Source organism: Zingiber officinale, chromosome 10A (assembly GCF_018446385.1).
Source record: "Zingiber officinale cultivar Zhangliang chromosome 10A, Zo_v1.1, whole genome shotgun sequence".
Classification (NCBI taxonomy): Eukaryota; Viridiplantae; Streptophyta; class Magnoliopsida; order Zingiberales; family Zingiberaceae; genus Zingiber; species Zingiber officinale.
In genome coordinates this window covers 35,994,715-36,066,476 of record NC_056004.1, presented here as the reverse complement: position 1 = coordinate 36,066,476, position 71,762 = coordinate 35,994,715, and the positions used below count along the sequence as shown (strand labels likewise).

Genomic DNA, 71,762 nt, shown 5'->3' with positions numbered 1-71,762 from the left:
ACGAGGTCGAAGTCATATCTTCCTAGACATCCATAGACTAAGCTTCCCTAACATATTATCATCCAAAATTTCACCAATATCATAGGTCAAGTTAAACTTGGTCCCTTTCTAACTAATCCTAATTACCTTGCAGGGTAGGTTATTTTTGAAGGTGTCAGCTATTCTGGAGTCTCCCCCTGAATTATTGGCCTTTATTTTTTATTTTTAGTTCTTGGTTTATGTCTGTTCTTTTTATAGTTATAATTGACTTGATGATATTCTAAGTCTTGGTTTGGTGGAGTTTAAAATATTTAGATTTTGAATTTGTTGGTCTAGGTTTGTATTTTGGTTTTTGATTTTATTTATTTGATTTTACATAATATATTTTTCCTTTGGGTATGTAGTATTGGTTAAGTCCTACTTGCTTGGTTAAGCACGCTTTCGGAACCCAAGCTTTACTTGATTGTTTGTGTTGGGTTATTAATGATTTAAATATTTTATTTGAACTTGACTTGCAGTCAAGTCTGATTTTGTTGTAAGTTACTTTTTGGTTATTTAAAATTAGATCTAAATTCTTAGATCTTGTTGTAAATTTTTCTAAGAGATCTTTTAATTTATTAATTTCTACTTTTAGTAATAAATTTTCCTCCTCAAGTGTTAGGTCTTGAGTTGGATTTGTGATTTGTTCCTTGAGGTTTTGATTTTCCTCAAGGAGCTATTTATTTTCTTTTTCTAATGTAATTAATTTACTATTTAAACATGCAATAATTTTAAAAAACTTTCTATTCAAATTAAAGTTTATCTCTTCGGGACCTTCGGAAACGAGTACGGACTCGTGGCTTGATTCGGGTTCGGACCTGTCTTCCGATTCGTCCTCCGACTCTGCTTCGAGAGCCATCAATGCGATGTGACTCTAGTGCTTCTGGTCTTCGACCTCCAATTCGTCTGAGGAAGAGTCGTCCCAAGTCGCTTTGAGAGCCTTCTTCTTGGAGGTCTTTGTCTTGTCGCTCTTCAGTTTCGAGCACTCGTTCTTGTAGTGGCCCTTCTTCTTACATCCAAAGCAGGTCATATTCCTCGGTTCGGTTGGGGGGTTGATCTTTTGCAGGTCCTTCTTGCTAAAGCTCTTCTTCCTCCTGGTGAACATTTTCCTTACCAGGTTCATCAGGTGTTCTTCATCTTAAGAGTCCTAGTCAAACTCATCCTCAACCCCAGGCTTATTTTTCGTCCTTTCCTTGGATGAACCTGCAAACAAGGCTATACCTTTCTCAGTCCCAGTGTTAGTTTGCTCATGTAATTCTAATTCACAAAATAGTTCGTCTAATTTTAATTTAGATAAATTTTTTGAAATCTTGTAGGCATCCACAATGGATGCCCACAAGGTGTTACGTGGAAAGGCATTTAACGCATACCTTATTAGATTGTGGTTCTCCATTTGATGGCTTATTGCGTGGAGTCCGTTGAGGATGTCCTTGATCCTCACGTGAAGCTGACTTGTCATTTCTCCTTCCTGCATTTTAATATCAAATAACTTATTTAAGAGGAGGTCGTGTTTTGTTACCTTAGCGTTGCTAGTTCCTTCGTATAGCTCGATCAATTTGTTCCATAGCTCTTTCGCATTTTGATGTGGTTCTACCCGGTTTAACTCTTCCTTTGTTAGTCCGCATTGTAGGGTGTTGAGGGCTTTGAAATCCGTTGACGACTTTTTCTTCATGTCCGGAGTTCACTATTCCGAGTCCAGTGGAATTCCAGAGTTGTCGATCGACACCTTGTAGCCTCTGGTGACGCTGAACCATTGGTCGAAGTCTGTCTTCAGGTAGACTTTCATCCACTTCTTCCAGTACGAAAAATCATCCTCATTGAATAGGGGAGGGCGTACTATGCTGAAACATTCAATTTGAGACATTTTTTTAACCTGCACACGAGTAAAGAAATAAACAAGGAAAATCCCAAGACTTGGTCTTGGATTAGTAGTGCGGGAAGAAATAAAAATAATATAAGAGCTGAATTGGTGTTGCACTACCAGTTTGGAATATAACGAAAAAATTGAAAATCGAAAAAAAAATTGAAAAAGGTTCCCCCCCCCCTTGTCTGATTGGTGGTTGCACCAAATCAGAGTGGTACCTGCTCTGATATCATTTGTTGGATCGATGAGTTTCGCTAAAGGAGGGTGAATAGCAATTAAAATTTTAACAAAAGTACGCAGTGGAAAAATCGAAAGCAGAAAGAATGACACAAGTAATTTTTACTTGGTTCGGAGCCTGTGTCAACTCCTACTTCAAGGCCCGCACTCGTCGAGTGCTTTTGTTGGGCAATCACTAATAATTCGAATAATTGTTACAAAAAGAAGTACAGGAATTAATTAGTAAAAGAAAACCCAACAATAAAAAATAAGACAGAAGATGAACTTGTCGGAGAGCCTTCGCAGCGTTGCAGGAGCACAAAAGAGCATATCGTGAGTTGTTCTTTAGCTCCAGCCTTTACCCTCCTTATATAGGAGGTTCGGGGCACCTGGATCCTTTCGGACACCCTGAATATGACGTAGCCGAGCCAACCAGGGCGCTCCACATGGCGAAGTGACGTTGTGGATAAAACTTGCATTCCGGGCGCCTAGATCCCTTCCGAGCGTCCGGACTCTATTTTCCAACAACTTCATTTCCCTGCAAGAAAATGTTAGTCCGAAGCATAAATGCAAAATATCCTGCAAAACAAAGTGTTAGCACAGTTTATGATAAAAGAGAGATAGTAATTAGATTCCGTCTCCTCGAGACCGGAATCTAGTCACAATCTTGACTTAGATATCCGAAATGGATCTAAGTCCGATCGACGCCTAATGTTCCCTTCCCAGGAACGCGTCCTCACGGTCACTCCCCTCCAGTAACTTACCTCCACTTACCTGCCAAACGTCCGGTAAGCCCTTCGACCCGTTTGGGCTTCGTGCCAGCTATCCGGTCAGCCCATCGACCTAGCTGGACTTCATGCCAAACGTCCAGTCAGCCCATCGACCCATTTGGACTTCGTGCCAACTATCCGATCGGCCCGTCGACCTAGCTGGGCTTCGTGCCAGACATCAGGTCAGCCCGTCGACCTGTCTGGACTTCTCCTGCACACTCGGTCAGAGTGTTAGATAACAATGAAACTAACTTAACCTATTTTGTCATTCATCAAAACTTGAGTTAGACTGTTAGTGCTAACCGCACCAACAGAAGGCACTTTCAAAGGGGTCCAAGGTACCTTCCATCAGATAAACTTTATCCCCCTAAGGATAAAACATTATCATTAGGTAACTGCTAGGGAAGGCACCTTTTATGGCTGGAAGATGCCTTCACATTATTCATCGAAGGCGCCTTCCAAGTCATGGAAGGCACCTTCCATAAGGCATATCAGCTCCCATAAGCTGATCTCTTTGCATGGGTGATGCTCCAGCTAACCGGAGTTGAACCCACCTGAACCCAACTCCAACCTTCTCCTCGAGTAGCCTTCCTACCCGGCTTCTTGTCCATTGGACCATCGCGCGCGTCCATCTCGTTTGCCGGTGTACTCTTCCGTAGCACCTCATCCTTCAGATGTGCCAAGCTCGTCGGCTCATTTCCCATGTCATCCTTCTCACTAGCTACGTATTCTGCTCGACTTCTTGTGTTCCTAAGCTCCTGCACACTTAGACACAAGGATCAAATACAACATGACCTAACTTAACTTGGTTGACCACATCAAAACTACCACAGGGTACTTACATAAACTTTATTCAAATCAAAAATAAAATCAATACCAACCACCATTATTTTTATAAGAGATCTAACCCTTATTTAAATAACCTAAAAAATAAGAAAAAGTCACAATAGAAAAAGAAAAAGTAAAAAGAACTAATCTTACAAAAAAAAATAAAGTCTAAACTAAGTTAAAAAAAAAAAAAAAATTAATCCTAAAAAAGAAAGAGATAAAATCTATATTAATTTTTAAAAAATAAAACTAATTTTAAAAATTTGAAACAAATAAAGAAAAAGTCAAAAAACCAAATCTAGAGTTTTGATCATGACCTAGTTAGCTGATTCCATCTCGTTCAGACTTCGAATAGAGTGCAACCATGTTAGGAGGCCACAAACTCATCATCTTCCTTGTAAGTAGTCTCGTTCGTCCTTTTTCTAGATCCAAAAGGGAGGTTGGTAGCCTCATTTTCTTCTAGTAACAGTTCGAAGGGGAACATAGCCGTGTTAGATGATATGAGATGATTGTATCCTTAGATGCTCCTGCATTAGATGCTCAAGTTGAAAATAACTCATCCTTGAGTTCAAAATAACATCTTAAATATCCATAGTCTCCCTTTTCTTTGCATTGTCTTCCAATACAACATGAACTGCATCTTCAAATAAGATCAAAATCTCACAATCATCACCATAAAGTACCTCGTCAACTTCATCATCAAATACCGATTCACCAAGTGCCTCAATCTTGTATTCGTCATAGATTGGATCATCGATTATTTCAATCTTGTTGTCCATATCTTTCTCAACAAAATTTTTATCCAAATTAGAACAAAAGAACTTGCAACCTTTAAGATTTTGAACACTATGATCACATTGTGAGACTTCCTCAATCGAAACCTATCTATCACAACCTCGACCATGCACCTCACTATCTTCAAGATCTTGCGCCACTAACTAGACGCTGGAATAACTCCGTGACTTGTCTCTGTAGATCTTCAATTAGCTCATAGGATATGATTCGATCCTGGTGTAAGACTTCCTCAGTCAGAACCTATCTTTCATGACCACAACCTTGAATACAATGATCATCCATGGATCTAAGGCTCTGATACCAACTGACACAAGGAAGAAACTCCATATGAAAATTTGGAATCACAAGTTTGCAGAGCAAGACATAGAAAGATAATTTGTAGAAAAAGAGAAGTTGCCTTTAGGTTTAAACAAAAATAAACTTTATTCAAATCAAAATCAAAATCAATCACCATTATTTTTACAAGAGTCCTATCCCTTGTTTAAATAACCTAAAAAATAAGAAAAAGTCTCAACAAAAACTTTGCAATAGAAAAAGAAAAAGTAAAAAAGAACCAATCTTAAGAAAATATAAACTAACTTTAAAAAGGAAAATTAATCTTAAAAAAGAAAGAGATAAAATCTATATTAATTTTTAGAAAATAAAACTAATTCTAAAAATTTGAAATAAATAAAGGAAAAATCAAAAGACCAAATCTAGAGTTTTGACAAGCTAGTTAGCTAATTCCATCTCATCCGAACTCCGAATAGAGTGCAACCTGTAGGATTTTTATGCACGTGAGAGGGGGAGTGAATCATGTAGCTTTAAAAATCTATCTTTTTCAGTTTTAAAAATGAGTACACAGTGGAAAAACTAAGTAAAATAGAAATAAAAAAAGCACAATACGCGAGGAGTTACTTGGTTCGGAGCTTTCGGCGACTCCTACTCCAAGACCCAGGTCCTGCGGGCCTATTGATGGATAATCCACTAATGACCTCTTCTAGAATTGCCAGAAAAACAGATCGAGTATAATAAAAAGGATAGGATAAGTGTAACAAGCTACATTTTCCTTTATGTAGTAATTAAGTACATAGAAAAACTTCGTTACCCAACACTTGTAGATTTAAAGCATTGAGCTCAGTGTTGGACGGCTCCTCAGCAATAGTCGAACGCAGCAGAGTCATAGCAAAGCAGTAGCACAAAGTCAGAATAGTCAAAACGTCGCCCAATTACATAGAAGCTCGTAGAAGAAGTGTGTTTGAATCTTTGGTCGAGTAGCCCTGTCAGGGGGATGGAAGGCACCTTCAACACCACTAAAGGTGCATTCAACACCAATTTTTATCCCCCCAAAATCGACTCTTATCATCAATGAAGCCTTTTGCCTTATCCGATCGAAGGCGCCTTCAAGCCTCTCCAAGGCACCTTCTATTACCTAACTCAAGGCGCCTTCCTTCATATAGAAGGCACCTCAGGTACTGTTCACCCGAGATATTATGTGCTCCTTTCACCCTATAAAATGTATTAGTCCAATAAAATAAAGTGTACCCTGTAAGCTGAAGTTAGGACAATAAAAATAAGCAGTATTAATTAGATCTTATCTATCTGAGATCATAATCTAGTCAAGATCTCAATTTAGGTTTTCAAAATGGACCTAAATTAAACATGCACCTAAAGTCCTCAAATAGGACTCATCCTCACTGAAACACTCTTTTCCATTAACTTACCTTACTTACCAAGTAGAATCGTTTGGCTCCTTCATGGTCCACCAGGTCTTCCCGCTAGTTGTTACCGTGAGTTGTTAGGTCCGTAAACCTAACTGGACTTCAGCTAGCTATCAGGTCTCGGGGACATAGTCATATTTTCAGCCAGATATCATATCACTTCTTAACCTATCTGGACTTCTACACCAGCTATCAGGTCCTCCAGACCTAGCTAGATTTTAGCCTGGTGTTAGACTAGTCAAATCTTGTACATTTGGTAGAAAAGGTTAGATCAAAACACATCTAACTTTAATTCACTTGTCATTCATCAAAACTTAAGTTTAATCATTAGTGTCAAATGCACCAATAATCTCTCCCTTTTTTATATAATGACAACCTAGGTTAAAGTTAGAAAAAAATATGCAAAAATATATAGCAATAAAAATGATGTAAAAAATTCTAAATGGTTTTCATTTTTTGTCTTGATCATTTTAGGGTTAAGTCTTTCATATTTTCTTAGAAATCTCTCCCTTTGGCATTCATCAAAAATTATGCATATAGGTAAGTGTAAGCAAATAAAAGGGAGAATGTAGGTAAAACAAGCAAGTAGGCAAATCAAGTAACAAATTTTTCAGAGATAAAGTTTTTTTTTTTATAAAAACTTGCAAGTGTATTTCTAGGAGGAGTTAAAAAAAAATTAAAGTATTTAAGAAAATTTTAAATGGAAAAAACAATTTTCAAACTTAAGGTTTTCAAAATTTTGAAAATTAAAATTTTCAAAAATAAAACATTTTACAAAGATAAACTTTATAAGAATTTTGCAAATCTTTTTCAAGACAATTCCAAAACACTTTTCAAAAGTAATTTTTAAAGTTTAATTTTCAGGACAACTTTTGAAAATTAATTCTTAAAGTAATTTTTTAAAACACTTTTCAAAAGTAATTTTTAAAGTTTTAATTTTCAAAGTAACTTTTGAAAAAAGGTTTTCAAATTATTTTTCAAAATATTTTCAAAGCAATTTGCTAAGGAAACATTGTAAAAATGTATTTTTCAAGGGTTTTTCAACGCAAATTTAAAGCAAGTTTTTGAAGAAGCTCTACAATTATTTTTCAAGTATAAAGTAATTTTCAAAACATGTTTCAAAAAATTTTCAAAGAAATTATATTCATAATTTTGGAAATATTTGCAAAATACGTTTTAATAAAGTTTCGAACAAATTTATAAATCAACAGTTTGAAACAACTTGAAAAAAAATCCGTTGAAAACAATTTTCAAATATCCTCCCCCTTAACTTGATATTACTTTAAAAATAATATTCATCTACAAATTATTCTTAAATATCTAACCTTTAATTACTAATTAACTACCAGAAGATAAAGATAGCAGCGTTCACTTGATTAGTTAAGTTAAATAATAATGTCGAATTAGAAATTTGTTGAAAAAGGACTACTTAACTTGATCACTATATTTTTATATTTTTTGCCCAGACTTATGTTGATGCACTGATATAAGCATCTAAAGTCTAGTCAAGAGACATACGCATCTCACGTCATTCTAAGTTTTTGAATACACAATCAAGGTAGACATAGTGTGTTTGTAAAATTCTCATTACCTAGATCTATAGGATCATGCTTTCTAGGGGTTTATCCTAGACTAAGGCTAAAATAAATTTTGAAATACTAGAAAAATTGGAGTTTGAGAAAGTTGAATTTTTCCTAAAATTTGAAAGTTGTTTAAGGAGAAACACTTCCTACTCTTAATTAAATTTTCAAAAAGAAATTTACTAGATTATCCAAAATAGTCAATAATAACTAAATAGATAGATCAAGTCAAGCAAACAAACAATATATACAAGTACACTGAATAAAATCATATCTAGTCATCATCCTTAGGTGGAGGTAGGGGTTGATCATTTACTCAAAACGCTTGAAGTATAACCTGTATCTATAGGTCTAGCTGCCTAAATCTAGCTATCATCTCCCCTCGAAGAGAGGTGATTCCCTTTGAGACTGACTATTAGATTTGTGTGAAAGACTCCTCAAGTCTAACAAGGTGATCCTCTATGACAAGTGAGGTCTAGGGCTGGGTCAAGGTCGGAAGAGGTGTAAAGAGCTCATCAATCGTAAATGCTGGCATCTCCTCTCCCATGGTTGCAACTGCCTCGTCGACCTCGGCCAGAATGATTGGTGGGATATCCTCCTCGGCCTCGTCTGGAACGGCTGGCTGAGGACCCACTATCCAAGCTAGTCCTCCCTGAGTGGTAATTTCTATATGCACTAATACAAGCTGACGTTGACCAATCTCATCATATGCGCTAAGGGAAGTAAGTGTATCCTAGGTCATATCTACCCCTATGTTCAAAAATATGAAAGTCAGAATGTGATAGTAGAGCATATGAACCTATATTCGAATGCATTGAAGGTGCCTTCACTAGGTTTGGTGGGAGTTTTGCAGCCCTTTAGTGGGACGCCTCCTATTCTATCGGAGGTGCCTTCGATACTAGGTTTTTTTTAATTGGATTTAAGGTGTTAATTTTTAAATTTTAAATTCAATTTTAGGTTAAGTTTAAATTTTAGTTTGATTTTAATTTTAAATTAAGTTTAAGTTTAAAATTTTAATTTGATTTAAGTTTAAATTTTAATTTGATTTAATTTTAATTTTTAAGTTAAGTTTTAATTTTAATTTTAAGTTTAAGTTTTAATTTAAGTTAAGTTTTAAGTTTTAATTTCAGTTTCAGTTTTAAGTTTTAATTTAAGTTAAGTTTAAAGTTTTAATTTAAGTTTCAGTTTTAAGTTTTAAATTAAGTTTAAGTTTTAATTTAAGTTAAGTTTTAAGTTTTAATTTAAGTTTAAGTTTTAAGTTTTAATTTAAGTTTAAGTTTTAATTTAAGTTAAGTTCATTTTAATTTTAATTTTAATTTAATTTAATTTAATTTTTATTTAATTTTAATTTAATTTTAATTTTAATTAAATTTAATTTTAATTTTAATTTATTTTAATTGAATTTAATTTTTTTAAAATTTATTTTAATTTATTTTAATTTTAATTTAATTGTTAAGTTTTAGGTTTAATTTTAAATTTTATTGATCTAATCATCTCATTCAGTCTATGTTTTCAGACAAATGTATCTTATTATTTTATGGGATGAGTTAAATAAGATTTTTAGGGATTAGTTTAACTTGGGTTAGATTCAAGTTTAGCTTTGGGTTAATCAAGTAAGCATTTTTTTTTAATAAATTTCTAGGTTGTGGTGAGTCACACGAACATCATTAGAGTAACCACGTGCTTTGAGATTATTTTAAATAGTCCTGCCCAAAGAACTTAGTATAAAACTTTAGTCCAACCAGTTTAGATTGGTAAAGAGTAGCTTCAGTTAGTTTTATTAAGCTATATACAACAGGTCGAATACATATAATTCTTCCTAAACATGCATAGAAAGAGCTTCCCTAACCTTCTATCATCTCAAACTTCTCTACTATTGTTTGTCAAGTTAAATTAGTCCCTAATTTAACTAGTTCTAATTACTCATCCAGGCAAACTATTATTTTGGAGGTGTCAACTTATTTGGTGTCTCCCCCTGAATTATTTGTAGGATTGGAAAGAATGTTAGAGGAGGGGTGAATAGCGATCATCGAAAAATTTGAATTAAAACTAAGTTACGCAGTAGAAAATAGAAGAAACAGACAACGCTAACACAAGTTGATTTCACTTGGTTCAAACCCTTCAACGACTTCTACTCCAAGGCTCACACTCGTCGAGTGCTTTCGTTGGATAATCCACTAATAGTTCATAAAAATGTGTTACAAGATAAGTATAAGAACTAAAAACACAAGGTTACCGACAACAAGGAAAATATGAAAATCTGAGTCGCCGGTTGTTGGAGGAGCTTCACAGCATCGCAGGAGTTTTTTCGGAGCACCGAGCAAGAAGAAAACTTGTCACAATTGTTGTTCTGAAGCTACAGGTCGAAGGGCTTTAAATAGGTCCATTTCGGGGCCTGGAACCCCTTCGGGCGCCTAGACCATGTGGCTTAGTCAATCAACACGCTCCACGTCAAATTATGGATGATTTTTAGGGTCCAAGCGCCTAGACAGAGTCCAAGCGCTCAAATCGCTTGGATGCCTATGGCCCGCCTGAGCTAGCCTGATCTGGGCGCCCGGATCCCTTCTGAGCGCCCGAAGTCCTTTTCTTCAACAACCTTCTCCTTGCAAGAAAAGGTTAGTCTAGGCAATCAAAGGTTATATCTACCCTGTAAAACAGAGTTAGCACAACATAGAAGATAGGATAGTAATTAGATCTTATCTCCTCGAGACCAGGATCTAGTCAAGATCTCAACTTAAGCTTTCCTAATGCACCTAAGTTGGATCGACGCCTACAGTTCTCTTAACGGGGAATGCTTCCTCACTGGATCTCTCCTCCAGTTTCTTACCTTCACTTACCAATTGCAATTACTTGACTTGCCTCTAACCCACCAGGTCTTTCTACCAGTTATCAGGTCTGCTAATCTAACTAGACTTCGACCGGTTGTTAGGTCCTTTGGGTCCAACCAAACTTCTCACCAGATATCAGGCCCCACGGACCTATCTGGACTTTCCACCAGCTATTAGGCCCTCAGATCTAGTTAGATTTCAGCCTGGTGTAAGGTCCCTCAAACCAGTCAACTCCTACACACTTGGTAGACTAATTAGACAAATAACACATCTAACTTTAACCTATTTATCATACATCAAAACTAGATTATTAGTGTAACCTACACCAACAATCTCCTTTTTGATATAATGACAACCCGATTTAAAGTTAGAAAAAAATACAATAAAGCAATAAAGCATAAAATGTTTAAAGTAAGTAGATTTTTCTAACCTAACCCACTATCCTCCCCCTTTGGCATAAAATGTCACATGTCTCCTTGAGTGCATTTTTCTTTCTGGTTGGTTTGGGTTTGTCATCTTTCATCTTTGGATACTCGTTCTTGTAGTGTCCTTTATTGTTGCACCCCTAGCATGCGATATTTGCCTTCGAGTCACTTGACTTGATTACCTTTTGTAGGTCCTTCTTCGAGAAATTGTTCTTTCTTCATGTGAACATTTTTTTGACCATGTTCACGAGTTGTTCTTCTTCATCTTCTAAGTCAAATTTAGATTCTAGCTCTGGTTTGTGCTTGTGTTTAGCTTCTTTTGAGGGACCTGTAAAAAGAGCAATACCTTTCTTGACCTGCTTTGAGTTAGTCTATTCATGGAGTTTAAGTTTACAAAAAACTCATCTTGTTTTAATTTAGACAAATTTCTCAAAATTTTCTAGGTATCCACATGGATGCCCATAGTGCATTTCGAGGAAATACGTTTAGTGCGTACCTTATAAGATCACGGTTCTCCATTTGGTGGTCGATTGTGTAAAGTCCATTGAGGATGTCATTTATCCTCGCATGTAGTTGACTTGCAGATTTTCCTTCCTACATTTTGATGTTAAATAGTTTATTTAAAAATAGATCCTTTTTGTTATCTTTGCATTGTTGGTTCCCTCGTGCAGTTCTATGAGTTTGTCTCATAGCTCCTTCACATTTTCATGTGGGCCGACGCGGTTCAATTCTTCCTTCATTAGCCCCCATTGGATCATGTTGAGAGCTTTGAAGTCGATCTGAGCCTTCTTCTTCATTTTTGAATTCTAATTTTCTTGGTCCATTGGAATTCCGGCGTTGTCAACGGGCGCCTTGTATCATTTGGTGACGCTGAACCATTGGTCGAAGTTGGTCTTCAAATATACCTCCATCTGTTTCTTCCAATATGGAAAGTTATCACCATTAAATAGGAGAGGATGTACGGTGGAATATCCCTCATTTTGGGCCATGAACCTTGCACACAAAAGAGGAAAAGGCAAAAAAAAATCCCAACACTAGGTCTTGGATTAGTAATGTGGGAGAAGAAGAAAAAAATATTAAGACTCGATTGGTGTTGCACCAATTTAGAGTCATTTGCAATGAAAAAAATATCCAAAAAGGTAATTGTACCAGTCTAGACTATACTAAAAAAGCTCAAAATTTGAAAGAGAGAAAAAAAATCACTCCCTTGCCTGATTAGTGGTTGCACCAATTCAGAGTGGTACCTACTCTTATACCACTTGTAGGATCAGAAAGAACGCTAGAGGGGGGTGACTAGTGACCGTCAAAAAATTTGAATTAAAACTAATTTACATAGCGAAAAATGGAAGAAACAAACAACGCTAACACAAGTTGGTTTTACTTGGTTCGGATCCTTCAACGACTCCTACTCCAAGGCCCGCACTCGTCGAGTGCTGTCGTTGGGCAATCCACTAATAGTTCACAAAAATATGTTACAAGAAAAGTACAAGAACTAAAAAACAAGGTTACTGACAACAAGGAAAATATGAAAATCTGAGTCGTCGGTTGTCGGAGAAGCTTCACAATGTCGCAAGAGCTTTTTCGGAGCACCCAGTAAGAAGAAAACTTGTCACAATTATTGTTCTCAAGATCTAGGTTGAAGGCCTTTAAATAAGTCCATTTGAGGCTCCTAGAATGCCTCCAGGCACTTGGACCATATGGCTCGGTCAATCAACGCGCTCCACGTCAGCTTGTGGATGATTTTTCGAGTCTGAACGCCTGAACTGAGTCTGGACGCTCGGATCGCTTGGGCGCCTATGGCTTGCCTGGGCCAGCCTACTCTGGGCACCTAGAGTCCTTTTTTTCAACAACCTTCTCCCTGTAAGAAAAGGTTAGTCCGGACAATCAAAGGTTATATCTACCCTACAAAATAGAGTTAGCACAACATAGCAGATAGGGTAGTAATTAGATCCTGTCTCCTCGAAACCAGGATCTAGTCAAGATCTCAACTTAGGCTTCCCAGATAGACCTAAGTTCAATCGACGCCTATAGTTCCCTCAACGGGGAACGCGTCATCACTGGATCTCTCCTCTAGTTACTTATCTTCACTAACCAACTACAATTACTTGACTTGCCTCTAACCCACCAGGTCTTTCTGCCAGTTGTCAAGTCCACCGACCCAATTAGATTTCGGTCGATTGTCAAGTCTCGAGGACCCAACTAGACTTCCCTCCAGATATCAGGCCTCGTGGATCTATCTGGACTTCCCACCAGCTATCAGGCTTGCAAACTTAGTTAGATTTCAGCCTGGTGTAAGGTCTCTTAGACCAGCCATCTCCTGCACACTTGGTAGAGTAGTTAAACAAATAACACATCTAACTTTAACCTATTTGTTATACATCAAAATCAGATTATTAGTGTAACTTGCACCAACATTATTGAACTCATGTTTATTTTAAGTTTTTGGTTTATGTCGATTTGTTTTATAGTTATAATAAACTTGATTATAATTTGAGTTTAACTTGGATTTATAGTTATTTGATTTAAATTTAGGTTTTTGATTGGAATTTGATTTATTTGATTTAGTTTTACATTTTAGGTTTAGATCTGAATTAGTAGTTTTGACTTTTATTTTCATGTTTGAATTTGAATTACTTGGTTTATTTTGATTTGGTGTTATGTAGTGGATTTTATTTTTAGGTATATAATATTGATTGAGTCCTATTTTCTTGTTTAGACAAGCTTTGGAACCCAAGGTTTTATTTGTTTCTTAATTTGGATTACTAGTGATATGAATGTTTTATTTGTCGAGCTGGACTTATATCCGAGTCTGGATTTGTTGTACACAGCTTGTTGTGATCCAAATATCATATCTAGGTACTTGGATCTTGTTGTGAATTTTTCTAAGTTATCTCAATTCAACAACTTTACTTTTTAATTTGGAATTTTCCTCTTTAAGTTTTGCAACTTGAGTTGGATTTTCAAATTAAACTGGTTCAGTTGTTGAGTTTGATTTTAGTTGTTCTTTTAGATTTTGATTTTCATTAAGGAGTTGATTAATTTGAGTTTCTAATACTGATTTTATTAATTTTCTATTCATGCATGCTATAGTTTTAAAGAAGGCAATAGACAAGTTAGAATTTACCTCGTTGGGACCTTCAAAAATGAGTATAGACTCGTGGCTTGAATCGTATTTAGACTCGTCATCTTGATTCACCTCGCTTTTTGATTCTGGTATGGAAGTCATCAGTGCGGGGTAGTTGTGTTGCTTTGGTTCTTCAGCATTTGATTCTTCTGAAGACGACTCGTCCCAAGTAGCTTTGAGTGTCTTCATTCTTCTGGTTGTATTAGGTTTGTCCTCCTTCATTTTTTGACACTCATTTTTATAGTGTCCTTTCTTATTACACCTGTAGCATGTGACATTGACCTTGTTATTGTTGGAGGTAGACTTTATCTTTTGCAGATCCTTCTTGGAGAAATCATTCTTTTTCCTAGTGAATATTTTTCTTACCAAGTTTACTAGGAGTTCTTCAGTCTCTGATTCTGAGTCAGATCTAGCTTCTGGTTTAGGTTTTGTTTTAGACTTGGATTCTTTGGATGAACCTGCAAGAAGAGTGATTCTTTTCTTGACCGATTTGGAGTTAGTTTGCTCGTGTAGTTCTAATTCGTAAAATAACTCGTCTAATTTTTACTTTGAGAGGCTCCTAGAAATTTTATAAGAATCCACAATAGATGCCCATAACGTATTCTGAGGAAATGAGTTTAGGGTGTACCTGATGACGTCTCAATTTTCCATCTATTGGTCGATCGTGTAGAATCCGTTGAGGATGTCCTTGATCCTCGCATGTAGTTGGTTAGTCATTTCTCTTTTCTGCATTTTGATATTAAATAACTTATTTAACAAAAGATTATGTTTTGTTACCTTGGCATTAGTCGTTCCTTTGTGTAACTTGATGAGTTTGTCCTACAGTTTTTTTGCATTCTTGTGTGGGCTGACATGGTTCAGTTCTTCTTTCATGAGTCTGTACTAAAGTGTGTTTATGACTTTGAACTCAATTTGCGCCTTCTTCTTCATCTCTGGGTTCCACTTCTCGAGTCGAGAGGCGCTTTTGTAGCTTCATCCATTGGCACCTTGTATCCTCGTCGAATCAAAAGCCACTAGTCGATGTCGGTCTTGAGGTACACTTCCATTCGCTTCTTCCAATATGAGAAGTAATGTTCGTTGAAGAACGAGGGACGAACGATACTATATCCTTCGCTTTGGGCCATGTGATAACTGAGAGAAAAACCTAAACAAATACCAAGATTTGGTCTTGGTGTAAGTAGTGTGGGAGAAGAAAGAACAATAATAAAAAAAACTCGAGGAAATTAAGGAGAAAGAAGAACAAGAAAATAAACTCTCTGCTTGATTAGTGGTTGCACTAATTCAAAGCTAACAGGGCTCTGATACTATTTGTAGGATCGTTATGCACGTGAGAGAGGGTGAACCACCTAGTTTTAAAAATTTATCTTTTTCGATATTAAAAATGACTACGCAATAGAAAAACTAAGTAAAACAGAATTGAAAAGCACAATACGAGAGGAGTTACTTGGTTCTGAGCCTTCGACGACTCCTACTCCAAGACCCAAGTCCCGCGGACCTATCGATAGGTAATCCACTAATGACCTCTTTCGGAACTGCTAAAAGAAGGGATCGAGTACAATAAAAATGATAGGATAAGTGTAACAAGCTACACTTTCCTTTTGTAGTAATTAAGTACACAGAAAAATTTTGTTATCCAACACTTGTATATTTAACAGATCGAGCTTGGTGTTGGATGACTCCTCAGCAATAGTCGAACATAGAAGAGTCGTAGTAGAGCAGCATCACAAAATCGAAACAATCGAAACATGGCACGATGACGTAGAAACTCGTAGAAGAAGTGAGTTTGAAGCCTTGGTCGAGTAGCCTTTTTAAGGGGGATGGAAGGTGCCTTCAACACCACTAAAGGCTCCTTCAACACCAATTTTTATCTCCCAAAACTGACTCTTATCGTCGACGAAACCTTCTACTTTATCCGACCAAAGGCACCTTCAAGCCTCTCCAAGGCACCTTCCATTGCCCAACTCAAGGTGCCTTCCTTGGCATCGAAGGTGCGTGGGGAACTGTTCACCCGAGGCATTTTATGCTCTTTTTTCCTTATAAAATTTGTTAGTCCAACAAAACAAAGTGTACCCTACAAGACGAAGTTAGCATAATAAAAGTAAGCAGAATTAATTAGATCCTATCTATCCGAGTCCAGAATGTAATTAGTGTTTCAATTTAGATTTCCAATATTGAATTAAATTGGACCTACGCCTAAAGTCCTCAAATAGGACTCTTTCTCACTGGAAACTCTCCTCCAATAATTTACCTTACTTACCACGTATAATCGCTTGACTCCTTCATGGTCCACCAAGTTTGCTCGCCAATTGTCAGGTTCCTAGAGCCAACTGGACTTTGGCCAGCTGTGAGGTTCCGCGGACCCAGCCGAACTTTTCGCCAAATATCGAGTCACTCCTTTACCTATCTGAACTTCTATACCAACTATCAAGTTCTCCAAACCTAAGTAGATTTTGGTCTGATGTTGGACCAGACAAATCCTACACTCTTGGTAGAAAAGGAAGGTTTAACTTTAACTTACTTACTATTCATCAAAACTTAGGTTTGATCATTGGTATCAAATGCACCAGCACAACTATGTTAGAAGGTCACGAACTCATAATCTTCCTTGTAATTAGCCTCGATCGTCCTTCTTCTGGATCTAAAAAGGAGGTTGGTAGTCTTATTTTCTTTTTATAATAGCTCGAAAGAAAATATAGTCATGTTGGATGATATGATATGATTGTGTCCCTGAATGTCCTGCATCAATCTCCTATTAATTTCCATCGTCAGAATATAGTCTTATGTGCTAAAATTGTTACTCTATGAACCAAAGGAATGCACTAATTCTAATCTATTCTATACCCCTTGGAATAACTATTTTATTCTTGTCAATTCCCTTCATTAACTTAATATTCTATTAGTGAGCATATTTTTATTTGATTATTAGTCCATTCGTAATGACAAACACAAGCACAATTGATGAATAAATAAGATTATCAAATAATATAATGAATGGAGTATTAAGCTCCCAATCGATAATCAGTCCCTCACAAGTCACAAGCACACACTGTCTCAAACGACATTACAAACACACTTTTGTAGAAACTTCGGTTATTCATATTATTCTAAATCCTACATCAACACTTTTCTAGAGACTATCATAAGTTAGTTTCTAAGTAAATAGAAATACTTGCCCTTTTCTCTCTGTATATTTTTTGATTGTATAGGAAATAAATAACATTTATGGTTGATATTCAGATTCCAGATATGAAATAAAATGCCACCTCATATTCTTCTCTTAGTCATCCTGTTTCAAGATGTTGGCGCCTGCTATGTATATAGAAACTATATCATGTTTATATACGATACTGTTGAAGAATTCATGGCCCATTAAATTAGCAGAATATCATCCCTGACGAATATATCTCTATTCATAAAACCAGAATGTGAACATTTTTTATTCTTCTACTTACCATCAAAAGCTAAACAACAACATACCCCAAAAAATTCATACAATGAATTTTAGTGCATCAGTGGAGACAATCACAAGCACCTCCTGCATTTCATCGATCATTTGCTTTTGGAGAGAATATAATTTGTTTATTATTTATTAATCTTTAAGACTTCTTTTTTTCAGCATTCAGTGGTAATTATTTACTTCCCGGCCCGGTCTGTTATCGATCGAAATAAGTCACTTTCGGCAAATAGATCTTTACAAATTCAGCTCTTCGTCTTCATCAACAAACCAAAAAATTTACCGACAAGTAGATAAAAACAAATTACCTGCCTAAAACCAAATCAGAACTTGGTGCAATTCACGGGTAGGCCCGTGCTATGATCGACTCCGACGACCTCCACTTCGGTACAATTGATGACATCCTGTCCCAGCTTAGCCCCCGCCGCCCTCAGCCCCTTCAGAGACACCGCCTGGTTGAACAGATTGATCACCGGCAGCCTGGACGCCGGCGGCATCTTCCCCGCCGGCAGCAGGCGCGTGAAGTCGTCCCTCATGAGCGGCACCTCGAAGTCATCCTTGTTGTGCTTAACGGCGTTGTCCTTGGCGCTGATGTGTGCTCCGGGCTCCATGTGGTTGGTGGAGAAGCTGGCCTGGCTGGGAAAGTTGGGGTAGAGGCTCACGTAGCCGCGCAGGTACATCATGTCGATGAGGAACTTCTTCCACGACGCCTGCCACCCGTTGGTCCGCGACTTGGGGATCTGCACGGGATTCTGCTTCGCGTCTTCAGTAAATCGCGCGCCCATGTAGGCGTAGAACTCCCGCCAGTGCTTGGGGAAGAAGACGGAGCCCCAGCTGCAGGGGAGCTGGTGCAGGTACGGCGTGTTGGGGTGGATCTGCTTGAAGAACTCCGTCGCGATCCATTTGGGCCGCTCCTTCACCACCTCGATGAGTCGCGGGGTGTAGAGCGAGATGGATGAGAGCTCCGGGAGCGACACCTGCGGGTCGTAGTGGTAGGCGAGGAGGGCGTACTTGATCCACAGGTAGTAGTAGGGGGACACCTCGATGTCGTCCTCGAGGAGGAGGCCGAACTCGTCGTCGTCCGACGGGTACCAGCTCTCGCTGACGGCGCGGATGAGGCCGCCCTGGATGATGCGCCGCCGGATTTGCTTGGGGCCCTGGGCCCACGGGTAGGAGCGCACCAGCTGGAGCGTCGCTACGTCCACCTTGCTGTCCATGTTGAAGGTGAGCCGCACCTCGTCGCCGAGGTAGTACGCGTTCTGCAGCGACAGCAGGAGCCGCTGCAGGGAGGTGGCGCGGTTCTGGGTGATGATGTTCACGGTGATCCGCATCCGGTTCCAGTCTGCAAAACCACAATTCCAGCTAATTATGCTTAATTCTTAATTCAAAAATAATATATTTTTAAAAAAATTTAATAAATGCAGGCGCTTTTTAATTACGCGGCAATGCTGAGGGTCGTAGATCGGCCATCCACAGAACCTTCGGCACCGCTGGCCTCGGAAGAAGAACGAGGGACGTCCCGTTTGCACTCCCCTCGCACGCATTTTTTAGCGCATTCTTAACATTTTGATCAATGTCATCGACAGCGATCAGCAAGCTGGGATTGTGAATCTTGAGAAGCCCCTTCAAGCTCGAGTACACTGCCTGCACCACTGGGACATCCGAGTTCGATACGCCCGAAATGGCTCCGACTTGTAAATCAAAGATCCTGAACCTTCTTTCCTTGCATACATTCTTGGGCCACTTGAGAACAGAGACTGTCTCCTCGCAGGAGCAGTAACTGCCGCCGGAGACGACGATGTAGGATTTCCTTCCGACAGTGGTGCGGAACTTCTCGAGGAGCGGAGCGAGTGCTCTCACTTCGTCAGGAGAGTGAGCGTAGAAGAGGACATCTATCTTTTGCGGGTACATGGCAGCCCACTGAGTTACGTAGCCGGTGGACAGGGCGCGCCACCATTGATCGTCGCGGACTTGGACGACGTCCTTGAAGATGACGGTGGTCTCAGAAACGTAGGCCAGTCTGTGCTCGCTGTCGCCCCATGTCTCCTTGTCATTTGGATCGACGGGGAGGACGTAGGAGCCTGCGTTCCTGTACTTCTGAAGCTGATAACTGCACATTTTAAATACATCTCAGATCTCTTTTCGTCATCTTGTGGAAAATTTTTAGATAACGAAAGATTCGATTTGATTAATTTGTTACCTGAGGTGTAAATCTTCGCCTGTCATAAAAGTGAACGGCGTCTCCACGAACAGAGTCTTCACCAAATCCGCAGATAAAAACCAGGAACTCGACAAGAAATCCACCTGCACAATCCTCTCAACTGTGATATCGTAAGCCGGATCCGGCAGGTACAATCCGGCCTCCTTGGAGCGGAACTTGCGATAGCTCGGGAATGTGAAGTCCTTCTGCCGGAACGGCAGAATCCGGCCAATGCTCCCTAAAACAGAGTTCTTATACTTCTCCGTCCCCCCGACATGCGTCAGAATCTCCAGCATCCGCCGGCCGGGAATCATGTCGTCGTCGAGGATGTAGACGAAATCGGACTCCGTCTGCAGCGCCATCTGGAACCGTCCGTAGTACTTGAAGTCGTAGCTCGAGCTGATGAAGCTGATCCTAGAATGGTTGTAGCTCTCCACAATCCGCCGGAACACCGCCTCGTTTGGGCTGCCAAAGGACAGCACCCACAAGTGGTGGAACGGCAGCGTCTGGTCAAGCAGCGAGTCAAGCTGCGCGCAGAGCGTCCTCCGCTTGAAGTGGTTCAGAATCACCGTCACCCTCCGGGAATTGTTCCCCGCCTGGCTCCACCGGGACGGCATCTGAAGCAGCTCCGGCAGAGTCTCTGTTCCGGCGTTTTTGCTCTGGAACGCCAACACCTCGTCGTAGAGCTCTCGCTTAAGCTTGATCATGACAGCGTCGTCGGACTTCTTCTGCACGAACTCGATTCTCTCCGACTCGCAGACGTCGGCTGGGGTGAAGTCGGCGGCGAGGGCGGAGGACGCGACGGCGTTGGGTTTGACGATTAAGTGCTTCCATTGGTGCGCGATGCGGGTGGCCCAGGAGAAGTCTGCGCGGGAGCGGAAGTCGACGGAGGGGCTCATGTAGTAGAGAAAGAAGGTAGCGTAGATGACGAAGCAAAACTGGAGGCAGGTGACGGCGGGGAAGAGGCGGGAGGAGGCGAGCTTGTGGACGGCGCGCGTCTTTCCGGCCGACGACTTGAAAACCACGTGGTCGTTGTTCGTGCCTTCGACGTCGCAGCCGCTCCGAGTGCTGGGAGAACGGAGGAGCTCCATCGTCGACGACGAACCAATGGAAACGGAGAAGGGGATTTTAGAGCAAAAGGTTTGCGGAATCGAGATCAATAAAGAAAGTTAATTTTGATCAATATTTTGCCAGATTTAACTCGATAATTTACCGTACAAGAAATTCTTAATTATCATAATATTTTATTTATATATAAAGTAGCTACTATACAATGCTCTCTGATCAGTAAAATCAATAAAAATAGGGAAGAAAAAGAAACTATATATTATCATTCTTAAAAGAAAGACGGTCTTTTGGTAAAAGATTAAAAAAAAGGAAAATGGTGGAAATTAAAGATGGATGGGGAATATTAGAACCTTGCCTTTTAGCAATTATAACAAATATGAATAAGGAAAGAAATGTTGAATACAAGGCGAAACTAAGGAAACCAAAATCTGTGTAAAGAAAGATATCGGATTGATTGATCAGAATATGCAATGATTGTCGAATAAGAGAGAAAAGGAAAAAAATAGTAGGTATAAATAGATTGTAATCTCTCATTAAGTATTGTCCTTTTTGTTAAAAAACGGAAGGCAAATACCCACCATATGCCAAATTATTGAATCTTGGAGACGAGCATTAATTTTCAGACTTTAACTTGATTTCAATAAAACGATTTATATTTGGCAGGAGGAGGAAAAGTGGAAAGCGCCACAATCAGCAACTGTTTATAACCATTAATTAAGCTAATTTACGATAGAGGCTTAAGAAAGGGTCCGACGAGAAAAAAAAAAAGGATTTGATCTCGAGCCAAAGCAAAGCTCATGCTTATATATAGCTTAGAATGATGTGCACTGAGATTAAGAAAGGATTGTCTGCCAAGGTTCACATGATTTGAGCCATCGCTGCGTTATCTTCACTTCATCTCACAGTGGCACGCCATTAAAAGCCGGTTTTGGAGCCGCAGACTAAGGGAAGCACAGCCATTGACAACATCACTTGTCACCACCCTCATGCCTTGAACGCTGTGCTTGTCTTGGATCAAATTAAGCCCTCTGTCGTTCTTTTGTTTTCTTCTTCTTGAGGTTTATTTGATGAGAAATGCAGCAAAAAGAAGGTACTGAAAACTCAAACTTGGAGAGTTAAAACATTGAATTTGTACCTTCACGAAGGGAGAAAGAAATGGGTTTGCTTTGTGGTCAAAAACAGATCGAGCAGCAGCAGAACCTTAATTTATCTGATCAATAAAAGTTCCAAATTAATCCCGAAACGTCTCGATTAATTTTTCTGATAGCGCGAATCCACACCGTGTGAAGAAGGGTTAGTTTACGGATTCCCAAGCACGGATGCTCATTGTCAAATCTTCCGAACACGGAGAAAGGGTGGAAGCTTCATGCGCGTTAATGACTGCCATATTTTGAAAATGGTGATGAGAAGCGAAGGTACGTAATTAAGGTTGAAGGAAACAGATAAGACTAAATCTATGCGGCCACTGGTTCCTGCATTATCTACAAGATAGAGGCCCGATGCAATCGTTGACTTGATCGATGAATAAAAACTACAGGAGAAGGGAACGGATCGTTAAAACGTTTTCGCATCTCTGTTCGGTACTTTCTGCCAAACGAGGCAAGTGGGGACTCGAACTACTCTGGTTCGGTGTGTAAAGGAGAGGCCTGATCAAATGAGGAGGTCAATAGTTAAAAAAATATGATAGTCAATAATTAAGGGGTTATGATAGTTAACAGTTAAGAAAAAATAGGAGTCAAACTGCTTCGTGTCATCAGTCGTATAATTCTTGGTCGGTCATAAATATGTCAGATCCCCAAATCTAAGACGTATAACGTAGCCTGGACTAGTTCCTGGCCTGCTCCCGACTGATCAGATTGCCCTAGCTCAGGATTTATAGATGGTCTTGGTCCTTTTACTAGGATAACTCCCGACTGACTCTTCAGCGGTCAAATCGTTAAAGATGAGTCCCTCGTCACAGTCTCAGATAAAGCCCAGTCAATTCACCATAACTCATCATCAAGGCCTAATCATGGTAGCACATCTGAGTGGTCGTCTCAAGCTGGCTGTAGCTGAACCTGGGCGGGACGAAAAGCACTAAGCGACAATCATGTCAAAGAATCTTAACATCCTGACAGATAATAACTGTCAGACGTCAGGGAATATTATAGTGGTCTACCACTCCCTGAGAGTATAATCTGTTGGGGTAATTTTCCTAGGTCAAGTTTGACCAGTTTGACTAAGCTTGAGTTGAGTCAAGCTTGAGTCGAGATTTGAGTTTTGATGTTTGACAATATATAGAGATTGCTAGGGCAATCGTCCAGTTGTGGAGATGGTCAAAGAGTTGACCAGGTTGAGAAGAAGACAAGTCAAGTAGGTCAGGGATGACAGGAGATATGACTGGGTAAGTCATAACTGGAGGTTAGGTGTCTGGAAGTCTTAACTGAAGGTTAGACAGTGGAGAAGTCCTAACTGGAAGTTAGGCAGTAGTGAAGTCCTAACTGGAGATTAGGAAATGGTGAAGTCCTAACTAGTGCTTAGGCTGTAAAATACCGTAAAATTTAAATAATAAATAATATTGGACGAAAAATCTTATTGGATTTTTCCAGAATTTTTAGAAATTTTTCAGGATTTAAACGGAGTCCGTATGATCCGTTTTGAGGAGATGGATTCGGGGAACAAAGGAGACATATTTGGATACCTAATTAAGTGGGAGTTGATTTAGGGATGGACTTAGACTTTAATTAATCAAATCTAGGTTTAAATCCCAATTTCCCTAATTTTTTCCCCCGATTCTTATTCTCTTCCTCCCCGATTTCCTTCTGCCCGAAACTCCCCTTCCTCTCTCGCGCTCTCTCCTCGCCCGATCGCCGGTCGCCGCGAGCCCATCGCCGGCAACAATCTCTTTCTCCAGCATGTCTCGACTGAGCCTTCTCCTCCTCTCGCGACTCTGCCCTAGATCACCGACCGCGCCTCCTCACGCCATCGCCCGACGCTATGCCACAGCAGTCGCCGGTGAAGCTCGGTGTTGCGATTATCCGAGGGTTGGCTTACCATATCTCTCTCTCCCTCGATTTATTGGCCGTGCCCTAGGTGTTCTTGCGTCGTTTCTGCCCAATTTCGGTGGACACCGCCCGATGCCGTGCCGCTGTCGTCGGAGGAAGGATCGACGCAAAGGGGAGGTTAGGGCTAACTCTCCCTCTCGCTTGGGGACCTCGATCAGTGCCGCTACCAGTAGGGGTGGCATCTCCTCTCCTCTCTCGGCTACGGAGCACTGCAATCCATGGTGTTGATGCTGTAAATCGCCAGCACTGATCCACACCAACACCCGAGCCCTAACTGCTTCCTTATCATCAGATTCTCTTTGGATCAACGAGGTCCATTGCCCTAGTTCCTTCCTCTGATCAATAAGTCATGCCCTAGCATTGCCGCTGCCCTTCCTTGTCCTGGATCAACATCACAGTAGTTGGAGGGATCTTTCTTTGTGTGATTTCAGATCTGGACTTAGGGTAAGTACGTAGATTTTGATTGATAGCAGGAGGAATTCTTTCTTGGTTATCTTGTTGGGCTGATTTCATGTCCTGGAATTTCGGTGGCAGATTTAAGGGGGGCTGGATTTGCTGTGGCGATTCTTCTTCAGCTGAGGATTGAATGAGGAAGGCTATTAAGGTTAGTTTTTATGGTTAACATTGATCCGGTCAATGAATATATTGATACTAGTTTTAGTATGTGTTATTATGTGGTGGTTTGGTTAGTTGTTGATGGTGATATAGGTATATGTGGATTTATGGTGGAGATTTGATTTCTATGATAGATTATTATGGGTGCTTGGATAAATTGTGATCGGTGGATTTAGAAGGGGTTTATAATGAGGTTGATTAATGGATGAATTAGGGTAGGTTGTTATGTTGGATTTAATATCGTATTGGATTTGGATCACTAGGTGGAGTTAAACATGATCGTTATTGGTATGTGTTGGATGGATTGAGGATTGTTTGGAGGATTAATCAGAGATCAGATTTAGTTGGAGTGATCCTAATTGGGTTAGGGATTTTATTTAGCTATTTAATCATATGAATTTAGCTAAATGAAATATATGTATTGATTTATGCAGGACTTTGATATGGGATGTTCATTTCGATATGGGCGGTTCTGTTGATACGAGATATATCAAGGCGGGTATTTCTTCCTTGGCCTCTTTATAGTTTCTTTGAAACTTAGTGCATGGTTATTATTGGATGAACTAGGCTGCTTTGTCTTATATCATGATCGGTTGCTGTTTTTCCTGCATGATACTTATGCTTGACCCTTGTGATGATCTATTTAATTCATATACAGTCTCCACTCTTGATATCTACTCTATTGTGATTACACGTGTAGAGTATGTCTTGTAGGGTTTGTCGGGTTGTTGGTATCACCATGCAGATTGGGTATATGATGTGGACTGTACATTGGTGGGTATGTGTTATAGGAGTCATCTTGTTGACCGTGCATTTACATGTGGTGTGTACATACGTATTTGTCAGGTGCTTTTTGAGGAGTTGTATGGATTGTATGTTTGGGATATATACACATGTCTGTTGTGTTTTATTGGAGGATACATGTTGATTGTACTTGTATTTGGTGTACATGTGTCTAGTGGGATTATTGGAGATTTTTGGTTGATTATACATGTGTAGTGTGTACATATGTTTGGTAGGATACGTGGAGGTATCATGATGATTATATTCATGTTGGAGGTATTTATGAGGTTTGGGGTGTTGCATGGATGATGATTATATATATATATATATATATATATATATATATATCATGTTCATCATTCATTGCATCTGATGACTATTGTCTCCCTTGTGGTTGAGAGAATCATCGGTTTGGTTTAGTGCCGCACACTCGGCCACTCATGGGTAGTGGTATCTGGAGCAGTTGCCGCTCGTCCTGTCGTGCCACCCGGTCACGAGGTTTAGTGAGATCCGGCGTTGTGAGCAGTCAGGGACCCTGATACTATGTAGCTAGATAGTTACTAGTGGACTGTCCGCCTCGACCACTATATAGTGGGCTGGAGGGTAGTACAGTCGTCATAGACCCAAGCCTCTCGGTCATACAGGGGTCGTGGTGTCTGGAGAGGTGGCGGGGTGACCATGGAGCATGCATACGCAGTTATTATTCTTGCATTTGATGCGCGGTGCATCTGTATTTGCATACATGCCTAGTAGATACTAGTTGCATGTGATTGTCGTTGTTGCACTTGTTTGAGATATGGTTGTTGCATTTGGTTGTCATACTGCATACATGTCATTTATTTTACATGTATATGCAGTCGTATTTATATTGCACAGGTGTCACGGGTATATCTGTTGCAGATCCAGTGAGTTTACTGATCATTGTACCATGTGTCGATTCCAGATTGGGTATGTATCTGTTATTATGTTAGTTGTGGTTTGTACAGTTTATATGTCAGGTTATTATGTCAGATATGTTTAGGTGCATTGATTATGATAGTATGATCATGTTCTTTATTCCCTACTGAGACTGTATACTTGTGATCTCCATGTTTTATTTATAGACCATGCACTATCCTGTCTATTACCCGCTGAGTTACCTATACTCACCACCGCATGTATACATTTATGTTTTCAGGTAGCTTGTAGATGATTGGTGTCGCTCGGAGTATCCTGTCTGCCAGGTCCTACGTCACATCCGAAGATCGTGCTTGTTTTCTTTTGTATTCCCTTTTCTTATTTTTGGCATTGTATTCGTGTATAGCCATGTGGCTATCTTATGGTTTTGGTGTTGTATTTGTGTTTAAGCCGTGCCGGCATGCATTGTATTTATTTGGTTTGTGTGGGCTTTCCTTTGTTTTCCGCTGTGTTTTAGTACAGCCGTGTGGGCTGTTTTATATATAACTGCGTGGTTGTGATTGTTTCATTCCAGCCGAATGGGCTGTTATTATAACTGCGTGGTTGTGTATATAAATATTCCAGCCGCATGTGGCTGATGTATATTTTGTTTGTAGTGATGCTTCATATTGTCACCGGTACAGGGGAGATGCTGTCGGATTTTTGTCTGGCAGGGACTCCTTTAGGGGCGTGACATAGGCAGTGGTGAAGTTCTAACTGAAGGTTAGGCAGTGGAGAAGTCCTAACTGAAGTTTAGGTGTATGGACTGGGTAAGTCCTAACTGGAGGTTAGGTGTCTGGAAGTCCTAACTCGAGGTTAGATAGTGGAGAAGTCCTAACTGGAAGTTTAGGTGTCTGGACTGGGTAAGTCCTAACTAAAGGTTAGGTGTCTGGAAGTCCTAACTGGAAGTTAGACAGTGGTGAAGTCCTAACTGGAGATTAGGAAATGGTGAAATCCTAACTAGTTGTTAGGCAGTGGTGAAGTTCTAATTGGAGGTTAGGCAGTGGAGAAGTCCTAACTGGAGGTTACGCAGTGGAGAAGTCCTAACTGGAGTTTAGGCAATGGGAAACTCCTAACTAGAGTTTAGACATCTGGGGAAGTCCTAACTAGAGGTTAGGCAAGAGAGAAGTCAAGTAGGTCAAGGTTGACAGGAGATTTGACTGGGAAAGTCCTAATTGGAAATTAGGCAATGGCAAGTCCAACAGGAAGGTTGGCAAGAGTGAAAATCTAAGTAGGTTAGTGTTGATTAGACTTGGTGGTGAAAGTTCTGATAAGTGAGATCAGACAATTGAAAAGTCCAAGTGTGATCTTGGCAAAGGGAGAAAGTCCTGGTAAGGAGCCAGACAATTGGGAAAGTCCAAGTGTGATCTTGGCAAAGGTTGAAAGTCCAAGCATGTGGTCTTGGCAAGGTAAGTCCTAGTGTGACTTGGCAAAGAGAACTCGATAACTAGGATAAGGCCGAAAGAAACTCCTGAAGGCAAGACGTGAAGGATGGGAGATATCCGAGGGACGCAAGGCTGATAGAGGAGGCTAGAAGGCTAGTTCGAGGTTGATCGAGTGTGGTGTATAATCCGACAACTAGGATGAGGCCGAAGGAAGCTCCTGAAGGCAAGGCATGAAGGATGGGAGATATCTGAGAGACGTAAGGCTGATGGAGGAGGCTAGAAGGCTAGTTCGAGGTCGGTCGGGTGTTAGCCAAATGCTAGCCATGGATACCCAACAGATCATGGTTGACCGGGAGTTGGGTTTGAGACCTTAAACTTGTGTTTGAGGCAAGTTTAGGGTGTTCAATTGATCGGTCGATCAATTGAACCAGTGTCCAATCGATCGGTCGATCGATTAAACCAGTGTCCAATCGATCGGTTGATCGATTGAAATTTGCTGCGAGTGTGGGATGACTCCAATCGATCGGCCGATCGATTGGGAGCATTACTCGCAAGTACAGAAGCTTTCCCAATCGATCGGGCGATCGATTGGGATCTACCAATCGATCGGTCGATCGATTGGGGAGGAGAAGCTCTCGCGCGGACGCGAGAGCACAGAATGAGTTTGAATCGATCGACCGATCGATTTAGATGGTCCCAATCGATCAGTTGATCGATTGGGAAGTGACCGTTGAGCAGGAAACGAGCGATGGACGGCTGGGATTGTGCAGATGTGACGTGGCAAACGATTGGGACTAATTTGGATCGATTGGGAGCACTGTATAAAGCCTGGGCGGAGTGTTTTCTTCACCAGAACTTTGCGTTCTTTCCTGCGACTCTTCTGCGACATTCACAGCGATCTTCTCCAAGCTTGCAACGCTAGTTTTTGAAAGTTCTTGGAGGCACGTCCAAGTCAAGAGACGAGTTACAACAAGAAGAAGAAGCTAGGGTTAGGGTTTGGTGTACAAATCTTGTAAAATTTCCCTTGTATCTGCTTCTCTTTGTATTTGTGCTGTATTGTGAGCTTGTAAGGCTTCTTCGCCTTTGGTAGTTACCGTAAAAGAGTGATTTCATAGGAGGGTGTGTGAGTGTGTGGATCCTTGGACTAGTCACCTCTTTTTGAGGTGGATACCAAATAAATCCCTAGAGTTAGCGGTGTTTGTGTTTGTATTATATTTTCCGCTGCATATCAAGACGAAGCAAGCACAAGCGCGCGACGAGACGCTATTCACCCCCCCCCTCTAACGGGAATATCGGTCCCAACATAACCTTCCTTCCATCAATAGGAGGCTACCGTACAACCTCTCTCACCCGACAGGCCCCGACACCCGGCATTCTCTGGCAATGGTCAAGCTCTAAAGGTATGCAGCTTCATATAAAAGGAGAGGTCCTCTTCCTTGGCCAGGTACACACACATACACACTCATCTTCAACAATTCTTTTTTCCATCGTATACTGATTTTTCAGGGAAAAAGTGTCACGCCCCAGGTAATCCCTGCCAGAGAAAATTTCGGCAGCATCTCCCCTGTACCGGTGACAATATGAAATTTCCTACAATACCCTCAGAGCCATATATACCTCGGCCAACATGGTCGGAACAATTATAATATATAACAGTACAAATATAACAAACATCCACGCAGTTTAATAGTAACAACTAAACTAAAACAAATATAAGGAAAACATCGCAAAAATCCTACTCATCTACACTCATAAAGCATAAAATCGATATCCTACTCAACTACACCCATAAAGCATAAAACTGATATCCTACTCAACTACACCCATAAAGCACAAAACTCCAGCATACATCCAAATGAAAATCCATCGCCAAATAACAAAACCATACAATATTCATATGTCAAAGTTATAAGTCTGAAAACATAGTATAATATAATAAGAAAATCGTAATGTGCGAACTCGTCGCGACGCGCAATGGTGGGGGACTAGCGACTGGAACCTCCTGAACAACCTCAACCTGAAAATAATGGGGTGTGAGTCCAACACTTAGCGAATACCTAGTTGACATGCATAGTAAACTATAACAAATAGCAATAACTATGCGTACAGTCTCCTGACATAACATATAGAAAGTGCAAAATTGTAAGATAAGGGGTAACTGTACTAACCAGAACCTGGATATAGGGATATCAAGGCCGTCAGACCCAAAGTATCATAAATTTTGTATGCATGTCAAACAATACATTCATCCAATATGCAGCATATAAAGTGCAACAACCACAAGTAATAAATGCAAATAATGCATATGATACCAATAACATGTCCTGGTCACCCCCTGACGCCAGTCAACCATCTCACACACGATGGTGAGATTGAGTGGGTAGGGTTGTGACAACCGTGCACTCTGTCGTCACTGCTCCTGATGAGTGACCGAGTGGGCGGGATGCTGTCGGATTACACCTATCCTCCTACCTCAAACATAGTGAGGGAGCGCAATGCTCTCATCTCCCGGTACGCGATGACGGGGAGAGATCACTGCCGGCTACCACGCTGCGTCACACTACCCATGAGCGGATCAACGGAGCCAAATAGAGCAACCTGCTGCAACACACCCTACTTGAATAAAAACCACTAACCCATGAGTGGTTGTGTGTGCAGATCAACAATAATGGAGCTGTCAACCGCTCAGCATACAATCATGCAAGATGGTGCATGTTACTAAGCTGTGAAATATCCTGATCCTATCCCTCTCCATATAATGTGTACCAAAATATGAGGATCAAATAATATGATCTAGGTACACATGTCAAGTAGGGTATCTAACCAGTCCAATATATCATAAAGCATGACATGTCACTACCTCTATAACATAAATAATAAACAGGGGCATGAAAACTAATCAGATAACAAACAAAACATGCTCAAAAATAAATAGTGACATGCCGATGCAGATATAAACATAATTATTACTACTTGTTAAAAAGCTACTAAACATATCAACAAGATGTATCAAAATAGATAGGTCAAGATACCCGCCTAAAAAATGGAGATCGAGCTAGACAACCTCTGTATCGAAGTGCTCGTCCCAAATCAATGTCCTGTAATAGCCATATTTAATTTAGCTACATATATATATCACATAGCTAAAATAATTTCTTAATTACCATAATCCTATTTCGTTCATTTATTCTCGATTAACTAACAATTCGGATATAACCGCAACTTAGATTAGACCCGACCCTTTAACCTTAAATCAAAACTATCATCACAAGATTACATCCAACACAATCTACAACATGTATCAACTAAATCCCTATACCTTACCTCGATTTAGCCGCTGTTGTGGCTACTAGAACAAAGTGAGCTACTAGATGGAGTTGCTATCGGAACCAAGAACACCTCACAGCACCCAAATTTCCAGATCCACCAAACAGTACAACCTACTGGAATCAATTGGATCAAGAAGCAATCAAGCAGGAAGATTATTGATCAAGCACAAAATTGGAGATCACGGATCAAATCCACAGCTAAACAATTCGCCTACCTCAAATATCGCCACTAGGACACAGCTTCGTGCGACGACAATTGATCGGAGCCGAAGGTAGAAACCTAGGGCACAAGTGCAAAACAGAGGAAGGACAGTGAGCATAGAGGAAGATCTAAGCCCAAATACTAACCTAGGTAAACACGTACCTTCAAGATCTTGCTAGGGCACGGTGAGAGATTGGTTTGGGAACCTCGGTGGAGGAGAGGAAGTCGCGCCCGACAGCAGGGCTCACGACAGTGCTTGATGCCTAGTCCGGCAAAGGGCTATTGACCGACGATCGGCTGAGAGGGGCGAGGATGGAGACGACTAGGGTAGAGGGTACGACAGTGCAGCGGCTAAGGTAGAGATCGGGAGAGAATAGGGGTTCAATTTGGGGCTTGCCCTTGGCCAAGGGCTTTTGTACGCGGGGAGGAGAGGCGTTGCGAGCGTTGGCCACGTCAGCGCGTCTGTTGGGCGGCATCGGCGCCGCAGGGCACGGGTCGGGCGAGGAATCGGGGCACGAGCATGCAGGGAAGGAAACAACACAATAGAGGAACGGAGGAAAGGAAATAAATAAAAATAAAATTCAACTTTTCCTCATTAAAACGGGATAACCTAATCATAGTTTTTCCTGGGGCCCAGTTTTATCCCCGTAAACTCGTCCATACGGTATCCGAAAAATTTCAGAAAAATTTCTAAAAATTCCAAAAAATTCCCTTATCATTATTCATCATTTTTCAGTATTTTTCATTCTCCCCCACTAATAAAAATTTGGTCCCCCAAATTTCGTTATCTACCATCAGCAAATACTAACAACAGGTAAAGAATATAAATACTGAACGGTAAATTAAATCACATACCTCAAGTGAAAAGATGAGGGTATAGAGCTCGGATAGTATCCTCAAGCTCCCAGGTAGCCTCCTTGTCCGAATGATGCTGTCATCCGACTTTAACCAGTCGAATAGTCTTGTTCCGCAGCTGACGCTCCTTCTGATCCAGAATCCGTATCGGAACCTCCTCGTAAGTGGCGTCAGACTGAAGGGAGACTGGTATATCAGACAACACATGAGCTGGGTCAGCTATGTATCTCCTCAGCATAAATACATGAAATACGTCGTGTACACCTGCCAGAGCCGGTGGTAGCGTCAGACGATAAGCTACTGCTCTAATCCTCTCCAATATTTGGAAAGGTCCAATATAACGCGGAGCTAGCTTACCTCTGAGGCCAAATCTCTTCACCCCTTTCGTGGGTGACACTCGCAGAAAAACATGGTCATCAGTAGAGAACTCCAGGGGTCTGCGTCTCCGATCAGCATAACTCTTCTGGCGGTCCTGCGCCTCTGACATCCTCCGTTTGATAGTACGGACCAAATCTGCCTCTTGCTGAGCTCTATGAGGTTCCAACAGCCGGGCCTTCCCAACCTCATCCCAGAGGGTGGATGTCCGACAAGGCCTACCATACAACGCTTTAAACGGTGTCATCTGAATAGTCGAATGAAAGTTGTTATTGTAGTCAACTCTACCAATGGCAAATGGTTCTCCCAACTGCCTCCAAAATCCAATACACAAGATCTCAGCAAGTCCTCTAGAGTCTGAATGGTCCGCTCTGACTGTTCATCTGTCTGCGGATGGAAAGCGGTACTGAAACGAAGTTGAGTGTGTAAGGCATAATGCAGACTCTGTCAGAATCGAGACGTGAACCGAGGGTCTTTATCCGAAATAATAGTTAAAGAGACACCATATAATCTGATGATCTCCTGATAATACAGATTTATCAATCGATCAAAGGAATTAATCTTCCGGATCGAATAAAGAATAATCCCATCGAGATGGTTATAACAAAGAGATCTGTAAGTAGGTCTGCCAATGCTTTTATGATTATTCTATGCTACTATTAATGCTGCGAACAATTTCCGAAGGATCTTTGCTGTAACTCTTTTCTTGATGCCAACAGTGATTCGTTTTTTATTCATGAAATTCAGAGTATTAACATCCCTTGAGCATTGGAACATTAACTAAATTTTCCTTTGTAGTCATAGAATTCTATGCTAGAGTTGGTTACCGTTGTGAATTCATTTTCTTACTAAAGATTCTATGTTTTGCTATAGGGTTGTGACATTAACCTCATAGAGAAACTATCTTGATTTCTCAGGCAGAAGCTGAGAAAGACAAGGAACACGATAAGGAGAAACGAGGAAAGAAAAGGCACAAGAGCCATCATCACACTAAGTCAAAGTCCCAGGTATACTTCAGCTTCAAGGAGGCAAATTGAAAGTGACGAAGAGGATAAGAAAAATCGTTCGCTGTTTGAGCATCAACAACAAGATCATCGAAGGGGTGATAGACACTCATCCAGAGTCCATTCTTACTCAAAATACAGTCACCAGGATGATTCTTCATTTTAAATCGTTCTGCATATGAACATCACCAGCCTGATTCTGAACGAGGAATGGAAGACAAGCACATGGAATTGAATTCGCTGTCTGGCAATAGTCATCGTCAAGGTGTGCCAAGATGTCTGAGGAAGAAATGGAAGCTCGATTAAGAGAGATGCAGCTGGATGCGGAGCTCCATGAAGAGCAAACGGTTGAAGAGAGCAGCAGAGGGAGATAGAGTGGAAGCGAGGAGATCTGGCTTTTCAAGAGGCAAGCGGTTAAAGAAAGCAAAAATGCCTTTGATAGGAAGAGAAAGGATGAAGAAATCACTTTCATTCTATACTTGTTTATTTTGATAAAAAAAGTTAGATATAATTTTGTAAATAAAAAATAATACATACGTTATTTTTTAATGTATAATTTTATAAGTTAAAAGAATATATACATCAATTTTTTTAATATATATAGTTTTTTTTTTCTATCCATTATTTTTCTATCTGATTTTAAGATATTGATTTTTTCTAAAATTATCTTTGATAAATTGTATTTCTTTTTTCTAAAAATTTTAATAAAATCAGGACGAAAATTTTTTCACTCATTTTTTTTTTCATAATTTAACTTTATGTTCTACCAAGTAAACTGACCTGGATGGTTTCCACGAGCGCGTGACATTCGGGCGGACAGTACATAACGTAAATCCAGTTCAACGATCCTCATCGATAGCTCCTCCACCAATCACAACAAAGCACACGGATCGCGTGCTTTCCCAAATCAAAATCATCTGTTAGATTCACGTGAGTACCAAACCAAATCGTCCTGATCTTCCTTATATATTTCCCCCATAATCATCCAATTTTTCATCATATCTCGTTAATTGGAGTATACGTCCTCCTGAAACCCTAACTAACCTTTTTCGATCTCCGACCTATGGCTCGTACGAAGCAGACCGCCCGCAAATCCACCGGCGGTAAGGCGCCCCGGAAGCAACTCGCCACCAAGGTGCTTATTTTCCCGATCGATTACCCGATTAAGTGTTTGTTTCTGTATGGTATTTTAATGTTTGCTGAGATCCCTTTTGTTGATCCGACAGGCGGCTAGGAAATCGGCCCCTACGACCGGCGGCGTGAAGAAACCCCATAGGTATCGTCCCGGGACGGTCGCTCTCCGTGAGATCCGCAAGTACCAGAAGAGCACGGAGCTCCTCATCCGTAAGCTGCCATTCCAGCGGCTGGTTCGCGAGATCGCACAGGATTTCAAGACGGATCTGCGCTTCCAGAGCCATGCTGTTCTGGCGCTTCAAGAAGCTGCGGAGGCGTACCTGGTCGGGCTCTTCGAAGACACCAATCTTTGCGCCATACATGCGAAGCGCGTGACGATCATGCCAAAGGATATTCAGCTCGCTCGCCGGATACGAGGCGAACGCGCTTAATTTGATGTAATCTTTTAATTTTCGGGAAAACTTAGTATTAATATCTGTTATCTGGAAAACAATAGTGGGGTAGACCTTGTCACGTTATGTTAGATTGTTTGTAATTAAATTCGTGGGCCTGTTGTGCTTATTATTTAATTAATCGGCGGTGTCTTGCTAGTTCTTCTACCACATGCGATGGTTAATTTCGTTTGAGAATGTTATTATTCTGTTGAAAGATTTGGCTGTCGCAATTCTTGCGTGGTGGTATCAGAAACATTCAAAATGTTCGTAATCTTCGTTGAGTTCCCTTTATTCTTATTTTTCTTGCGTGTTTATTTTCTATTTGGTGATTTCATATAGACCATGTATTCTTTATATTATATTAAAAACGACTATAATATTTACGAAATTAAATAATCAAACGCAATTACGAATTAAATTAAACAAATTTTGCAAGCGACAAGGGAGGATGGAAGCTTATAATACAGTGAAAAATGGCTTATCAATATTAGAAATAAAATTACTTCTTAGTCGGCATGCCAACGCAGTGGTTCGTGAATACGCTTATATTTCCCTCGACTATGATAATGCTCCAACATGCACATTGAGTTTCGTGCAACGAGATTAAAGTGGCACGGTAAAGCCAAGATACAAATTTATAAAAGCGAAATATAATCGACATGATATACGAGAATTATAAAATAATTTCATTCGAAGAATGCTATGAATTCCGTAGCCTAATCTTTCAGCAATATCAGAACGAACGACAACGAAATCAATCACAGCCATTGAAAGACTTGATAATTAATAACATTCTACCGAACGCAATTGGTCCACACAGCAAACTACGATAATAATTAATTTAACAATGTATTCTAAGTATTTTATTTTTTCACATAAACAGATATCATATAGGTTACGTTCACCTAACAATGAAAGATCGCATCCGATTAAGCGCGTTCACCGCGGATCCGGCGAGCAAGCTGGATGTCCTTTGGCATGATCGTCACGCGCTTCGCATGGATGGCACAGAGATTAGTATCTTCGAAGAGCCCCACCAGGTACGCCTCAGCAGCTTCCTGAAGAGCCAGGACGGCGTGGCTCTGGAAACGCAGATCCGTCTTGAAATCCTGCGCGATCTCGCGAACCAGGCGCTGGAACGGAAGCTTACGGATGAGCAGCTCCGTGCTCTTCTGGTACTTACGGATCTCACGGAGAGCGACCGTCCCGGGACGATACCTATGGGGTTTCTTCACGCCGCCGGTCGTAGGGGCCGATTTCCTCGCCGCCTGTCGGATTAACAAAGGAGATCTCATCAAAGATTAAAACACCAAAAAACAAAAAACGCCTAATCGAGCAATCGGCAGGGAGGATAGGCACCTTGGTGGCGAGCTGCTTCCGAGGCGCCTTGCCGCCGGTAGACTTGCGGGCAGTCTGCTTCGTACGAGCCATGGATCGATGTCGCAAAAAACGGCTAGGGTTTGAAGGCGACCAAAACTGCAACTAACGAACGGAAAATACGATGTTGGAAATTATGGGGCATATATATCGGGAGTTCGGAACGGTTTCGTTTGGTACTACCGCGAAGATAGCGAGATTGGTTGGGAGAAAGCACGCAATCCGTGTGCCTTGTTCTCATTGGTGGATGAGGATCTTTGACATGGATGCCCATTGAATGGTTGTGATTGGTTAGGATGGATCGAACGATTTACAATTAAAAGCAGACTTTTGTCTTGCAAACTACACAACTAGAGGCGTCAACTACGCCCCAAGGTTGGGCCTGGGCTCATAACTAACCCTTTAGAAGCTCCAACCCATGAATCATGCTTACCATGACCCACATCTAAAGCATGGCATATTTTAAGGGAGTTAGGGAGATGTTTTAAAAAAAAAATTATTGGCAATTGACATGAAAATAAAAGTAACAGTCGATGCTGCTGGTACCACCTCACAGGACCTTCTCTCCAGATCTCCGGTGAGTCTGCATGGTCTCTCCGATGATCATCGCCGGCAGCACTTGTGAAGAAAGCAAAGAATGTAAATAGAGTATAAAAGATAACACAAAAAAAAAAAAAGAGAGAAAGAGGAAGTCATACAAGAGGTTAGTAAATTATATGGTAAAAACTTAGGTTACAAAGAAAATGAAAATATAAATAGATAATTAAATAATAACAAAAGATTAATATAAAAATAATTTATCATATATTGATATCCTCTCAAACTCACAATGTACTGACAGAAAATATTGAAACTTTGTTAATTAGAAATTAAAATCGTACAGTGGAATGCGTCTTAGTAAGCAAGTGTGTAATTTACATGGAAGATGAGACAAATAATAAAGTAATGGTGTTATTTTGATAATTATGACGAGTGAATGACAATCAATTTTGATATACTTGGTGCGCTCATGAAACATAGAATCACGAGTAATTTAAATAGCATTGAAGTTGTCAAATGCAAAGGGGTAGGATTCGAGAGAAAAACACTCATATAAGTAAGTAGCAATGTAACCAAACAAATTTCAATAGTAGTAGAGATCATACTAAGATATTTTATTTCGGAAGAAAAACGAGAGACAGTATCTTATTTTTTACTCTCATAAGAGATAAGGGAATCTCCCAAGAAAACACAAAAATCCTGTGGTAGACTTACGATCTGTAGAATCATCATCCTAATTTGCATCTGAATAGGTGTACAACTCTAAGGTAGAAGTAAAGGATAAAGAAGACTATGAAACTGGGTACCTCGAAGATATTGAAGGATATGAAGCACATCTCCCCAATGTATTTAAGTGGGAGAAGTAACAAACTAGCTGTTAATATGTACAGCATAACAATGTCAGGTCTAAGTGATGGTGAGATATACTAGACTACTAACTAGAGTGCGATATAAAGATGGATCAGGCAAAGGAACACCATCAATAGAAGAGTACCGAGCATTAACCTTAAGCGGAGTATCAACAATGTAAGTGTCGAATAGATGAGGTTGCTCCAGAATATCAACAATATATTTGGATTGAGAGAGAAGATAGCCACAAGGAGAATAAGCTACTTTAAGTCCCAAAAATTAATACAGAGGACCCAAATCTTTCATATCAAACTCATGAGCCAAATGTAATTTCAACTCTTCTATTTCACTTAAATTATCCCTTGTAATAATTATGTCATCAATATAAAGAGAGGGTAATGTGGGATCCAATGAACGAACAAAAAGAGCAGAATTATACTGGCTAGGAAGAAAGTCAAGAGATCCAATCACAACAAAGACTTGTCAAACCAAGCTCTAGGAACTTGTTTAAGGCCATAAAGAGTCTTTTTTAGTTTGCAAACTTTACCAGGTCTGTGAGTGATACCTGGCGAAGGCACTAGGTAGATTTTTTCTTGAAGATTTTCATTTAAAAAAGTATTTTTAACATATATCTGGAAAATAGACCACTGACAAACTGATGCAACTACAATGAAAGAACGGATAATAACAATTTTGGAAAATGGAGCAAAGGTTTTCTTATAATCCATATCATATTGTTAGGAAAATCTTTTAGCAACCAAATGAGTTTTATACTACTCAATTGATCAATCAAATTTAGTCTTAAATACTCATTTGTGACTATTCCCGAGTGGCAATACCTTGGACTCTCGACTGGCAATGTCCAAGTTCTCTTGAGCAGTTATGCCTTTGATGTGAACGGTTCCATTAGACTGATAAATCTATCGGTATGTAATAGCATTGAATAGGTTGAAGATAAAAAAGTTGAGGACATTAATGGAATTAGACATTAATGATCATTATCATTAGATATTAATTATAAATTATTAATAACCATTAAAACATCATGAAAGTGTAAAGTCAATCAGATAAATGAAGGACCATTAATAGCGATAAGATAAGAAGTCATTGAGGACAATATAAAAAAAAGGATGAACAGAAGACAATTAAGTTTTTTTTTTCTAATTTTAAAAAATAACTTTTAACTATTTATTATTTCTACTTTGTTCCCCTCTTTAACTAAGTTTAACTTGGACACAATATTAGGCATTTTAGTGCTAATTTAATTTCTAGTTTCAGTCTATTATTTTTTCAGAGAAAAAATTCTCCTAGAGTAATGGTTCCTCTCTTCCTTATCTTTCCTTCGACAGTTGCAACCGTCAATATACATTCACGGCGGTGGATCTCCCTCTGAAAGTCTGGGGCAGGAATAGGATCACTTAGATTTAAAAAAAAGACATAGTTTTTAAATTTGTAGTTTGGTTGATGTTTCAGAATGTGCCCTTTCGCCGCTAAGTTGCGAACTGCTAACGGAGATGTGTCGCCTTGTCGTTATATGGATGTTTACTTTGTCTCCGTTTAAGGCAAAAGTATGCTTTCCCATAAAGTGGAAGGCAGAAACAAACAAACACCATGATCGAAGCAAAAGAAAGTGACACATTGCTTGCCGACTGCCGAGCTGATCCAATGAATGTGATAGTTCCCTAAATATTCCACCATCTACCAAAGAATTTGGCAGCTGGGCAGGTTACCTGAAAATTTTAGGGGAATTTACGCTATTTGTCGTCCTCATCTGACTATTGCAAACTTTCAAGAACTTTTGAAAATAAACATTATTTGTCTCAATCGTAAGACGCTTCAAAGTCAAGATAAAGAGAGACAAGTATATTCCGTCACGTCATAATGTACAGTGGAACAACAGATAGTGTTTTTTTTTCTTTGTTCATCTTATCTTATGTTTATACACGGTGACAATCTCATCTCATGTTCACACAGGGGTCAGATTTCTCTCTGTTTTCCCCTATCTTTAATTGTTCTATTTCTTTGGTTACAAATTCCTATGATATGGATGATCAGGAGAGCGCAACAAGTAACAACCTCATAAAATACAAGCTCCAACACGAAGGAAGCTTTAATCTCAACCTCTCAAGAGTGATCCTCTGGATCCAAACATTTGCTCCAGAAGTATCACTACAGCCATTGCTAGAGACGAGTCAAATTCTAACTCCACGATTAGTCGGAAGACATCAAGGCCGAGGGGAATGCCTTGGGCAGATTCCTTCCTCTTGATCTCTGCCATCTTCTGTCTGTCGTTGTCATAGATGGTGCAACATCGCTCCGAGTAGGTGCCCTCAATGTCATAGGTGAGGCATGCCTTGGCGCCAGGAGTGCATGGGGTCACTCGTGCCATTGCTTTGGAGAGCCAGAAGCTCGTCTGCTTCTTGATGGCAAACTGAGGATTGGTGCTCTCCTCGCCATTGTAAATCAGCCAGCGATCTCCAAGACTCAACTTCTGCATGTTATAATGATGCCAGAATCCATAACTTTATATGAAAGTTGAATTATGCAGTTCTGATCAACTTAAGATACTATGAACACAACCATATATATATATTTTTTAAAACGCACCAAGATAAATTTCATGATCACACCATACATTGCTGGTGTAAAAAACATATCTTTTGAACTACTCCACAAGAGCTATCAAAATTGCAACTTTGGGTTAACAATTGGTTGGTAGGTGGGGAGAAGCAAATTTGACCATCTACATAGAAGATTATTTGGCCAATACATCCAGAATCTGATCTCCTGAAGCAAAGGGCAAGCCATGGTAGTTCTTAGACTATCCTTGTCGTTGTGAAACTTAGGATAAAAGACAAATCCAATGATCTCCTTCAAACCCGCCAGACATCTGCCTATTCATCAACGTAATAACGTCCATGCATACACAAAAATAGTCCAGGTATTTTTCGGGAACAGACTAAAATTCTGAAAAGCACAAAAGCCACCTGAGAAATTCTTGGCGATTTGTTGGCCTTTTGTGCTCAGTATCCATGAATATAGAACATGCTGTTGTACAAGATGCTCTGTTTGCTTGACAGATCCAACAAGAAATAGTTCTGGGATTCGTCTCGCTCTCTCTTCTAAGTGTTCAATCGATTTTAGTTGTCAGTATCCATTAATTTATTGAATTTTTGCCCCCACGGACTGGATCAGCTGGTAAGTTGTCTGGTTATTTGCTCAAATGGCCAAAGGTCGAGGGTGTTGCACATGGGAATAATATTCCTAATCTGCTGGTCAAAAACTCCTAAGACCCCAGTCAACTTTTCAGCCCAACACTCACCGTGATTTATTCCCTCTGAAATCCTGGGGGGCAGACTCAGGGGCCGCTAGGGTACGGTTCCTCTTTTTTTTTTTTTTTTTTTTGGCTCAGATTTTAGTAATTCAAATGTTGCAATGCGACCACCAAAAAGACTAGAAGCTGAAGCCATAGATAATCATTTTATTGAAATCATACTTTATCAAAATTCAAATTTCCGAAAAATAAATCAGTTGAAATAAAATCCCCATTTACAGATAGGAAATCCCTTCCATACCTTTCTCCGGATGGTGAGCAACGGCTTGCCGGCGGCGTCCATGAGAACGATCTCATTCCCACTCCCCGACGAGTAGTTTTCAACTCGAAACACCAAATTTCCCTTTGCGTCGAACACCGTGAACCCATTCCCATTGAAGAGGAGAGATTTCCGCCACACGGTAAAGACTACCGCCTCCCCCTCCTTTCCTCCGCCTCCACAGGAAGATTTAGATTCAGATCTGATAGGATCCGCCGGAGAGGCGTTCGGGTGGACCTTCGTCATCGCCGCGGTGCTCGGGTCTCCAGTCGACGAAATCGTGACGGCGAAGACTTGGGGGCGAGGGTCTGCTCTGCGACGGTTGCACGGCAACGCCGTCGCGTGAATTTATAGACTGACACTTCGACCGAAATGCCCCCTCCGAGACAGGTGATGATGACGCGCCGACACGTGCGGTGTGCGTGAGTATGACGTTGTCGGTAGCTTCGGAGGATTAACTTTTTGATAATGACACATTAAAGGGAGGATTAGAATGATAACGACGGGATTGGCAGAGTTTATTTTGCTAAGTTGTGGCTCAGCGTCGGCCACGTGGCGAGAGGAAAGGGACTGCTTGTCTTCTATTCGCCTTGTTAGGAGTAGAGCCGAAATAACAACAGTTAGTTTAATTGCTCGCCGTTAATATTGATGAAAAGTTAAATAGGTGTCAGGGCGTCTTTTTTATTTTTTAGGCATAATTAAATTTCAGTCCAATTTTTTTTAATAGGTAATTGATTAAAAAATACTTAATGGATGATCACTCCAAAATTAATGACATAAACGGAATACCTTATACCAATTAAAAAATAAATACATAAAAAATTAATTTAATCAATAATATTATATCGAATTGCAACAAGCCATCCAACCAGTTGTTGAGCTTAGCAGTGGTTTTCAAATGTAGATAATGTGAACGAATATCCATTAGGTATGGTTCTATGCTTTCAGGTGTAAATAATTAATTAAGATCTGTAATTTAAGATATAATAGTTAAAATATTTTTAAGAATAAAATTATTATAAGTTAAGAATATTATGATTTTTTTTAAAAAAGTCAATCTCTTAAACCACTCTGAGATTAAATTAATTCTAAATAAAGAAACGATCGAGATGTTCCACGCCAAATCTTTGTTTTTTTTTTTGCTAGTTTAGTCATATTGCTATACTTTTTATTATTTTATAGTTTTGATATAAATTAGCGTGATAATTAAATTTATTACAGTTCAATAATATGCGATGAATATATATAGCAATGTTCGAAGCATACAATATATTTTAGAACTCATAAAGTACTTTATATGTTTTTATTTAAAAGAAACCCTATATTACATATGATATTTCTCCATTATTTAAAGTTAATTTCTGTCTTCTTCATTTCGTCGTTAACATCAGCTAGCCTGGAAGACCTATATATAATACTATCTATCAAAAAGGAGAACTACAAGCTACGCACTTTACTCTTTGTCTTGCACGCACGCTTAGCTTGGCTTATGGTAATAATATACGGCCAATGGATGTAGTACATGTTCAATACTGTCAACTTTAAAATGTTTTGCTTATACGTGGCACGTTACCATGGAACTCCATTTTTCAAAAGCAAAGCACAAGATTCCTTACGATCATGACAACAAAGGCTTAATTATATTTGGGTTGCTTCATTTCAGCTCTTAAACTCTTGTATTGTACTGGAAGACTATTATTAATTTATATATAGTCATCTTATAAACAAATAGATAAACTTGTAGGATAAGTACTAGCATGCAAACGAAGTTGTCAAGCGAGGTGGATTCGAACTTTATAAATTTCAAAAGCAGAAGCATGGTGTCAGGATGGTATTGGTGCATGGATGCAATGCATGGGTCGTCCTCACTGCACGCTTCACCGCCAGTGTTGTTCAGATAAGGAAATAATGTCGCAAAAGACACACAATGGTCGGGGAGAGGATGAGGACGGATAGAGTCGGAGGGCGGTGCAGATATGGAAATTTAAATGAATGTTAAAAATGGTCTGCGCGCATGCCCTCCCCCTGTCCCCCACTCAACCCCTCTGCCTGTTTTTTTTTTGCTGTACCAGAGAGCTTCTACTGCTACTGGATTAGATTTGTGTTTGTTTTTTAAAACGTTGGAACTGAATATGTTCATTAATTATGGAGATGGCGGATTCAGTTATGGAGATGGCGGATTCAGTTTTATAGAATTTTTTTTAATTGATATTAGAGATTTAATTTATGTCGATTAATTCTAGAGGTGATCGATTCAGTGCAATGCAAATTTTCTACTGATTATAATGATAAATTAGAAAGTGTTTGCAGTGGACAACCCATAAGGTCAGCGTTCTTAGGTCAGTCGCTCATTAAAAACAAATTATCTGATCCTATCTGGAATCTGAGTCGGACGAAGGTCGGATGAACTGTCGCTGGTGTTGACGGAGAGGCGACTAGAACACCTTTATCGTGCGTGCCTTAAGAATGGACCCCCACGTGGCGCTAACGGACGATGGTAACTAAGCTGGCGGTACTTGAATTTTGCGCATACTCAGATAAGCACACGGAACGTTAGAGGCTAGAAACCAAGGAAAAAGTCCTCAGAACAGACCCTCCGACACTCAAGTCAGGTGCTTTTTTCCCAGAAGAACAGTGTACAAAAAGAAAGAAAAGTAGAAGACAAGTGCGAATTGCAAGAGAGCGTACCTGCTCAAGGGAGAGGACCTCCCTTTTTATATGACAGTGCGTACTGTTGGGTGTTAGGACTTGTCTAGTGATGGAGGGCGCGTGACACCCTTTTGTAAACTGGAAGAAGGTTCCATTCGCAGATGACCACAGACCATTGGAATATTCCCTGACATACAGTAATTATTTTTTGACAGACGGTTACGATTCTCTGACCTTGTTGTCGTGTAGCCCCTTCTGTCCCACCCGGATATGACTAGGGGCAGATCGGGATAATCTGTCAGGTATAACATCTGGCCTAAGTCTTGAGGGGCAGGGAGAGCTGTGGTGAGATCGCTTAAGAGCTGATCATAAATTGGCCTACCGCGAGAATCAGACCTGGATATAACCGAGCTGTGAAAACTCGACCAGTCGGAGCAGGTCAGGCATCACCCCGATTGCACATCCTGATTCAAATCTGAGATCCTGATCTGTAATAGAGCCGTCAATTTGGGTTGGGCCCGTCGGGTTGGCCCGCCCCGCCAAACAATTTAAGCGGGTTGAGTTGGAATTTTATCAACCCAAGTCCGCCGTGGGCCGACCCGCCTAGGCCCGCAACCCGCGCGGGTCGGCCCGCTCGGGCTTGGGTTGGCCCGCGGGTTGAAAAACACATGTAAACTAAGTTTTAAGCCAATTTATTATCTTTCTTTGTTATAATTTTCAAATAAAAATAGTACTTTTCATCCAACATAAGTACTCGTTTATATTCATTTATATTTAAAATACATGTTTATGTATACATTTAATTGTAGAAAACTTTTTCGAAGTAAAAGGTTGAAGATATAAAATATTTTTTAATTTTTTAAAAAATTTTTGATGGGCCCGCGGGTTGGCCCGCCAAACCCGCAACCCGCCTTAGAATGGGTTGGGTTGGAAATTTCCCAACCCGCCAAGTTGGCGGGTTGGCCCGCCCCGTCCCGCCAAATGGTTAGCCCGCCATGGGCCGACCCGCCCCGCCACAGGTTGGCCCGTCTGACAGCTCTAATCTGTAAGCACCCGATCAGGCATCCTGTGTCTGACGACACCAGGCAGTCCTACCTCTTCCTTCCCTAGTTGCCGACTGTCACGTCCTCCTAACTGTTGATTGTCACGTCCTCCTGACTATTGACTACCAAGTCCTCCTGACTGTTGACTGCCACATCCCCTTGACTTCTGACTGCCACGTCTCCTTGACTTCTGACTGTCACGTCTCCTTGACTTCTGACTGTCACGTCTCCTTGACTCCCAACGATCGGGTCCTACCATTATGCACCATATCACAAGCCTCCCCCCAAGTCTAGTCGAAGGAGACTCAGGTCTAACTGACTAGACCCAGTCCCTGATGTCATTTACCTCACCATGATAACTATACATGCTGCTCCTTTCCTCCATAGTGCTCTCTTTCTTTATGCCGATCCCAAGTGGTGGTTTAATGAAGGCTCTGCTTGGTGATAACCCGCTCGGTGTTGAGAGTCTAGAGTCTGGAGGTGTGAGAGCATGCTCACTTATAACTCGTGATGGGGCGAGATTCTGGAGGCGTGAGAGGATGCTCACTTATAACTCGTGCTGGGTCGAGAGTCTAGAGGCGTGAGAGGATGCTCACTTATAACTCGCGCTGGGGCGAGAGTCAGGAATCCCGACCGAGAGGTCATTGGGCGTGAGAACAAGCTCACTTATAACTCGTGCCGGGGCGAGAGTCTGGAATCCAGACCGAGAGGTCGTTGGATGTGAGAGCATGTCGTTGGACGTGAGAGCATGCTCACTTATAACTCGCGCTGGGGCGAGAGTTTAGAATCCCGATCAAAAGGTCGTTGGGCGTGAGAGCATGCTCACTTATAACTCGCGCTGGGGCGAGAGTCTAGAATCCTGACCGAGAGGTCGTTGGGCGTGAGAGCATGCTCACTTATAACTCGCACTAGGGTGAGAGTTTGGAATCCCGACCAAGAGATCGTTGGGCGTGAGAGCATGCTCACTTATAACTCGCGCTGGGGTGAGAGTTTAGAATCCCGACCGAGAGATCGTTGGGCGTGAGAGCATGCTAACTTATAATTCACGCTGGGGTGAGAGTCTGGAATCCCGACCGAGAGATCGTTGGGCGTGAGAGCATGCTCACTTATAACTCACGCTGGGGCGAGAGTCTGGAATCCTGACTGAGAGGTCATTGGGCGTGAGAACATGCTCACTTATAACTCGCTCTAGGGCGAGAGTCTGGAGTCTCGACTGAGAGGTCGTTGGGCATGAGAGCATGCTCACTTATAACTTGTGCTGGGCGAGAGTCTGGAGGCGTGAGAGCATGCTCACTTATAACTAGCGCTGGGGCGAGAGTTTGGAATCTTGACCGAGAGGTCGTTGGGCGTGAAAGCATGCTCACTTATAACTCACGCTGGGGCAAGAGTCTGGAATCCTGACTAAGAGGTCATTGGGCGTAAGAGCATACTCACTTATAACTCACGCTGGAGTGAGAGTCTAGAATACCGACCGAGTGGTCGTTGGGCATGAGAGCATGCTCACTTATAACTCGCGCTAGGGCGAGAATCTGAAATCCCGACCGAGAGGTAGTCTAGAAAAGGTAGATCCGCTACCTTAGCGGCCCCCCTAGTGCCGACCCCATGGATATGGAGGGAGGTTCATGCAAGTACACAGGCCATAGGCGCATGGTGGGGTAAATCCCAGGTCGTCAGTTCCTGAGAATCGACCCCTAGCCATTACGCCAGAGATACCTCGAGAGGTAGTCTAGAAGCATGACCGTGAACTAGGCTGGAAGCTTAATTGGGAGTTGGGAGCTTGACTGGGAGCTGGGAGCTGGGAGCTGGTCTGGAAGCTTGACTTGGAGCTAGTCTAGAATCCTGAACTACACATGGTCTGAAGACCTGACCGGGAAGTGGTCTGGCATCCTGAACAACACATGGTCTAAAGACCTGACCGGGAAGTGGTCTGGCATCCTAAACGACATGGTCTGAAGACCTGACCGGGAAGTGGTCTGGTATCCTAAACGACACATGGTATAAAGACCTGACCGGGAAATGGTCTGGCATCCTGAACGACACATGGTTTGAAGAGCTGATCGAGAAGTGGCCGGGCTTTGGAGTAGGAGTCGTCCCAGGCTTCGAATCAAGTAAAAAACTTGGTGTCTGCATTATTATTTACTTTTCCACTACATAATTACTCAAAAGTTTTCTGAAACAAAGTGAAAACCATGAGCGCTATTCACCCCCCTTCTAGCGCTTTCGATCCAATAAGCTCTTCATCCATTGGTATGCAAGAGTTATGCCTAGAAAATCAAGCATTAAAGGATTAATTCACAACAGTAGAGGCATCGATAGATGATCGGGTCAGATTTGTAGTAGAGCAGTATGAGCGATCGATGGATGATCGAGTTAGGTTGGCAGTAGAGCAGTCTGAGCGATCTATAGATGATTGGATAAGGGCGGCAATTGAGCGACAAATACGAAAATTCTTTGATGGCTATTCAATAATGAGTCATTCTGCTTTTCCAACGCTGTATCATTTTGATTCACAAGAGACTCAAGATCCAAACCCTCCTGATAAATAGATATTCTAAGGTGTGATGACCTTCAACTTCTTTTTTGTATTTAATTGAGTAATTAAATATTAAAATTTGTTTTTGGAAGAATAATTTCTGCTTCATAATCTGAATTTAGTTTTAATTTATATTGAGCATTTTATAACTACTTGCCTGAAATAAAATGTGTTTATCTTCACCTTCATATACAACTATATTATGTATTTATCAATTCTGAGGTTAATTTTCATGTTTTTAAATAAAATTTGTTTGATTATTTTTTATAGTATATTCAATTCTGATAATATTGTAGTACTATATCCTGTTTATTGCTTCTATTTTTTGTTTGTGCATTATTCTGAAAATCTATCATATTCTACTTGATATAGGATTGACTTATGTGGTAAAAGATGATTCGTTCGCCCCCAGCGTCTCTGTCAATTCGTCCCTAGGTCAATACAGAGAAGGTAAATTACGGGTGACTACTAGCCATTAGTACAAATGACCAAGACATGGGGGACGTTATGCTCGGTCACGCTGAGTTTTAACCCCAAGATCTCATGTGGCAACATAACACTCCATGTCTTAACCATCGCACCACCCCGAAGGGACAATGCAAGATTGACTTATGCACTTTAGTGTGATATTATTTGATCATGATATGATTTGATACTATATTTTAGAATTAAGATATGTATTCTGATACGCTTTATTATTTGTGAATCATTCTGATACTATATTCTGTATTTATTTTATTTAATAATATATCATATTCTACTTGATGTAGGATTGGACGATGAATGTTGATATTGTATTTTGAGTATGTTGATATGTTTGTCATAACCATTTGGATATGGTTCTATCGTGGATTAGAGGTTTGATGTTGTCATTTGTATTATGGATACGATTTGTGTCGTACACTTTATCGTTTGGCATTTGTTTGTGTAAATATTGTTGATATGGTTTAAGTTTGATGTTGAAGTTTATTATATTGTTTGTATCGTATTTTTTGGTTATGAAGTTTGGATATTGATCTTGTCCATGCACTGAGTCGATGGAACTGGAGACGTGACGCTCTCTGTTGCTCCCCGGTGATCTTCACAGCGACGTAAGCCTCCGATGAACCTGCAACAAAGTCGGGCCTGGAAGAGGTTCCCGGCGACGACCCTTCGACGCTCAAGTCAGGCGACGACGAGAGGAAATAGAGGCAGAATAAAGACTGTGGCTACAGTAGACGATGATAGAAAATCATACCTCCGTCGAAATCCGGGGGTCTTTATATAGGACCTAGGAGAGGCGCGTGTACGCTTCCCGAGGCGTGCACGTTCCTCAAAGTATACCTTGGGATAACTGTGTCAGAAAAGCATGCTTGACGCCATACCGCAATTGTCCGAACATATCTCTGTCATGTCAGCGGAAACTCCCTCCGTACGATCCTTGGTACGGCCCGGTCGCCGACCATGCTGCTTGTCGGCGGCAGACGTCTCGATAATGACATCACTAGCTACCCCTTTTGTTCTCTTCTAAGCCCCTTGTCTCTAATTGGGTCGGTCGGGCTGGTCGCTTGGTTTCCCGAGCGCCCGGATGTACACGTACCTCTGACCGGGGCAGACGTCCGCTCTGTCACACACTCGGATGGGGCATCGACTAGTCGTTGGGCAGTTCGGCCGAGCAGCTTAGCTACTCAGCATAGCGGTTTCTCTATAAAGAAGCTTGTGAGCGTCGGCAGCTTGACCCAGGGTCGAGCTGTCTTCGTGCCAGCCCGGGATCTACCCAGGCCGGTCGGCCGAGAGATTCCTCCCTGCTCGGCCGAACCTTTGACTTCCTCCCAGCTCGGCCGGACCTTTGACTCTCTCGCGCCATTGACCCCTTTCTCTGTGGGCCCCCGCTCCTTACCACCGGATCAGATATGTATATGAAGTGTGGTGGTTGTGAGTTTGTGATATTTGTTTGTTGGTTGTGAAGTTTGGATACTGGTTGTGAAGTTTGTGATATGTTCTTTGTTCGTGGTTAAGTTTGGATGTTTTTGTTATAAACAGAATAAAAATAAAGAAAACAAAATGAAATGCTATTTAAATTTTAAGGAAATTAATTTTGATCGCTAATTTCTGAACCTGAAATTAAATTTCAGTCCATGATTTTAATTTCTGTTTCATAATTTAGCGACCGAAGTTTAATTCAGTCACTAAACCGTACTACAACATAAAATTCAATAGTATTTTGTTTCGGTCGGTAATCGGTCCTTAAATGGATTTAGCAATTGATTAGAGACCGAATATTCAGTTGCTAAAGTTGGATATTTTTGTGGTGGCTGGCTCATACGAGAATGATGAACAAGAATACAACGTCTGACATGAAGATGTTTTTCTAACAATTATATAAACCCTAGTGAAGGTAAATGTGTTCAAAGGATTTTGGCACTAAGCTCCCTCGTTCTTTTCCTTCCTCCTCTGATTTCATATCTCAAGTAAATTCTAATTTGAGCGTCGGAGTAGTTTATCAAAATCTTTATTCGATGTCATTCTAGCTCTCCATTGAAATACTTTTCAAATCCTTTCACTTTTCTTATGGACAATCTCCGGAAAAACATACATGTCAATCCGTTTGCTCATTGGTGAGTTGATTATTCATGATATTTAGTCGGAATCGTCGTTGATCCGGTGATAACCTAGGAGAGCCCACCTCCAAGGAAGTTCAACGCTTGGGTGGTCGTCAAAGTCAAGAGGGGGTCAACTAAGAGACTAGCCGAGCCGAATTCCCCACAACCCGATCGGCCGGAAGAGTTCAGAGAAGGTGGGCCAAGCCTATAACCCAATCGGCTGGAAGAAGAAGAGGGTTGGCTGAGCCTACAATGCCCCGAGACCAAGGGCACTCACGCTGATCGGTCTAGATATACTCATAGGAGGTCAAAGAGTTGGCCGGCCGGATCGATCAAGGGAAGTCCAATCAGAATAACAACCGACAACTAAGATAGGGGATACGTGCCAACATCCTTTTGGGAGTCGATGTCGCCGGCTGACGGCGCGGATGAACAGAAAATCGTACGGAAGAAGATTCCGCCGCCTTGGCAGAGATGCGTTCGCCCCGTTATGGTAAGATGTCAGGGATCCTTTCTCGATGTTAGCTTTTGGGGAAAGTTTGAGGATACGCATCCGCCCGGGAAGCATGTAGTCAGCTCGTTGAAGCTCTATATAAGGAGAGAAGTAGCCATCTGCGGAGGTACGCGCATACATCTTTTGGCACCACCATTCACTTCTTTGCTTCCTCGATTCTCTTCACTTGCTAATATGTGACTTGAGCGTCGGAGGGCCGTCACGAGGAACCCCCTCCCGACTTGACACTAACGACTTGTGGTTACAGGAGCGAGGGAGCATCAGTGTAGACGAAGAGCTACCTCAACGTTATTCCTCGATGGCCATTTATTCAGCTTCAGGACAGGAATCAATCACCATTACATGGAGCCAAGGTTATTTATTTAATAATCAGACTAAATATAATGTTGAAGTTGGTGCTGTAATTAAAACTATTGCTGAAGACATGCATGACTAACTTCATAGCAGGATGAGTATTCGGTTAATTGATTAATTCGATTAATTTAGTATTAATTTTATATAAATTTTATATTATTTTTTTAAATAAATTAGATTAATTCAGTATTAATCGATATAATTTATTTTAAATTTAATTTGGTTAATCCGATTATAACAAAACTTTACTTCGATTAGATAATATTAAATTAATTTTCAATTAATCCAATTAATTTATATACGAAATTAATTAAATATTCATCCTAGCTGCCAGGGCCAACGCATGCAAACAGGGGATTTTTCGAGTAGTTTTCCTTCGGTCATTCGGTGGTGCGCAGGAAAAAAAAAAGCAAAAAAAAAAAAAAAAAATAGAGTCGGTAGGTTTCCATTTGCCGTCGAAATTAATAAAACATAGCATCCAGAAGGGTCGGCTGACGGACGACATATAAGGAAACTTGACTGTGACAACAAATGTTATGTTATATTGTTTTGTGCTTTGCCAAACTCACCAAATTAGGATGACGGCAGAAGTTAATATGGAGTTTATATTTCCAGAATCAAGATGTTCAATTTTTTTAAAATATAATCAAATAATCCTTTGAATGATAAACCATGTTCACTTATTACTAGTCAAGGGAATGAACTAATCCCATTACAATATGATTCAAAGGAATTCTTATTTCTTGGTGAAAAGTGAAGAAATAGATTCATCATCCCATATGATCAAAAATGAGAGAATGAACTAATATCCTATTTTGATATTTCAATTATTTTTGTTTTTTTTTATGATCCATATTCTATATAACTAAGTATGACACTGTAGAGGTCAGTTCAATTATCAAAAAAAGGATTTAATTGAGTATACAGGATCTCTGTCTAGAAATTCAATATTTTTTAATTACGCATTCTATTTAGAAAAAAAATCTCTACAAATATATTATAATTGAAGATCGAACCGTGAGTACTTGGATGATAAGCTGAATGTCCAATCACGACACCATATAATCAAATAATCCTTTAAAATTCTTTGGTGAAATAGTTTAAATGAGTTAAAACGCTAATTAACTGCATAAATAAATTTAATTTTTTTTAATATGATTAGCTTATTGTTCATTTAGTCAAGTAATTAATTTTTTTGACTTAAAAAACAAAATTTAATATCAATCATTTTCAAAAATTGCATTTCCCTTCTATTTTATAGAACTCCATAATTTTATATTAGTGATCGCGTTGTTTTAGTAAAACAATTTGAGGGACCTAATTTATGTGTTACATATGAAACAGTGGAGCCCGATTCGAGTTTTGTGTTATTGGAAATTAAAAGAAAAATTACAAATTGGAACCATTCATTAATATTCTTACTTATATATAGATGCAACTTACATATTCTCTTATGAAACAATGCATATGTATGTAAGTATTTGATCCATTGATGTAAATCACTTAATTAGTTTGGACATGTTATTAATACACAATGCGATTTTTAATATTGAATCAAAAGTAGTAGCACTTTCTATTTTTCTCTAATTAATTAATACACTTCTTATTCCACTAGGTATTGTTTATAGCTTCAGTTAGTGGACTCTCTTGTCCTCATCGACTTATCAATCGATTTCCACAATTCGTGTTTTTTCCCGACTAAAAGAAAATTAATGCAGTTTTACCAGCGTTGAATTTAATTATATATATATTAACGAAAAATTTCAAGGGTTAAAAGGCCAATGTTTTGAACATTAGATTGAAGATCATGAAATTATTGCCCGTGTACTTAATTTAAAATAAATTTTCAAAATTAATGAAAGGATTCGAAATGCATTTCAAGAATTATTTATGTTTTAAAAAATTTAGAGAAATTGGCTATATGTCACTGAATTGTTATATGTCAGTGGCCAAGCTTTTTCTTGAAATTAATCCTTCCATTATTTGAAATTAGAGAAAAATCTTCTCTTAATTTTAGTGCGACAGCTTTGACCTACAAAAAATAAGTTCATATAACAATTTATGCTTAATTGCTAGGGAAATTTTAACCATTATATATATTTTTTTTTAAAAAAAATTGTCTATTTAAACTTTTATGCACTGTCAGAGAGACAACAACGAATCTATTTTAAAGAAACAATTTTAATACTTAATTGCTAGGGAAGTTGGCTAGCTATAGTGAGAAATACTGGACCTCAAGGCATACTGAGGTTAATTTGAGAAAGAAATGATAGTTCTTAATATGAATCTCTTCGCATCAAGAAATTCGTTTTTTTTTTATATTTTCCTACAGTTGTACAGTTCTATTACATTTTAGCACACAGATTACCAGCAAAAACTTAGTATTGTCCTTGTATAGATTTGCTAATCTGCAAGGCATAAGCTCTGTCACTTGGGTTCAGGTTTTGCAGAGAATGAGTAGGCACCACTATAATCGAAGGCACCCTCACTCGGATCCTTCCTTGAGCCAGAAATGGTAGATGACTGTGAGTGTGCGCTTAGATCATTAGATTGCAGCAGCATCTCAATTTCCTTCACGACATCACTCATCGTTGGACGATCTGCAGCTAGTTCTTCTAGGCATCTCAATGCCAACTCTGTGTACTTCCTGAATCCTATGAGATTAGTTGCGATTTGAATTACAGGATCCATTAATTCCTTTAGCCCATAGAATTCTTCATCGCTAGAATCTATCGCCATCTTCACCTCACGAACGATGTATTTTCCTTTCACAATTGGTTGCTTGGCAGTGATCATCTCCAGCATCACCACTCCGAAGCTGTAAACATCACTTTTGTCTGTCAACTGTTGTGTCATATAGTATTCAGGATCAAGATATCCCTGTAAAGGAAGAGCATTAATTAAGCTGTTGAGTTTATGCACTACTACTACACAAATCAATTTTTAGAAATAACATAGGTCCTATATAATCTGCATTTAAGCAATTCTTCATGATCAATCATATGCTATCACTATAATGATGCGATGTAAGCACTAGAAAAATGTGATGCACATATTATGAAAGAAACTCTCATACTACCATTGTTCCTTTTACTTGAGTGGAAACATGGCCCTTTTCATCGTCCGATATCAACTTTGAAAGGCCAAAATCTGCGACCTTTGCATTCAAGTTTTCATCCAACAGGATGTTACTTGACTTAACATCCCTGTGTATGATTGGAGGATCAGCTAGTTCATGAAGATATGCCAATCCTCTAGCTGAACCAAGTGCAATTCGCAGCCGCCGCCTCCAGTCTAGCAGTATCCCACTTTTTCCTGAAATTACAAGTTAAGGAAAGGCTCATGTATGACAGGATGAAATTCAAGGTGTCGAGCTTACCAGAGAGGCTCTCTCTTAGTGTTCCGTTGGGAACGAATTCATATACCAACATCTGCTCCCCTTGATCAAAGCAGAAACCCACCAGTGATACAAGGTTTTTGTGATGAACTCTTGATAGCAACTCGATCTCTGTCTTGAATTCAAGTGCACCTTGTGTTGATCCTTGCTGCGCCCTCTTGATTGCAACTATTGGCCCTCCTGGAAGCATTCCTCTATAGACCTGAAGGGAGTCAAGTAATAGAATGTCATTTCTAGAGTTTGTTGCTCATAGAAGTTTGACATAGGATACTGAACAATGACCTTGCCATAACCTCCAGAACCAATCTCATTAGACACTGAAAAGTTATTGGTGCATCTTCTAAGTTCTTCATAAGAGAACCATCTTACTCCCTTCAACTGTGGTGCGTCACTGTTTTCTTCTCCGCTGCGTGTCCATGATCCTGTAAATTTCCGAATGTAAAATAGATTGTATCTGCATGATGCCCTTGTTTTAATATTACAACGAAAATGCAAATATTTTCTTCTGTTTTTGGCTAATAATTTTTCTTTCCCTCTGAGGTCCAAATCAATGAAGCACTTTAGCATTCTCTTGTACTTGTTGAAAGTTTAAACATGGACAAGATATAGAAGGAAACAACAGTTATGACTTACCAAAAGGCTTGCTTCGTTCGATGGTCCTTTCTCCACGTCTTCTGTGTCTCAAGGCATAGATAGTTACAACAAGGAGTCCAATAACCAGAAGTGCACAACAAGCTGCTATTCCAATTTTCAATCCAACACTCATTGTGGATCTTCCTTCAACGGCTAAATGATTTCATTGAGTCAGTAAAGGAAAGAGTTTTAAATGTGCTACAAAAGGTGGAGTGATCACCTTGGAAAGGGTATGTGGATGCATTGAAATAGTAAGGACCAAACAATATTGAAGGATGATTGCTCAGGCTGAACCCAATCTGTTGGATCTGAGACCTACTGAAGTACATTCCAGTGGATGGGAAAATTTTGACCTGTATGTGCATATAAGAGTCGCTGTCTAAAAATGGATTTTGCAAGAATACTGATCCAGGTGCTAGACCAAGTATTTTCTGCAACTCATTTTCCAGTTCTTGGAACAGCCCTTTGTTCGACACATCTAGGAACAAAGGTACTTTGAAGTACATCACTCCCTGGAATGGGTAGGCACAGCTGCAACTCTGAGGATTAGGACTCTCATCCGGGGGGCACAAGTTAGACACACAATTAACACTGGTTGAGTAAGGAACTGGTGACTGTTGGCTAAGAGTGCAGTATTTTTCATTTGATGACTCATTGCAAACAGGATTCCCTAGGAGTCTGGAATAAGCGATGGATTACTGAAAGTTTTGATGAATAAATTGAATTGAAACATAATGAACAAATTTATATATCAGTGTTCTCACATCAGGGATTCATTGTAATTGCCCGTCACTCGGAGTCTTGAGAGACTATTATTTTTGAAGCTCACAAGATTTAGTTTCTGGCTGACAGACGTGCCCAGTCGAAGGGTGCCATTAAAATGATTGTAATCCAGTATCCTGTGAAAAGGATGGATTTCACTATTTGTTGTAAGAATAATATCTTTTTCCAATGAATGCCCTGGTGTGACACTTACACTAGACGTAACTGAGGAAAACTGAAAAGTGTTTCAGGTACTTCTCCGAAAAGCCCTCCTGATTGTATCACTCTGGAGCAATCAGCATGGAAACATTAGTCCAGGTTATCAACTACATTGCTTGATTCATAATCATGATGGATAGTTGTTGAACTAACAGTGCAGTGAGCGATGTAAGCTCCGAGAACCAAGCAGGTGTTTCTGAGGGATCAAAGCTGTTGTTGCTCAAATCCCTGAAAATCGTACAGTTGGTGTTCGAGGGTTAAATCAAAGTTAATTTAGTCAACTTAGGGAAGTGCCCAAGGAGATTCTGTGAAGCCTTACACATAATTGAGGTGATTCATTCCACTCAGATCTGGTACTAAACCTGTTAGCTTGTTATTTGCTAGGTTTCTGAAAAAAGATTGAGCAGGAAGTGAATTATTCTATTGCATTGATAAACTGCATCTGATGATGCATGCTAAACCACATATCAAATTTATGAAGATATACAATCTTTGTTCGCCATTGCATTGTTCTTATATTGTTCTCCTTATTTGATATCCTAGGATGTTTATGTAAGACTTGTAATACATCATATATAAACTAAAAGATGTATCTACAACATGATCTTGCTTCTATCAATCTCTAAAGCATAATAGAAAACGAGACAATAGCTCATGAATGGTTGAACTGATTCCATCGCAATGCTATAGCCTCTTACTCGTCACCGGAATATCCCGCGAACGCAACGGATGTTTTCCACAGGATCGAGCCGACGAACACCACGTTTCTTCTTAGTGGGGGAGAAGAAGGTAGAAGAGGAGAGTTAGGTTCAACATGCTCTAATGAACCTTATATCTTCCCTTTTATACCTGGCACAACCTATGGGAACTATCCACCATAAAAGCTCATTCATCATTAACAGTCCATCAATGTTAATGAACTGAGTTATTGGATCTACAAATTAAATCCACATCCATTTAATCCAAATCTTATTTATATGCATTAAGTATTAGATCACTTAATTAGATTTAGTCGCTTTAATGACAATTAGATGTGTGTGTGTGTTAATCAAGTGTAAGTCCACCTTATGGAGATTAAGTTTACCCATGTGAACTCAATTGGATCTAGTCCACCCATGTGGTCTTAATCCTACAATCTCTCACTTGGGCTATACTTGATTCTTTATACACCACACAACCTCTAAGTTGAGCTCAACATGCCAAATTTTATGGGTTAAATACCCCTTTAAACACTCTCATCCATTAAATCAATTAGTACAGAACTAAAGAAGTCATAGCTACTATAACTGTAATAGGACCTAACAGTAATCACAATACTAATATCATTAACGACATAGATCAAATGTGGATGTGTAATACAAGAATGACACGAAATGTGATCTACAAGTGTCCATTCTCATAAGTCCTCTTTATGACCCAAACAGATCCAAATCATATTTACCAGAACCTTATGCTAAACTGCAGTGGTGAATTATGATTCAACTTTATGACTCCAAAAGAAGTCCACATCATATTTACAACAACCAAATGCAAAACTATAATAGTAAATATGACATCCATATGTCAAAGAAAGTCAAAATCATATACACATATAAGAAAAACTGCAGTATATATAATGAGCCAAAAATATATGTTTATGAACATAAAGCATCACACAAAATACAGATTCCTACACAATAGGTATTTCGTCAAAAGGAAGAACCCCCATATTTAGCATATGCTGATAAAACACCTTGGGTGGCAAACCCTTGGTGAGTGGATCCGCTAACATGGAATCTATCCTTATATGCTCTATCATTATTTGACCATTCTGAACTCTTTTTTTAACCGCCAAAAACTTTATGTCAATTTGTTTAGACTTCGACGAACTGTGGTTGTTTTTGGAATATAATTCTACAACTTTATTATCACAGTTGATTCTCAATAGCCTGTCAATATCTTCAATGATTTATAATCTTGTGATAAGGTTCCGCATCCATATCTCGTGGTTGTAAGCTTCATAGCAGGCTATAAACTCTGCCTTCATAGTGAAAGTGGCTATTAGCGTCTGTTTGAGACTTTTCCATGATATAGTCCCTTCCGCCAACATGAAGATATATCATGTGGTAGATCTCCTGCTATCTAAGCATCCAGCAAAATCGGAGTCTGAATATCCAATGATCTCTAGATGACTCGATCTTCGATATGTGAGCATGTAATCCTTCATATTTTACAAATATCGCATAACCCTCTTTACGACTTTGCAATGCATTTGTCCAGGGTTACTCAAATACCTGCCCAACAACCCCACAATGTACGCAAGATCCGGACGTGTACATACCTAAGCATACATCAAACACCCTACTACGGATGCATAGGAAAATTGCTGCATTTCTTTGATCTCTTGTTCATGATGTGGGCATTGTTTCAAGCTAAGTCTATCACCTTTGTTGTCACAGTGTCACCGGGAGCACAATTCTGTATGTCATACCGAATGAGCACCTTTCTATATAAGCTTTTGTGATAGTCCAAATGTGTACCTTAAACGATCACGAACAATTTGTATACCTAAGACAAAAGATGCTTCACCAAGATCCTTTATTTCAAATTTACTGGATAGAAATGACTTGGTTTCTAGCAGCAGACTCGTATCATTGCTTGCAAGCAATATATCATCCACATAAGAACAAGTACAATGAACTTACTCCCACTGAACTTGATATACAAACATTGATCAACCAGATTCTCCTTGAAACCATATAAAGAAATCACTTGATCAAACTTCCGGTACCATTGACGAGATGTTTGCTTTAAATCATAAATGAACTTCCTTAGTTTACATACTAGGTACTTTGAGTCATCTGACTCAAAGTTCTCTGATTGCACCATGTATATAGTTTCTTTAATGTTTTCATTGAGAAACACAATCTTAATGTCCATTTGGTGTAACTCTAGATTATAATGAGCTACAAGGAGTCTTTCATTGAAGCCGGTGAAAAAAATCTCCTTATAATAGATGTCCTCCTTTTAAGTGAATCCCTTAGCGACTAGGCGTGCTTTATACTTTTCGGCATTGCCATGTGAATCCTGTTTTGTTTTAAATATCCATTTACAACTAACGAGTTTCACACCTTCAGGCAATTCTACAAGTTCCCAAACGTCGTTATCCGCCATAGACTTCATCTCTTCCTTCATGGCATTGATCCATTTTTCTGGATGAGGACACTGTTTCATTTCTTGGAATGATGTGAGATCATCTTCTAACCCAATGTCAAATTCATACTCTTGAAGATAAACATAATCACGAGACATCGTGGATCTCGTCTCTTTAATAGATTTTCTTAGTGGCACTTGATCTTGAGGTGATTGGGAGTCATTCTCAACCATAGGAGAGAATACCTCTATTTGAGATGGCACACCTTCCAAATGAATTGGAGGTGACATGGGACTATCATGGCCAACTACTTCTTTCGGTTGTGTAGCTTCAACAATATGTGGAATCATAATCATTTCACTAGCAGCTGCATTAGTAGTTATCATAGTAGGATCACTAATGTTCTCCTCAAATGATATTTTCTTAGCTTTATCACTCCCACCATCCTCAATGAATTTGACATTATCCACCTCAAAAAAGGATCTATTCAAGGGGTTATAGAACTTGAAACCTCTTGAGTTTTCAGAGTATTCTACAAAATGATAACTAACGATTCTTGAGTCCAATTTCCTTTCCTTAGACCTATAGGACCTAGTTTCAGTTGGACAACCCAGACATGTAGATGCCTAAGACTATAAGCTCTACTTGTCCATAACTCGTATGAGGTTTTTGTTACTACCTTACTAGGAAGTCTGTTGAATAGGTAAACAATAGTTTTGAGTACTTCACCCCACAAGGACTCCAATACAGAAGAAAAATGCAATCATACTTCTCACTATGTCCTTGAGGGTTCGGTTTCGTGGCTCTACTATACCATTCTGCTGAGATGTCCCAGGCATGATGTATTGCACCACAATACAACACTCAGCAAGGTAATCTGTAAATGGCCCAGGACGTTGTTCACCTAATCCGTCAGATCTACCATAGTATTCACTACCACACTCTAATCTTACCGTCTTAATCTTCTTACCAAGTTGATTTTTAACTTCGACTTTGAAGATTTTGAACATGTCCAGGGATTGCGACTTTTCATGAATAAGGTACAAGTATTTATATCGGGAATAATCATCTATAAAGCTTATAAAGTATGATTGACTATTCCAAGAAGCCTTAGAGAATGATCCACATATATCCATATGTATAAGCTCTACGACTCCATTACTTCGCCTTGAACCCTTATTACTTTTATGAGTTGTTTTCACCTTGATACACTCAATGCAGATTTCAAAATCTGACATATTAAGGGAATTGAGAATTCCTAGTAACATTAACCTTTCTAGGCGTTGTTTAGAGATATGCCTAAATGCCTATGCCACAATATGGATGAATTCTCATTTGTCACTCCACGCTTCACACCTATACTATGCATCATAAAATTATCCGTATGAGTTTCAGTGCCCAATCTATATAGCTTGTCAATCAAGGAACCAGTACCACACAAGATAGAATTTCGAAAAATACTAAACTTTTCATTTCCAAATGAACAAGTGTATCCGAATGTGTCCAAACATGAAATAAAAATTAAGTTTCGTTTAAAAGACAACACTACAAAAGTATTTTCCAAATTTAAAAGTATATTGTTCTCCAAACAAATTCTAAAGACACCTATTGCCTCAACTTTTGCCTTCTTGTCCGTTCCGATATAGATGAATCTTTCAGGATCAATTGGCATTAGGCTCATGAGGCAACCTTGCATAGTTTTACTTATGTGAGTAGTTGCATCAGTATCTATTCACCAAGTATTATTAGGTACAGTAGGTAGGTTAACTTTTGAACTAACAAAGTTGAGAAGTATATCTTTCTTGGCATGTCAGTTGGCGTATCTAGGGAAATCCTTCTTTAGATGACCTTTCTTTTTACAAAAGAAATAAGTTGAGTCCGAATCTTATTGCTTTTGCACCTTATACCCTGAATCCCTAGTCACTACAAGTTGTTTACCCTTACTCTTACCATTACCCTTCTTCCTTTTCTTGTTCAAATACTGAGATGAGGATGCATAGTGAGCACTTTTAGATATTTCACCTATGAATCTCTCTTCTTCTTGTACATACTAAGCTATGAGCTCATTTAGTGTCCATTTCTCTTTTTGAGTATTATAGCTAATCTCAAAAGGAGTGAACTGTGTAGACAGAGAGATTAAGATGAGGTTCACAAGGATACTTTCAGACATGTCTAACTTTAGCGTCTTAAGCCTTGTGACCAAGTTAGACTTCTCCATGATGTACTCCCTAATGTTACCCTTCCTTGTGTACCACATGGACACTAACTTCGTGAGAAGTGTAGTAGTCTTAACCTTTTAGTTTGAGGCGAATCGGTCTTCTAATTCCTTAAGGAAGGTTTAGCATCCTCCTTCTCAGTTATTGAACCCCTTGTGATTCCAGAATTGACATTCTCATGATCATTAGACTCATGTGATTAGATTGCTCCCACTTGTCAAAGTTCACCTTTTGGTCTGTAGTCGAATCATCAGGCAAAGGTGCACGGCGATCATGTTTAAAGACATAGTCCAGATCCATGCAGCCCAATAAGACCGTAATATGCTCTTTCCATTATCCAAATTTTGTGCCAGTAAGTATGGAGATATTATTCAAATTAGCAGACATTGAGAATACTATATAAACAAAAATAAAGAACATAGCTTAATTTAGCAATGAAGACATGTATCTTTATAGTTGTGCAATAACAAAATGCAACAAATAAAATATGCTACTATATGGGCATTAATATGGATATCTAGTGTAACATTACATTAAGTGTTTGGACTAAATTGTAACTTGCTATTGATACGCTCTAAATGACTCACGATCACCTTCATCTGCCACATAACTCGTCTTCCTTTGGGCCGATGCATTATGCGCATGATACTTTATTCATAAGTTTCCTTAGTTAGCTTTTGTTTTCTAACATCACTCATAATGCTTCTAATTAACCACACAGTGCCCCTTCCTTTGGGCCAACACACCATGTGCATGATCAAGAAGTTTAACTTAATTTATGAGCTTCCTTAAACATATATCTGACATAAGAATAATTTTCCTTTGGACCAATCACCTTTAGCATGGATATACATCCCTCTACACTAGTACTCCTAGCCTCCCCAATAGTTCTCGCTTTGGCAATAGTATAGGTTCAACTAGGTAGCAAGAGCGAAGAAGAATTCAGGAAGAAATTATTGAAAACTGAGCTAAATTCAGTTATCAATTAATTGGTATTGGATATCAATTGATTGACACTCCTTTTGATTGATCAAAAATGGATGTGAATTGATTCACACATGTGTCAATCCATTGATCAATCAATTGAACACACATGAATCGATCCAGAAAGCTTCTATTCGTTCGTTTATCCACCCTAGTTGATCTGCTGATCGATTGACTAACACCAATCAATTAACCGATCGATTCAGAAATCTTCTATGGATAACTTAGCGAACTCCAATCGATTAGCTGATCGATTGATGAATCAATTAGCCAATCGATCCAGAAGCTCTCTGTTGTCTTCTTACGATATTCAATCTGTTGATTGATCGATTGATGAACCTCAATTGATCAGTTGATCAATCCAAAAGCTCTCTGTTTGATTCTTATGAACTTCAATCGATTGATTGATCGATTGGTGACCCCAATCAATATCGATCCAGAGGCTTTCTGTTGGATTCTTGCAACTTTCAATTGATTGACTGATCGATTGATGACCCCAATTGATCAGTCGATCGATCCACAAGCTATCCTTTGGATGCTTGTCGCAAACGGCAGTTTGAATCGATTGATTCCTCATGCTAATCGATTGAGAAATACCAATCGATCAGCTGATCAATTCCGGACCCTTCTGTTCGCGAACTTGAGTATCCTAATCGATCAGGTCTTACTCCAATCGATTGGTAAGCACCAATCGATCAACCGATTGATCTAAGAAGCTTTTGTTCGTGAATCCGCGACTCTCAATCTATTCGGAACCTTCCCAATAGATTGATATAAAAAGAATGTCATTTTTGAACATGATTTTCTGCCCTAAAATCGCACTGACAATCTTGTTATTCATAGATAATGTGAAAAACTTGATTCAAAGGTTAAATCCTAATCTATCCATGCTACATTCAACGAATATGCATCAATTTCACTCATCCATATGGAATCAAATGCAAAGATTGATGTATTTGTGCCAAAACGTTGAAAAATAATCCTTACGCCTTAAAATTGATAATAAACTAATCCTGAGCTATGATACTAATTGTAAGACTTGCAATACATCATATATAAACTAAAGGATGTATCTATAACAGGAATCTTGCTTCTATCAATCTCTAAAGTATAATAGAAAACGAGATAATAGCTTCCATTGCAATGCTATAATCTCTTACTCGTCACTGGAATATCTCGCAAATGCAGCAGATGTCTTCCACAGGATTGAGCCAACGAATACCACGTTTTTTTAATGAGGGAGAAGAAGCTAGAAGAGGAGAGCTAGGTTCAGCATGCCCTAATGAACCTTATCTCTTCCCTCGTATCCCTAGCGCAACCTATGAGGACTATCCATCATAAAAATCCATCCATTATTAACAGCTCATTAATATTAATGAACCGGGTTATTGGATTTACACATTAAATTCACATCCATTTAATCCAAACCCTGTTTATATGCATTGAAGCATTAGATCGCTTAATTGGGTTTACTCACTTTAATGATAATTAGATATGTGTGTCAATTAAGTGTAAGCTCATCTTATGGAGATTAAGTCCACTCATATGGACTCAATTGGATTTAGTCTACCCATATAAACTTAATCCTACAATTCCTATTCACGATAAGGACATAGATTGTTGGCTTACATCTTTTGTAGTTTGGTTGATGGTTGAAGTTAGTATGATTTTACTTGAGGGGAAGTCTTATACTAAATCCATTAGCTGGAATCTTCCGCAACATCTTAAGTTGTTCAAATATGTGGTCAATTTGCCCATTTAAAATTTTAACTAGCAGAATATGTCATGTCATACAGTTCATTGATCTTTGTAAGATTGCTGATATTGGATGGCACTGTGCCATTTAGTAAATTCCTGTCCAATCGCCTGCCATGGAAAGAATTAAGCAGTTACTACCGAAGATCAGTTATAATTTAGGTTGGATTGAAAGATACTTACAGAACCTCAATGCTTTGCACTAGACATATGGAATCTGGAATTCCTCCCGTCAATGTGTTTCCATCAAAAAGTCTGCCAAATGTAGAACAATCGGGAGTTAATTTATTTCAAGTTTTTTCAAATTGTAGATGAAATGTGAATCTACAAAGTTCAACTTACACATGTAACAATGTCATTTTTAAGTGGAAGAGTTTTTCCGGGATGGAATCAGATAATTTATTTTTGTTGAAATGGCTGACAAGCAGGCATGGAAAGAAGGAACATTAATAGAAAAGAAAAGAAATTAAATGAACTATGGTATTCAACAATTCTTGCAAAAGTCGATCTAATTAACTTTCATTGCTTTCTACCCTTTTGGAATAACCTACAAATGTTTTGCGTTGTGAAGCAGGTCTAAGCCTGGCTCTCTTTCATTGGAGACTGGAAGGGGTCCACTGATCTGGTTGAAGGAGATATCGAACCAGAAAAGCTTGGAAAGCTTGCCCATGGACGATGGGATTTTGCCAGTGAACTGGTTTGAGTTTAGATCGCTGGGGAAATAACAGATCAAAGTGAGTGAGCATTCGAGGCTCGGCATTCCCAACCAGAATGATTTTGCTTACAGATATGTGAGGTTTTGTAGAGATCCTAGTTCATCTGGGATACTCCCAGTAAAGCTGCAACCAGCTAAGATTCTGCAAGATAGTACGCATTTTATCAGGTCTAAAACACTGCATAATGGACAGTTGAAAATGATTTGAAGCGAGTGAGTTCTTGTTATAAAAGGAGTTCTGCCTCACAGGGTGCTCAGCTTCATCAAGTTTCCAATGTTCGGAGTTAGTGGACCACCAAGCTCACTGTTGAATGATAAAACCCTGCAAGTTTCCAATGTTGTTTCACCGAGCTTGACATTTTTAAATGAAAAATCACAGAGCAGAGTTTATCAGTATGTTGAAGATGAAATGGAAGCTAAGTATTGGACTTCTGGAGCCAAGTAATGGGTATGCTGTAATTTGTTTAAATAATCAGAGAATCAATAATGTTCTTGGCAAAGGTCCGTTGTGATTTCAAAAAAGCTACACCGAGTTTACATCTGCCATGAGGTAAGACTGCAAGTGAACTTACAAAATTGTCAATTCGCTGAGTGTTCCGATGTCTGCGCTCAGTCGGCCCATGATCTCCATGGCTGACAATTCCCTGAAATTTGCAAAAATCAGGTCGAAACTCGTGGCAACAGAAACTAGAAACTAGTTTCAGTTTCAGAAAAGATGCTCACAGACTGGTGACTTTAGAGTCTTTGCATGAGACACCCTCCCAAGGTGTTTCACAAGGATCGTCGGTTGTCCCCCAGCTTGGAGGCGGGTTCTGCCACTCGCTCATTAGAGCCCGCAGAGCAGCAGCTGTAAAGGGAAGATGAGAAACATTTGTTAAGCGTACAACAAGAAACATCCACTCCCGTCTCCAATCCTTTTCCAAGTTGATACTACAACTCTAATTCATACAAGAAATTATCAGAGATAAACAAAAGGATACCATCTTGAGAGTCTGTGCTTCCAAAACCGGTCTGAAGACTCGCAACGAGTGCACACAGGATGAAGATAAGAGTTCTCATCTCTGTGCTCTTGCTGAACACGTACTGTGAGCGGTTCACTCCACTATCGGAAGCTCAACTCTTCTTTCTGTCACCCTACACTTCTACAGAATAGGTTACAACTGACCTACCTGCCATGATTCACCTCATCATTCCACCTGCAGCAGCACTCCAGTGGAAGAATAATCATAAGAACGGGCAACCAGCAAAAGAAGCCTATTAAAAAAATGCCCTGCTTTGACTTCAATGGACTTCAAAGTCAATGTCACAAGATGGAGTCTGTTGAGCTATTGAAAAAGTGGCAGTGATGAAAAGAAGATGTAATGCACTAGTAGCTCGGTTTGGTCGGATAGTCGTCGTCGTCGTCGTCGTCGTCGTAGCAGCTTGAAACGGTTATTGTATTTATTGGATTTGCTTTAGTTGGGAAGCAACTTGGCTAAGATATTATTAGCTCTCGACACAGTTCGATATGCTGATTACTCTTGATCGAGTGGTTTTGTCATGTGGCACATGTCAATTTATCCCCGCCTTTAATGATAACAAAAGAATAAATTGATGTCCTCGTGGATTAACTGTATAGATGTTTATTTTAATAAATTTTAAGGATTAATTTTTAATAGATGTAAAATATTTTATTAGGTGTATTTCTTCTAATTTATACATGTATTTTATCGTGGAACCGATAATACTGGAGTAATATCACATTTTATTCTAAAAAAATAGAATAAATTGAGCAACATGCAAATGCTCCCCTGAATATAATTGAGTTGGTATTTAGATAGTAAATTATCACATGAGAGTAATGTTTACAGACATGATCAAGTTAGTAGTTAGATAATAGATTATCATATGAAAATAAAGATTGAATCCTCATAAAAATAATTTCTTACAGGATACAATCTCTCCTGCTGAAAAGATTGCTATTATTTACCCTTTTCATGGTTGGCGAGAAGGCTAACATCAACGATAACCGAGTTGGTACAATTCGTGGTTGGCTGGTGATGGACAATCCAAAGGGAAGTTGGTTCGCCCCACACTTAAGTTTTTTAGATTTCTCGAAAAAGTGAACCATGTTTTGATATTTACTAAGGATGTACCTAATTTTTAAAATATCCTTTCCATCTATTTCAGTCATAAATTAAAGTAAGAATTAATTTTCAAACCGAACCAAATAAAAAACCCTTAATTATTTCAATACGAAATTTCATACGAAATCACTGACGACCAAAAAAACTTAAATATCTGTAAAATTTACTTCAATATATATATATATATAAAATTTTTAAAAATATAAAAAGGTTAATAAAAAAGAGAAATTATAAAATTAAAAGAATGTTAATACAAATAAAAAAAAATATTTTTAAACTTTTTTAATAGCTAATTATAAGAGAGAAAAATGAAATAAATTTTAAAATTCTAAATAAAAAAAATTGTTAGTATCAAAGACTTCACGTATATCCATAATGATGTAATATTGTCTCGTTTAGGTATAAGTACTCATAGATTTATTTTAAGATTCTATTTAAAATAAAATGTTTTAATATCAATAAAAATATTTTTAATCTTATCAACTCATCTTATAAATTCATATATTCCAAATAATTCTCTTCCCAAATAAAAGATAGTCATAATTCTCGTGGTCCGGACCTCTCCTCAAACATCCAATTACTATTAACCTACTCTGAGCCCCCCTTAAGTATCTGGTCACTCTTCTCCTCTAAAACTTTCTTACCATCTACTTTTTCAGGATTTCCATCAAACATCCGACCACTTTTGACATACTTACTTTTCGCTTAGAGTTCACTCTCCCACCTCTTTCGTTCAAGGCCACTATTCCATTCATGGTCTAAGCCTCCCTTAAGATACCAATTTTTATGACTACAAAAATTTATATATCTTTATAATGATATGATATTATCCAATTTGAGTTTGAGCCCTCTTGAATTTATTTTTGAACTCTATCTAAAAGTCTGATTATCAATAAAGATATCTTTCATCTTACAAACTCATCTCTATATATTTCTAATACGAAATTTTAATTATATTCCCTACTATAATTAATTTGGTATTGATTTAGTCCAATATCACCATGCTATTCGTTTTTATTTTTTTCCCCTCTTGTAATTAACTATTAAAATGATAGAAAATAAAAATATTTTTTTATTTACTTATTAATGTTTTTTAAAAAATTTATAATTTTTATTGACATTTTAAAAAGCTCTATTTAAAAAAATATATGTCAATTTTATATTTTTTTTATCTAATTTGATTTGATTCAATTCAATTTAATTTTACTTAAATAAAAAAATTATTTATTTATTTTAATTCAGGGTTGAAATAAATAGGAAAGATATTTTAAAAATTATATGGCCCTTTGATAAAAATTGAAATATAATGTGCCTTTTAGAAATTTAAAAAAGTGAGTGTGACTTTGGGTAAATATCGAATAATGAATGACACTGATGGACGGTATCAAGTTTCGATTGGATTTCTTTGGATCTTATTAGATTTTTTTAGTGTAAATTGGTGTCGGTTATGGTAGTGACATTTGGGCAAACGCTCTTGACAATTCTTCGATGGAAACTTGAATTCAAGTGGCCTGCACAAATACGCTGCTGCCGCTGTTGATTGATGTGCGTTGAGAGCAAAGCTGATAGCGTGCCACCGGCCCCCATGCAAATTAATGCAATAAAAATCCTAATTTAATGACCCGCATTCATCAATTTACCTTTCGAGAGTGCTTCAACATCTCTCAGGGACTGGATCTTTTGGTCTACTTATTCTGATTGGTTTTTGGATCGAGACAAGAGGATTGATGGAAGATAATGATCCCTACCTATTAACAAGTGAAAGGTCATTGTACTCCACCAATATAAAAATTGGACCATAAATTAATTCAATTTTTACGGATTAGAAAATCCGTCTCTCATCCCTCGGGCCAATGGCGGCGTCAGGTGATTTGCCTGGATTGATCCCGGACTGTGGCCCACATGTTGACGTCGATGTTGTTATCCAAGGTTAAAGTCCAGAGAGGCGTTAATACGGCTCCACGACATGATGCAGTAGTAAGACATGATTTGAAATTAACTGAGGCAGAGACAGATTCTATAATGAATTTTTTATTATGAAATCCAGGTCGAATTGCGACGAACATTTTCGGATTTATATGAATTAGGAAATAACTGTTTAAATTAATTAGCTAATCTAAGTATTTAGATTATAAAAAAGAAAAAGGAAAAATACTCCAACATTTAGAAGATTTTGGTAGACCAAATTAATTATATTAGAAGTTTTAAAAGTAATATATATATATATATATATATATATATATATATATATATATATATATATATATATAATAACATGATATTTAGACATAAGTCCTCATGATTTTATTCTTAGGCTCTATCCAAAAGAGTTTATGTCAATGGAGATATCTTATTCCTTTTGAACACAACAAATGGTATCAGATCCATGGTCCAGACCAGATGTCATGTGGGATGACTTTGAACGAAGTTCTGGGGAGGCATGAAGCTAGTCAGGATGACCGAATAATCACGGGGAAGTCTAGAACAAGTCAAGAGTGACCGGATGTGGATGTTTGTGGGGAGGTCTGAGGTAGGTTAGGGTGACCGGATGCTCGCGAGGAGGCCCAGAGTATGTCAAAGTGATCGGATGGTTATGGGGAGGTCCGCAGCAGATCAAGAGTGACCGGATACTTGTGGGGAGACCCGAAGCAGGTCAAGATGACTAAGTACTTGCGGGAAGATCCGAAGGAAATCAAGAGTGACCAAATACTCACAGAGAGGCCTGGATCATGAGAGTAATGATGGTCCTTCATTTTAAGAGAGGATTATTAGAATTCAATCAAAGTCCCACATTGAAAAGATATGGTAAAAAATCATGAGTTTAAAAGGATGTATGATATTTTCATTGACATGAGTCCTTTTGGTTAGAGCCCAAAAACAAATTCATGAGGGCTTAGGTGCAAAGTGAATAATATCATATCATTATGGAGATATATACATTTCTTTGGATACCTCTCTCATGTGTGGGTGCGTAGGAGGTGCAAATTCAGGGCCCAGATTACACTGAACCAAGTTGACCCATGTGCTTGGTGGCGAATGCAACAGAAGCATTAATATGAATTAATGTCGATCCCGTAACCTCTCGCCAATAATAACTGATTAGTAATGGCAGATGACTGTCATTAAACCTAGCATTGAGTCACCATAGCTCGATCATTCATTGTAGCCAGGGGTGAGCGCTCATATAAAAGGAGGTCGTGAGTAAGAGTAGAAGAAGCGAAAGCAATAACAAAAGAATTCCTTCACCTTTGTTTCCCAAGTCTTTGCTCTAAGCTTTGTATCTACTCTGTTGAACTACTCATGATAGCACTTGGGTGCATTCTTAGTTCACCGTGATCTACCAGTGCTTGGTGGCGATCACGATCTACTACTGTATCCTGGGAAATAGATGACCCGAGACAACCTCGAAGCATAGCCGGAGGTGAGGCAAACCTATTTCAAGGAAATTCCGTGAATGCAAGCCTTGGCATCTCCCTCTAATTCCCGATTCCGCGACTCCGACTCCTGACTCGGTGATTCTGTCCCTGGCTTGGCTACAATCAGCATCCACTTGGCTTTCACTTGGGTACCACTCGACATATGATCTGTGGCTTCCTTCCTGACTTAACATCTACTCGGGTGATACTACGACTTCTCCCAACTTGACACTCGGACTTGACTGCCACTCGGACTCGGTGATATAAGACCAACAACCTAAGATTATTTGCTCAGGTCATCCCAATAGATAATTTGAAATTGATTTTGTGTAAATTCAATTCATCTATCTCCGACAACAGATTGTCCAACAATCTTCAATCTTGAAATAGAGTCAATTTGCTGAGATGGCCACAAAAGTGTTGAAGTGGAACAGACTCATCACGTGAAGGTCTCCTTTGCCCCGATTGGAAATGTTCTAATCAACTATGGGTTAAGGTCAAAGAAGTTCACTAGGTTGAACTTCAAGTGATAGTAGTAGAAGATTCTTTTTTACTTGACCATGCTCAATCAAGCTTGGTTCTTAACCGATGACCCTCTCAAGCATGCTAAGGATGCTGATGTTTAGACCATTAGTACAATGGAGACTTGGACTCATAACAAGTATCTATTGGATTAGGTGGACCAGCTAGAGGGGGTGAATATCCCTGCAAATATAAATTAACAATTTCTTTTTCTTTATACTTAGCAAGGACACACTAATTAATTAAACAAAAATAATATAAAGGATGCAAGGGATTAAGAATTTACTTGATTACAACCTAGGTGGTTATTAATCCAAAGCAAATAAAAACTCACTAATGAACTCCTTTTTTGCAATGTCGGAGCCGGAGAAGCTCCTTACAGCTGTTGGAAGCTCAAAATGAAATTACACAAATACAGAATTAAAAAGTAAGTGTGTTATTTGAGTTAAGAGAACAAGACCTCTATTTATGACATTCTAGTCAAAATGACCGTTTGCTGACGTGGCCGACTAGAGATGCCTCAGTGCCAATGGAGGTGCCTCAGTTCCATCGGTGGACCTCGATTCCAACGGAGGCACCTCAGTTTGGCTAAAGTGTTATCTATTTCGCCAACGTTTCGTTGACTTGGTAGCATTGGAGGTGCTTCGATCATCGGAGACACCTCGAGTGTGCTGACATGGATTCCTGCTCTTATATACCTTGTAGAGGCTCCTGGGCATTAAGAGCGCCTCAATTGATCTAAGGCGCTTTAGTTCCTATTCATTTGAGGCACCTCTAATTAATTGAGGTACCTCAGGTCTTCGAATCAACAAGGTGTCTCTAGTGTTAGGATCCTTCGTACGGCTAGAGAGGGGGTGTGAATAGCCGACCCCAATTCGATCGCG

General features: G+C 39.4%; 5 protein-coding genes across 5 annotated transcripts; 1 reads left to right on the top strand and 4 right to left on the bottom strand.

Annotated features, from left to right (window-relative positions):
- Positions 1-17,925: 17,925 nt before the first annotated feature.
- Positions 17,926-20,893, bottom strand: LOC122026593. The gene is made up of 3 exons (XM_042585329.1): positions 19,803-20,893; positions 19,042-19,712; positions 17,926-18,944 (listed from the first exon to the last, which is right to left on the bottom strand). Exons 1-3 carry the CDS (start codon positions 20,891-20,893, stop codon positions 17,926-17,928), a joined length of 2,781 nt encoding a protein of 926 aa, XP_042441263.1.
- A 13,480-nt stretch (positions 20,894-34,373) lies between these two features.
- Positions 34,374-35,134, top strand: LOC122028261 (histone H3.3). Its single transcript, XM_042587297.1, has 2 exons — positions 34,374-34,533; positions 34,625-35,134. Exons 1-2 carry the CDS (start codon positions 34,462-34,464, stop codon positions 34,961-34,963), a joined length of 411 nt encoding a protein of 136 aa, XP_042443231.1. The 5' UTR covers positions 34,374-34,461; the 3' UTR covers positions 34,964-35,134.
- A 586-nt stretch (positions 35,135-35,720) lies between these two features.
- LOC122027313 (histone H3.3) lies at positions 35,721-36,485 on the bottom strand. The gene is made up of 2 exons (XM_042586257.1): positions 36,326-36,485; positions 35,721-36,234 (listed from the first exon to the last, which is right to left on the bottom strand). The coding sequence occupies exons 1-2, from the start codon at positions 36,395-36,397 to the stop codon at positions 35,896-35,898; spliced, it is 411 nt and encodes a 136-aa protein (XP_042442191.1). The 5' UTR covers positions 36,398-36,485; the 3' UTR covers positions 35,721-35,895.
- Positions 36,486-39,621: 3,136 nt separating this feature from the next.
- LOC122027364 (protein LURP-one-related 8-like) lies at positions 39,622-41,662 on the bottom strand. Its single transcript, XM_042586312.1, has 2 exons — positions 41,308-41,662; positions 39,622-40,223 (listed from the first exon to the last, which is right to left on the bottom strand). Exons 1-2 carry the CDS (start codon positions 41,569-41,571, stop codon positions 39,849-39,851), a joined length of 639 nt encoding a protein of 212 aa, XP_042442246.1. The 5' UTR covers positions 41,572-41,662; the 3' UTR covers positions 39,622-39,848.
- Positions 41,663-53,296: 11,634 nt separating this feature from the next.
- On the bottom strand, positions 53,297-66,245 carry LOC122027643 (leucine-rich repeat receptor protein kinase HPCA1-like). The gene is made up of 19 exons (XM_042586638.1): positions 65,795-66,245; positions 65,538-65,661; positions 65,387-65,458; positions 65,062-65,136; positions 64,885-64,956; positions 64,651-64,812; positions 64,442-64,516; positions 64,283-64,354; positions 64,139-64,210; positions 56,331-56,399; positions 56,165-56,239; positions 56,007-56,078; positions 55,795-55,929; positions 55,251-55,708; positions 55,031-55,183; positions 54,680-54,819; positions 54,380-54,599; positions 54,080-54,315; positions 53,297-53,880 (listed from the first exon to the last, which is right to left on the bottom strand). The coding sequence occupies exons 1-19, from the start codon at positions 65,871-65,873 to the stop codon at positions 53,428-53,430; spliced, it is 2,814 nt and encodes a 937-aa protein (XP_042442572.1). The 5' UTR covers positions 65,874-66,245; the 3' UTR covers positions 53,297-53,427.
- Between the last annotated feature and the right edge of the window lie 5,517 nt (positions 66,246-71,762).

Bases quoted from the DNA above. Each gene is read 5' to 3' on its own strand.
- LOC122026593 (XM_042585329.1), bottom strand. From the start codon at position 20,893: ATGGAGCTCCTCCGTTCTCCCAGCACTCGGAGCGGCTGCGACGTCGAA. The intron at 19,713-19,802 runs GTAACAAATTAA...TAAAATGTGCAG, and splicing joins GGCGAAGATTTACACCTCAG to TTATCAGCTTCAGAAGTACA. The intron at 18,945-19,041 runs GTAATTAAAAAG...GTGGTTTTGCAG, and splicing joins ACGACCCTCAGCATTGCCGC to ACTGGAACCGGATGCGGATC.
- LOC122028261 (XM_042587297.1), top strand. From the start codon at position 34,462: ATGGCTCGTACGAAGCAGACCGCCCGCAAATCCACCGGCGGTAAGGCG. The intron at 34,534-34,624 runs GTGCTTATTTTC...TTGATCCGACAG, and splicing joins GGAAGCAACTCGCCACCAAG to GCGGCTAGGAAATCGGCCCC.
- LOC122027313 (XM_042586257.1), bottom strand. From the start codon at position 36,397: ATGGCTCGTACGAAGCAGACTGCCCGCAAGTCTACCGGCGGCAAGGCG. The intron at 36,235-36,325 runs GTGCCTATCCTC...TTAATCCGACAG, and splicing joins GGAAGCAGCTCGCCACCAAG to GCGGCGAGGAAATCGGCCCC.
- LOC122027364 (XM_042586312.1), bottom strand. From the start codon at position 41,571: ATGACGAAGGTCCACCCGAACGCCTCTCCGGCGGATCCTATCAGATCT. The intron at 40,224-41,307 runs GTATGGAAGGGA...TATAACATGCAG, and splicing joins TGCTCACCATCCGGAGAAAG to AAGTTGAGTCTTGGAGATCG.
- LOC122027643 (XM_042586638.1), bottom strand. From the start codon at position 65,873: ATGAGAACTCTTATCTTCATCCTGTGTGCACTCGTTGCGAGTCTTCAG. The intron at 65,137-65,386 runs GTAAGTTCACTT...GGAAACTTGCAG, and splicing joins CTCAGCGAATTGACAATTTT to GGTTTTATCATTCAACAGTG. The intron at 55,184-55,250 runs GTGATCACTCCA...GAAATCATTTAG, and splicing joins ATCCACATACCCTTTCCAAG to CCGTTGAAGGAAGATCCACA.